Source organism: Octopus bimaculoides, chromosome 14 (assembly GCF_046866305.1).
Source record: "Octopus bimaculoides isolate indiv1 chromosome 14, ASM4686630v1, whole genome shotgun sequence".
In the NCBI taxonomy this organism is placed as follows: Eukaryota; Metazoa; Mollusca; class Cephalopoda; order Octopoda; family Octopodidae; genus Octopus; species Octopus bimaculoides.
In genome coordinates this window covers 23368674-23440762 of record NC_142941.1, presented here as the reverse complement: position 1 = coordinate 23440762, position 72089 = coordinate 23368674, and the positions used below count along the sequence as shown (strand labels likewise).

General features: G+C 34.8%; 2 protein-coding genes across 5 annotated transcripts in view; one reads left to right on the top strand and one right to left on the bottom strand.

The window, feature by feature from the left end:
• Positions 1–15270: 15270 nt before the first annotated feature.
• LOC106884033 (uncharacterized) lies at positions 15271–35480 on the top strand. 2 transcript variants are annotated; one of them, XM_089362541.1, is made up of 3 exons: positions 15271–15478; positions 16649–16731; positions 31048–35480. In XM_089362541.1, the coding sequence occupies exon 3, from the start codon at positions 31533–31535 to the stop codon at positions 33147–33149; it is 1617 nt and encodes a 538-aa protein (XP_089218667.1). In that variant the 5' UTR covers positions 15271–15478; positions 16649–16731; positions 31048–31532; the 3' UTR covers positions 33150–35480. The 2 variants fall into 2 exon arrangements, with proteins under 2 accessions (XP_089218667.1, XP_014790725.1); XM_014935239.3 differs by lacking the exon at positions 16649–16731.
• Positions 35481–71626: 36146 nt separating this feature from the next.
• The window catches only part of LOC106884035 (uncharacterized), a 15962-nt gene continuing 15499 nt past the window's right edge, over positions 71627–72089 (bottom strand). For all 3 annotated transcript variants that reach the window (XM_089362539.1, XM_014935243.2, XM_089362540.1), the window contains one exon: positions 71627–72089. This exon is cut by the window's right edge and continues 1755 nt beyond it. In XM_089362539.1, the coding sequence (XP_089218665.1) occupies positions 71923–72089 (167 nt within the window). In that variant the 3' untranslated portion in view covers positions 71627–71922.

The window sequence follows — 72089 nt, the reverse complement described above, 5'->3', positions numbered from 1 at the left end:
TTTTACATGTTTACACTTTTATCCCCTTCAAAGTATTTTCCATTTGAAGCAATGCATTGGTCCAGACATGTTTTCCTCTGTTCAAATCAATTCTGGAACTCCTGCAAGGTGATGCCTTTTAACACCTCCATAATTTTTTTCTTCACCTCTTCCACATCTGCAAATTCCATAGCACCAACTTCCAGCTGTACTTTCAGCTTACAACATGCATCCAGTTGTGACTGCTTTTAATTTTCTGTGAGCAAGCAAGACACAACTTCTACTGGAACTCTTTTCATTCACAATTCCTCACTCAAAATTCGTTCGCAAGAGCTCCAGCACACACCAGTCATATCAACAAGTTTGTCAATTGTTTGGCAATGGTTCATCAAGATCAGTTCATGAATTTTCAGGAAGTCAATGGTCGCCCTGAATGAGGGTTGGTCTTCAAGTGACAAGTGACCATTCCTAAAGTGTGAAAACCACTCATAAATTCATGTTTTGCTCATGGCAGTGTCCTTGTAAGCTGCTTGAAGTATGACAACTGTTTCATTTACCATTTTCCCAGTAGAAAACAGAATTTCATGGAAGCATGCTGTTCTTTCATTTCAGCCATCAATGAACAAGGGAGAAGCACTGCAAAACAGAGACACAGCACATGGCAGTAGGACCTCACCTGACAATGCCAGTAAGCAGACTGATGTCTGAGGGTTGCATCAAGTGGCTTCTAGCTATGGAAGCCTGAACTACACCAGGCTTGTCCCGCAGAGAATGTTTCCAGTTACTTTCGGGTACCTCCTAGTAAATGTGTGTGTGTGCATGTGTGTGTGTGTGTATGTGTGTGTTAAATAAAATGAGACAACAAAGTCAAAGCAGTGTGAAATTGTTAGGACATTTATAAAGAGAAAGGTAGTCTTACAGCTGTTTCAGGGAAAGAAAGGATATCCCATCATCAGAGACGATATGAGAGAGTTAAATAGAGGGAAATAGTAGAGTTCAATATAAGAAGTTTTTCTGGAGAGGGAGAGATATAGGAAGTATAAAGGGAAGTTGAAGATCCATTATCCAAGGAAAGTGCTGCATAGAATGGGTAGAAAGGCTTCTTGTCCATGATATGTTTGAAAGGCGCTAAGGTGGAGAGATTGGTAAAGAAAATGGTACAGGGACGGGGTGCTGAAAGTGAGTAGTAGACCTCAAAAAGGAAGGGAAGAATAATAAGATATAATGGTCAAGTTTCTAAAAATAGACATAGGCATTTATTGTACTAGCTAAAGTGATAGTGGGAGTTGATGAATCAGTGAGAGAAAGAAAAATATGTATATAGATATATGGGCACGCGCACACATATACATATAAGTGTGTATATGCACTACTCTAAAGGCTACATACTTATGTACCTATGGTGGTTGTCTACTCCTTACAGAGTTTGACCACCTCCTGCACCTACACCTTAGCCCTTTCATGGCGTCTGATGTGGCTTTTTAAACCAGACAGTGTTTTGAAAAAACACCCACACAGATTGCACCTCTGATTTGCACTACCAATACCTGCAGGTAAGTTCTGCTCATTGTGGATCCTAACATGTCTTTTAAGACCCTCACTGGATTTGCAAGCCCTCTGGCACACACCACATTCAAACGTGTGCACAGACATATAATCAGAATAGCTGGTTGAAGTTTTTTTTGTTTTTTTATGTACCTATACAGATATGCATACATGTATATATGCATATGCATATATATAAATATATAATATATAATATTTCTATGTATTATTGGAAAGTTAAAAAATTAAGACATTGGAAAGTCAAATTAGGTTGTTGGAGATTACCTAAGGGGTGTTCGGTATATGTACTATATGGTGAACTCCTATTGGAATTTACATACCATGGACAAGAAGCCTTTCTACCCATTCTACACTGCACTTTCCTTGGATAATGGATATGCAGCTGTAACATCCAACATATATTTCTATTTTTATTCTCTTATTACCCTTTATACTTCCTATATACTCCCTCTCGAAAATAACTTCTTATATTGAACTCTACTATTTCACTCTATTTAACTCTCTCACATCTTTGATGAAGGGATATCCCTCATATCCCTGAAACAGCTGTAAGACTACCTTTCTCTTTATAAATGTCCTAAAAATTTCACACTGCCTTGGCTTTATTGTCTCATTTTATTTAGCATATACATGCTCACACGTGACCCGCATTAGACTCCTCACTCATACTATTATCAAACTGGGAGTCTAACTACAGTCCTTCCGTACCACTTACATAGCCATACCTGCCATTTTGGGTCTTCTGGATATCATGACCTCTCTCATATATATATATATATATATATATAAAGCACACCATTGATGCAAGTCTGACCATGTACCTCTCTAATGTCTAAAACCAGAAACATTACATAAATTTTTTATTCAAATTTTTACGTAAACTGGCATCGCAAGTAGAGTTAGTACAGAAACAATTGTAACAAATCATTAAAGATGTTCTAAAGGATTTTCTTTGTCTTCTTTTGCCTGATTTACAAATCGCCGGCCGTTGCCAGTACCGACCATTTTGAGCGTGGCCGTTGCCAGTACCGCCTGACTGGCTCCTGTAGGATTTTCGAGCGAGATCGTTGCCAGTGCCCCTGGACTGGCTTGTGCGGGTGGCACATAAAAGACACCATTTCGAGCGTGGCCGTTTTCGTGCGGGTGACATGTAAAAGCACCCACTACACTCTCTGAGTGGTTGGCGTTAGGAAGGGCATCCAGCTGTAGAAACTCTGCCAAATCAGACTGGAGCCTGGTGTTGCCATCCGGTTTCACCAGTCTTCAGTCAAATCGTCCAACCCATGCTAGCATGGAAAGCGGACGTTAAACGATGATGATGATGATGATGATGATGATGATGATATACATATGTATATTCTGTTATTCTTTTACTTGTTTCCAGTCATTTAACTGTGGCCATGCTGGAGCACCACCTTTAGTCAAACAAATCAACCCCAGGACTTATTCCTTGTAAGCCAAGTACTTATTCTATCGGTCTCTTTTGCCAAACTGCTGAGTTACAGGGACATAAACACACCAACATTGGTTGTCAAGTGATGGTGGGAGGACAAGCACAGACACACACACACACACATATGTATATACAACAGGTTTCTTTCAGTTTCCGTCTACCAAATCCACTCACAAGGCTTTGGTTGGCCAGAGGCTATATTAGAAGACACTAGCCCAAGGTGCCATACATATGTATGTACTTTATTTGTGGGTTAACAAAGCTACCATTGGTTTCATAGGAAGTGACGTTTCAGTAATTATCAATCCTGCCACATAGAACGTTGGTGCTCATCTCCATCTTGGATGAAAACAACAAAGTTACACGAGAGCATATGAGATTTTGAAGTAATCAAATAAATATACAGATCAAGGGAAACAACTCTCAATTATTATCTCCCTCTCATTAATTCAATTTTGTAAATATACACGTGTATGCACATGAATATCCATGCATATGTGCACACACACTCATACACACACACATACACACACACACATACACACACACACACACATACACACACTGGCTCATACAACGACATCTGTGTTATGCATTTTGAGGATATGTACATAATTGTTCATATTTGCACATATGTACACATGATTGCATAGTTTCACAACTTTTCACATCTTTTATCATCAAACTTGATGCATGGGATTTATAAATTTTTGTATGTATTCATTCAGTGAATAATGCAGCGTCATATACATATGCATATATGTACACATATGTACATACACACACACATAAATATACATACACATATTACACATGTTACACATAAATATACACATATATACAAATACATACACACAAACACACACATACACATGTCTCCATCTGCATTATGCATTTTATCCATGTTTGAGTGTGTGCTCATAATTAAGGAGTTTCACATATTTTTTCAAATATTTTGACAACTCACAGGGTTGTGAATTCATAAGTTTGTGTCTATCATGTGATGTCATGGATATGTGAGATGCACATATATCTATGTGGCATTAATTGACAGAGGGAATATGTCTTTTATGCATAATGTTCATATAATGCATCTAATTCATGTTCAGAGAAAAAATCTTATCCAGATTGGAATGGTAGCAATGCAGATGACAGGATCCTGCTTGAAATTTCAAAGTGTGAAATGTTACTTATGCATGCAGGGATAGAAGGTTTCATCCCTAATATTTGAAACATTCACTTTTGAAGTTATAATGTTTAATCTTTTGGTGATGCAAAGCTAACATTTGCTACCCCATCCCCTTTATTTGCTCCAGGTTATTTGGGAGTTGTTCTCGCTCCTCTCTTTCAGTGTCCACACCATGTTGGATGGGGATGTTGTGTTTTTTGTTTTTATCTCTGAATGAAGCCAAATGCTGTGTATATCTCTCTTTGAAGGTGTTTTCCATAATTTCAATATTTTATTATTCCATTGGTATCCATGATGTTGGCCTTGTTCACTAGTTCTTTTTGCAGACACCTATTGCTTAGGAGACAGCTATCCAGAGATCTACAATTACAGGATCGTCATCATCATCATCATCATCATCATTTAACGTCCATTGTTCATGCTGGCATGGGTTGGACAGTTTGACTGGGCTAGCATGCTGGAAGGCTGCACCAGACTCCAGTCTGATTTGGCATGGTTTTTTTGTGGCTAGATGCCCTTCCTAAAGCCAACCACTCTGAGAGTATAATGGGTGCCTTTACATGCCACCGGCATGGGTGCCATTTGCAAGACACCAGGGTGTTTTTACGTGCCATTAGCATAGATGCCAATTTGCAAGACACCAGTATCTGCCATGACTGTGATTTTGCTTGGCTTGATGGGTCTTCTTCTCAAGCATGACATAATGCCAAAGGTCTCGGTCACTGCCTCTGTGAGGCCCAACAGTCGAAAGGAACTTAGCCACTTTGCTTCCGTGAGGCCCAATGCTCGAAAAGTGTTCTTTACGTGCCACCAGCACGAGTACACTTGGCTTGTCAGGTCCTTTCAAGCACAGTACATTGCCATTGCCTCTGTGAGGCTCAACATATATATATATATATATATATATATATATATATATACCTGAAGAGAGAGAGCACTGATCTTTGAGGGATATTTGTAATATTGTTATTTTTACCGAGGTGGAATATAATCAACCCTATATTGGGTAAGCAACTATAATTGACTTTAACTGTATTTCTATTGAAGATCTTGTGGTATTTATGTGAGTGTGGGAAGTGGTATCTATGAGTTTTAGGAATTTTCTAGCGATGTTAGTGGCTACATTCTTACTATTTGGGGGTTGTACCATAAGATTTTCCTCTACCTATGTCTTCTTTGTCTATCTACATTTGGTTCAATATGAATTATGCTACTCTTGAAGTTGGACCTTTTTAATGCAGTGTTATAGCATGGGCAGCATTTTCAAAAGTAGCATTATTAGAAGGTAGGTTGGAAACACACCTATTTTATGATTGATAGTGAGTGGTTGGAACCTATGTCAATGTGTAAGATATCCTCCTTTGGTTTACGGTAGGTTTTCAATTTGCCTGTATGAAGGGTCATGTTAATGTCTGGGAAATTATCTTCTTTAAGGTTAGTGTTAATTGTAATCCTAAGATTCAGTTGGCTAAATATTTTGCATAATCTTTTCTTTTTCTTATCCATATCATATCCATTTTGTTATGTACCACTCCACGTTCATTGTTCCTATATAGCCCTATATCAGCTACTTTATCTCTTTGTTAAGAACATCTAGAATAGAAAGGCCAACCAGATCTGCTATCTCTGCACCATCATAGCTCCCCATTGTGACATCAAACAGCTTGTTCCCATTCTTTTTCATCCAATAGAAATTATCATGAAAAAGTAATGACTTCTTTGCATTTGTTATTATATTTATATTGGTATAGGTTATGTTTACAAATGCTTTACAAAACTCAAATGCTTTCTGAAGCAGATTTTAGGAGACAGAAGTGTAAAACTCCATGATGTCAAACTGAATGAATTTTCATTTGGGCATATTTTCAGTTTCCCTTTACAATTCAATAGTTGTGCTGCTACATATCCATTGAATAAGGTTTGAGGAGTCTCTGATGTGTTGTATGATGTTGTCTAATATGGATTTGCTAATGATACCCTTTTCACTTTTTGTGAGATTTATCAATCTACAGCTAAGGTTTTACATAAAATTGTCTTTGTGGATTTTCAGGGTTACAAAAGGTTTTCATAGAGTGAGCCATTGCACAATTTTAAGTTTCATTGCTAGTTTTTTTTGTTTCCACATTGATTGAATTATAAGTGGTAGGGTTACTAACTAGTAGTTTATGTGTGTGGTTGTCAACTTCATAAACATTTTTTGTTTTCTCTGCTCTTATATGTGTTTGGTGATTTTTTTATAAAAGGTTCAAGGAATATTTGTAGTTTGTATTGGAAATAGTTGAATCTGTAGTTGAATTTGACATTTTTTACTAATTTCATGAGGTTGTTTTCAAATCTAATTAAGTTTTAACTGTGTTGGTTATAAAGTTTCTTTTGCATACCATTATATAACATATGTTGTGTGTTCACTCATGGAAATAATACAAGAAACAAACTTTAAAATAACAGCAAGATTTTATTCTTCTGATGAATTATACAGTAGACAAAATAAATACATCACAGATTCTGGTGGTTGCATAGTTCATCCATCATTTGGATAATTCTGCTCTGGCTGTCATTGGTTACAAGTGCTTCATTATAACAGCAGGGAAATATCATGACTCATCCTCCTGGAATCCTCTCACCTCGCTGTCTACAGGGGTTTTGTTAACCCAATATATAGACTGACTTGGGCTCCAACAATGGTCTAGGTTAATTGTTTTAGTATGTATTATGCACAAGGTGATTGGATCCAAGATCCATATCCCACACAATATTCAACCCATCAAAATACAAGACTCAACCAAATGTTCCAAGCTCATATGATTGGTCAAATGACCAATCATTAAAGATTAACATGTGGAGCCTAAAAAGGCTAGTCGACAACACTCTGTCACAATAGAAATTGATGTCACTACAAGGTCTTTAAAATATAGTGGATTTTTGTAAGATTTATATATATGTAGGTGTAAATGCATTATATATGTGTGCGTATGTGATTATTTATATGTATATGCATTTAGTGTTTGTAAACATATGTGTGTGTACCTGTACGTATATGTGTGGATGTATGTAAATATATTTGGATATATGTGTTAGTTTTTTGTTTATGTGCGGTTCTAGGCTGATCTTAATTGCCATTTGATAATTATAATACATCCTCTAGAGGTAAAGATAATTTTAATAAATCAAGAATTTATGCTATGTTATATGGTATTTGATATGTCTGTATTTGTATGTTGTTCAAATACCTGCCACTGGCCACTCTAAATTATTTCTCTTAGCACAATTTTGTGTGTATGTATATATATCATCATCATCATCACCATCATTTAATGTCCGCCTTTCATGCTAGCATGGGTTGGATGATTTGACTGAGGACTGGTGAACCAGAAGGCTGCACCAGGCTCCAATCTGATCTGGCAGAGTTTTTACAGCTGGATGCCCTTCCTAACACCAATCACTCCGAGAGTATAGTGGGTGCTTTTACATGCCACTGGTACGAGGGCCAGTCAGGCGGTACTGGCAATGGCCACATTCAAAATAGTGTTTTTTACATGCCACCTGCACAGGAACCAGTCCAGCGGCACTGGCAACGACCTCGCTCGAATGTTTTGTCACGTGCCACTGGCACAAGTGCCAGTAAGGCGACGCTGGTAATGATCACACTAAAATGGTGCTATTTACAGGCCACTTGGCACGGAAGCCAGACAGCTGTTCTGGCAATGATCAAGCTTGGACAGTGCTCTTAGTGATTTACTGGCACAGGTGCCAGTCATCGAATTTGGTTCAATCACGATTTCAATTTCGCTTGCCTCAACAGGTCTTCGCAAGCCGAGTTTAGTGTCCAATGAAGGAGAGGTTGCCATGGGTGCAAATCATCGAATTTGGATCGATTTCATATGCCTCAACAGGTCTTTGCAAACAGAGTTTAGTGTCCAATGACGGAAAGGTATGCATAAGTGGGCTGGCTACATCCCTGGCAGAGGCCTTGGATTATGGTCTCACTTGGCTTGCCGGGTCTTCTCACGCACTAACTATTTCCAAAGGCCTTGGTCACAAGTCATTGCCTCAGTGAGGCCTAATGTTCGAAGGTCGTGCTTTACCACTTCATCCTAGATCTTCCTGGGTCTACCTCTTCCACAGGTTCCCTCAACTGCTAGGGTGTGGCACTTTTTCACACAGCTATCCTCATCCATTCTCACCACATGACCATACCAGCGCAGTCGTCTCTCTTGCACACCACATCCAATGCTTCTTATGTCCAACTTTTCTCTCAAGGTACTTACACTCTGTCGAGTATGGACACTGACATTACACATCCAGCGGAGCATACTGGCTTCATTCCTTACAGACTGACAATATGTATATATATATATATATATAAGTCAGTAAATAGTGGCGTTGTGTTAACCGCACGTGGAGAAATAATAGGAAAATGAAAAAAAGCCAGAATGCTAAACTGGAAGCATATTTTAATAAAGATTTCTTCTAACTGGTTTTCATAACTCCAACTAAAAACACTTGTCTCCCCTTACACACACTTCCTGTTTTGACACCACATTTCCTGCTTAACACAAACTTTTAACCCTTTTTTTAAACCTAACAAAACTCTCAACTCTCATGCATCCTTATTTTTCCTACCAGTTTATACATGAACTACTATTGAACTACAAAAGCTCAAAGACAATATAATGTATGGGTATATTTATTTTTTTATATATTATTGTTTTATATATTATTTTCTTCATTTTGTACTTCTTTGTAAAAAAACATTTTCATTCTCCTTCTTCTTGATAATTTGCTTTTCGCAATGAAAACCGGTTAGAAGAAATCTTTATTAAAATATGCTTCCAGTTTAGCATTCTGGCTTTTTTTCATTTTCCTATATATATATATATATATATATATATATATATATATATATATATGTATATATATATATATATACATATATATATATATATATATACAGGGTGTGAACAGTATTTGAGAAGATATTTGTTAATTTAATAAAACAACTATAATCTAACAAAAACCAAATGTGCCTTAATAAAAATTTGTACACATGTTCTGAATAATCTTTTCAACGAGATTATTCTCTGAATCCACCTTCATCTTTAATGACTAAATCAATGTGGGAGCAGAATTGTTGACATATCTGCATTAAATGGGCCTTATTCATTTTGAACATCACCCGGACAATGGCAACCTTCAAGAAAGGCCAAGATATTGTGAGGATGTCAATTAATATCCCTTTCAACAATGCTTCAAACATAGAAGAGATTTAAATTGGGTGAGTTTGTAGGTCATGAATTTGGTGTTTCATGATTGTAAAAATTGTTGGTCAGCCATTCTTGGGTTACATGGGCTTTCTGCAATGGCGCTGAGTCTCACTGAAACACATATGGTTTTCCACAGCATATTTCATCCATCTAGGGCTTAACAACTATCTCCAGCACTTCAGCATCCTGTGGAAAGATATGAAGTGGCATGATATGACCTTTATTGCACACCATACCTAAAACCATTACAGTTATTAGAAATTTAGTGTGTATCATGCTGAGTGCATCAGAAGGATCTGTATAAAACCATCTGTTATTTCTCCTCTTGAACTTTTGGTTTTGGTCAAAGTTTTTCACATCAGAGAAGAACCAAAGCATGCCATGTTCATGAGGATTTTTGACCTTTTTAAGCAACCACTAGGCATGGATCAGATGGTTTTCTTGTGTCTTTGCATATATGAATTGGCCCCTCCTCAGTACATACAACTTGTATTTAATGTCCTCATGCACCACAGTTCTCATAGTCCACTCCAATATCTGAAGTTCTTTGATGATGGCCCTCAATGATGTTCTGGGATCATCACTCATAATGTTTTCAACCCATTGGATAAATTGTGATGTTCTTACAGTGTCCAAACATTTAGAATGTTTCTTTTCTTTGACACAGTTGAAATGTTCTTGCCAGAGACTTCCAATTCTATCCAAACTTTACAAACAAAAGATCTCGTAACATTTAAAAACTTTGCAATTTCTAAATCACTGCATGTTTTTTCATTTCTTATGTTAGTTTTTTTTTTATCTACGATAGGAGATCTGAAAGAAATAAAAACTTTGGGAGTTTATACTGAAAATTAAATATCCTCAAATACCCAACTTGGATTTGGGTTCAGACTCACTGTGTGGTACTTTGGGCAAGTGTCTTCCAGTACAGCCTTGGATCACCCAAAGCCTTATGAGTGGATTTGGTTGATGGAAACTGAAAGAAACCTGCCATATATATGTGTGTGTAAAGGAATGTTATTGTTATACAGACAGTGTCCTTCATTTCCAAACATTTATGCAAATATGTCCAACTATTGGGAAATATTACCTTACTTGGAAACAGATGAGGGTTGGCAACAAGAAGAGCATCCAGCTAAAGAAATATTTCCTCAACAAATTCTATCTGATAAGCTTGGAAAAGTGGATGCTAAACCAACAATGATGTTGATAATGATGATGATGAGTGTGTAAGTAGGTTTATGTCTGCTTTTTTAGTTGTTTAAGCTTACTACAGCTATCATGTCATCTTGATTTACTAATCAGCTAATATGTTTTAAGGATTTTCATTTACAGTTTCTCTCCTCTTCTTTAAGAAACTTTGATTTTAAACCAGATAGACTCTCTACAATCTATGAACAGTGTAATTCTCAGAAACTACCAAACAACTATAAATACTCACCACTTAATGGGGCCAGTATTTCTCATAATTAGTTTGTGATTATCACTGAAGCACAAGTAAAGATTTCATAAGTAAATAATTTCCTATGGCCTACTTGTTCTTTTACAATTTAGAGATGAATTCTCTCATATAGGAAGGGGTTTGCAAAGGGATAATGGTTTCTTGGCCATGATTAATTGCAATTTGTAGGCTATGAATACATTCTGGAAGGCCTTAATTGGCTTCTTCAAAACTTTTTATCTGAACAATACATAAGGAAATTTATATATATATTTTTGTATATCTATATTTTCTATCTAAATTAAATGTCTTTTCAAGTGATGCCAAATGGTTTGCCTTTTCATTTTTAATTTAATCTATACTTTTTTTTTATTGTGATCTTGAATCTCTCCAAAGAAAACCAAATAAGCCCATAAATTATATCAACAAATTTTCAAACCATCTAGACAACATGAAAAAAATTGCTTAAAAATATTCTGAGATTATCTATTATATAGCAGACATTTAATTACAAGACAGCATTGACTCCTAATGGTTTTATGGAGAAGCTGTATTATATTAGCTATAAACATAGGATTAGAAGGAATAAGTCTTGACATATTATTTGGTACAATCCACCATGTAATACAAAAATAGCAATATCTATAGCTAAAATATTCTTTTCTCAACTCAAGAAACATTTTCCAGCATAACATAAGAGCAAGATCAATAAACAGTATTAATAAAGATTTCTGATTCAATCCTGCCATTTCACTGCCTTATGAAGTAGTAAGAACAGCACTAATCAGATTGACAGCTGCTATAATGCAAATTGTAATTAGCATTACAGCCACTGCCAATGTAATTATTGTAATATTTAGGTATGGTATATAGATGCAGGGTTATAAGTCATACTTGTACCAAGGTATGCCATCATTTATTGCCTATTGCCATCATCATCATCGTTTAACGTCCGCTTTCCATGCTGGTATGAGTTGGATGGTTTGACCGAGGACTGGCAAGCCAGGAAACCCTGAGCCGGCAAGGTTTCTACAGCTGGATGCCCTTCCTAACGCCAACCACTCTGAGAGTGTAGGGGGTGCTTTTTATGTGCCACCAGCACGGGTGCTAGTAAGGCGGTACTGGCATCGACCACACTCAAATGGTGCTTTTTACATGCTACTGGTATGAGAGCCAGTCAGGCGGCACTGGCCATATCTGTACCAATTGCCATGCCTGCACTATTGTCATGACTGCACTATTGTCATGTCTGCATTTGTCAAAGCCCTATCTAACAATGTTAGAGTTTTTGTATATGTATATGCATGTTTATATATTTCTACTCAAGTTCTCTACTATAGAAATAGTTTAATTCCTGATTTCTTTATATAATAGCTAAATATTCTATGCTATCAATGGGAGAAAGAAATCAGGTGTATTTCCCCAGAGGGTACAATCAACAAACTGTGAAACTGTCCCTCAGGAGTCTTCTGCCTCTTTTTGTCATGTCTTTAAAGCATAGAAAAAAATGTGTTTACATTCCTATAATTTCCTATAACAGCTAAGGCTTTCTAATTCAAACTTATTTCAGTTCTTTGAACTTTTTTTTTTTTTAAATTTCGCTACCAGTAGTGGCCTAGCATGTATAAAAAGTCAATAGACAATATATTCTCAATATAAAATAGTGTACATTTAAACACAAGAGAAGCTGCCTTCAACAGGCAGCTTTACATGCTAGAAGAAAGAGTCAAAACGATCAAAACCACATTTAAGAGCAATTTCAAAGGGAATGAAAAATAAAAACTTTTACCTTGTTATTTTTTTACAGTCATACCTAGGTTTCAAATTTTTTCAGCAAATGAAATATTTTGCTAGGCAAAATTCTCATCAGTGACCATGCCATAACACTAACATATAATTAAACTGCACTTGCGCGGTGAATTTGAAAAATTATAATGTATAACGATGAGACACGTCTTATTTGTCTCTTAATTATATGTTAGTGTTATGGCGCAGTCACTGATGAGAATTTCGCCTAGCAAATTATTTTATTTGGAAACCTAGGTATGACCGTAAAAAAATAACAAGGTAAAAGTTTTTATTTTGCATTCCCTTCGAAATTGCTCTTAAATGTGGTTTTGGTCGCTTTGACTGCTTCTTCTAGCGTGTAAAGCTGCCTGTTGAAGAGGGAAACCCTGAAAGACATGGAATGAAGTATTGAAGGCTGATCTCAAAATGCTGAGCCTTATGAAGATAACAAAAGACCAAGATATCTGACACCTTACTGTACTCAAGAAGACCCATCTGCCACAACAGAAATGATATCCTAAAGCCACCTTGGTAAGGCTTGTCCATGAGGGGGTCTATCCCAGCCTCAATACCATTCCCTCTGCCCTGTCAATGTTTCCCCTGACATTTCATCCCCTAACACCCATCACTTTTCTATCATCTGAGAGTTGCTTCTCAACCACACGGTTCCGGGTTCAGTTCCACAACTGGCACTTTGGGTAAGTGACTTCAACTTTAGCCTTGGGCCAACCAAAGTCCTTTGAGTGAATCTGGTAGATGGAAAGTGAAAGAAGCTCATCATATATGGGTGTGTGTGTTTATGTCTATGTTTGTCCCCCACCACCACTTGACAACTCGTGTTGGTGTGCTTATGTCCACATAACTTAGCAGTTCAGTAAAAGAGACCAATAAAAAAAGTACCAGGCTTAAAAAGAAAAAGTACTGGTGCCAATTCGTTCAACTAAAAATCCTACTAAGCAATGCTCCTTCATGGCCACTGTCCAATGACTAAAATGAATAAAAGAAAAATGATGCATGTGTGTGTGTGTGTGTGTGTGTGTGAACACACACATATACATATATACTGAGCAAGTTGTGCTTGATTGAGCAATAAATACAAATGCTGGGAGATAGAATTAAAGAGAGATAATGGTAGAAGAACTGAAATATGGTGAAATACAATAGTTAATAATAGAAATCAAAAGGGAGTTCCCAGTAGGAAAGATAGTATAAGTCTCAGTGATGCATAAACTGCAGAAATCATGGGTACCTGAATAGGATTTTGCCTTGGTAGTTGTTTTCCTATTTAATCTGTAATTAACATTTGTATCCTTAAGCTCCCAGATGTATTTGATAAAGACATGGCCGTGAAGCCTGAACAAGATTTGATGCTGATAGGGATGATTATATTGACATAATCATCTCAACATTTACACGTTAGAAACCATAGCATCAGATGGCTGCAATTACATTGGGATTAGTAGAGTGGTACTAGATCATTCTAAGGACAGGAGTGATAATTACTGAGGCAAAGTAAGACAGTAGATTATGAGAGACAAATGATTAAATTTGCTCATTAATAGAAGTTAAAGAAAAGTTATTGGTAAATAACTTCTTTGTCAAAAATTATATAATTGAAATGTTCAGTAACATCAAAGTGATACATTTATTTCATTTTTCTTACATTTCTAATGTCCTTTAGAAAGGCAAAAATATAGTACTCTAACCCTTTCTCCTATAAATTTCCCTTTTAAATGTTTTGTTTTCCAATGTTAGCCATCCCAGTTCCTTAGTTCTTTAGACAATGAAATTTACGACACATTTCAGGCGTTATATAGATTGTCACGCAACCCTAAGCCAGCCTTGACCCAATAGAATTAGGTTGAAAGATGTTCCAGACATGACCTGCCAATCTTTTCTTCTGACAGTTGATCCAATGCTACATCGAATATATCCATCTGTGTAGGCGCTATATTTATGGTAGTTATAAGTGTCTAATTGTTTTGTTTGTAGAAGAAACAACTAATTTGTAGCAATATGCATCCTCTAGACAAATCCAGATGACAACCCTGTTTCAATTCTCAGCAGAAATCCCTTCAATTCGTTTAATCGCAAATACCTTCAGGAGGAAAGTGTGAACGTCTCGAGTTTCTTTTCTCCACCCCTAAAATTGAAGGTTTCGTTTCATGACCACTTCAGAATATTAAAATATCTTATTGATAAATTTATTCGGTTTATAAATTTCTTTCCAAGTATCTTTGCAATCATTTACTTCAATCGACATATTATTGATAGAAGGGAATGCAATATACGTCTTCACCGTCGGAAATGGTATGCTCAGTCCGTCTATATATAGTGACAAAGTTTACAGTAGTAGAGGCCGATAGCAAATATAAGTTGTCTGCAAGAAAACCATATAGCATGTTGTTATAGTCAGAATCACCTCAAAGTTTCCCAATTTTAGCTAAATCAAAACTAAATAACTTCATTAAAATTTACAACTCTAAAAAATTTCCTAAATTATATTCCGTTAAAGTTCAGAAGTAAGAATCGTTAATTAAATCGCTCAAGGCGCTGTATTTGTTGTATTATCTGCCCCTGTGTTTATACCAACACTCAACTGATTACCAGCTTCGGACACTGTTTATCTTCAGCCTGTGCTCCCTATTCTAACCACGATCACTCCTCACATTTTTACTTCATTCATAATCTATGCAAAAGTTTTTGTATATTATCTATCTACTGCCTGAGAATTACATCGCTATAATGTAAATTATAGAATGTTGCAAGGACGATTAAAAAAAAGGGGACTGCGAAAGGTAAGCAAAATGTTTCAGATTGTGAAATGGGGTATCCCTTGTTTCCTCGACATCGTATCTTCTATACTAGCTATAAAGCTTCAGTTTCCTTTTGTATTGTGGAAAATCAATCTTTTTTTTTTTCCTCCATACTTTCTCCGTTTCTTTTTGTTTATTATTTCGATACATTAAATATTCTAAAATAGAATATTTTAATTATTTAAATTTTTATTGTGATTCCTTATTTCTCCTTATTATTCCCACATTTTCCTTTCTTTTATATGTACGTCAACCAGCTTCCACCCCAGCAAGTCATTTTAGCGACAATCTACTATAAGAAACTTATCTACCTAAGGAGACTCACGTCATCTTTCTGTCCATTACTTTCTCCCATCAATCTGTCCTCCACTCGCCATTCGTTTACTCTTCATTCTTTCTTGTCGCTGCCAGCCTGACTTGCTTCATTTACCAGTCTAGGCCTCCTGCAGAGCTAGAGGAGACCAGAACCATCTATGTGGACATTGTTCTTGCTTCTCGCGCTTTTCTTCCACATGTCTATTGTTTAAACTCGAAGGTAATACTACCTTCATCCAAGTTATTTTTATATGTACCTGGACATTCCAACCCTTTATGACACTTTATTATTTACGTGCTCTCTTCTCACTCATATACATACATACGTACGTATGTACATATATAATTCTACATTGATGTAGCAATGTAGTGGTCATCCTGTTTTACAAAATGGAAAATGGGAAAATGGTCTGGCCGAAATAACCGCCTCCACCCTCATATCGTTACCACACTAGCTAGTTGCATTACACTATTCCAGCATCCTATGATCATAATTTAGTTATGTTCCAACTTTGTCATTTTATTTGGGAATTTCATCATTCTCAAATGTTTTACACTGATTCAACATAATATTAAGGTACATATATATAGGACATTTTTACCCTTTACCAACACTTACACGTGCGTGAATACACATATGTGATGTGTGTGTATTCATGTATGCATATATAAATATGCATGTATAGATTTATATTTGTATGTACATACAATCACACACACACACACATGAATATATATACGTATTTAGTGTATGTATTTACATATATGTATTATATGTGTGTATGTATGCGTGTGTGTAATGTGTGTGTGTGTGTGTTTATATATATATTTATATAGGGAGAGAGAGAAATCCAGAAAGACGTGATGAAGTAGTGAAGGCTGATCTGAAGATGCTGAACCTCACAGAGGAAATGACAAAGGTGATTGGCGATTTTCAGTGCTCAAGAAGACCCCTCCATTGCAGCAAAAACGAGGTCCTGAAAGTATTTTGTTTGCTTGTACGAGCTAGGCCCTACCCCTACACCCATTCTGACCTATCAAGCATTACCCATACCTTATCTCTCTACCACAGTTCTATCTATGGTACTACTCGGTTGCTGTAATCACTTGAGAGCATATATTGCATCCCTCCCCATGATTTTTTACATAACCAGTTACCTTCTTCTGTCCATCCCTTCCCATACTATTTTCACAGACCACTTTTCTTTGCCTACAATTATCTCTTCCTCTCCTCATCCTTAACCTTCTCATATCTGCTATCATTCCCAACGCCCTCTTATTTCCACCATCAAACCCCACTCCCTATGGCCAGCCTTATGTACCTTTACATCTCCCTCCCCACCATTCTTACACCTTGCACATCTTCCCTATACTTTCTGATTTATCTATCTTCCTGAGTTATCTCTCTCTCACCTTACCTCCTATCCATACTGCAGCTCCATCCTTGTTTATCACTTACTACATTCACTTCTACCTGCTCTCTTTCCCTGATTTTGATTCACTGTCTATGTCCTCTCTCATGTTCAACTTCTTGTACCTCAAGAGTTCGCTCTGGTACCACATCATTACCATCTTTATCTTCTTCCCTGCTACTCTCATCCACCCTTATATAATGCAGGGTAGCCATGTTTTTCCTCTGTAGCAAGTCACTTGTGCTTATCCCTTTTTCGTACTTTTGCCTCTCGACACCTGGCAAAATTCCACCTCCTCCTCTCAAATGCACCCTTGCCACTTAGTCCAGAGTGCTTTTTCTTTTTCTTTTGCTATTGTGCAAGTTACTTTGTGACTCCTACTTGTGCTGGTGACATGAAAAAAAGCACTCAGTACAGATTGTAAAGCAGTTAGTATTAAGAAGGGCATCTGGCTCTAGGAACCATGCCAAAACAGACATTGGAGCTCAATGCAGTCCTGAAAGTTGCCAGATCCTATCTAACTGCCCAATCCACATCAGTATGGAAAACAGACTGTAAATGATCCTGATGATGATTTTATATACACACACACACATAGGCGACAGTGCTAAGCAGTGATGTGTATAATTACAGACATGTTGCCAGTTCAAATATGCTTGAGGCATATTCGATCCCATAAGAAAGTCATTCACTGTATTTTGTCATGGAGAAAATTTCTCTCTCTAGACAAATGGGTGGTAAATACACCGAGTCAGCTCACAGCACCATCTCCTCTTCAGCCACAGAGACTGGAAAGGTAGGCACTGCAAACTGATACAGGAGACAGGTCCATCTTATGATATTCCCATCATCAGTCAATGACTGGTTGCATTATACAGCAGCTCGCCATAAATTAAATATGGTGTGACAAGCCATTGAATAGTGCAACCAGTCATTGAACAATGACAGGAATATCATAAGAGGGATCTATCTCTCGTGTCATCTTGCAGAATCTCCCTTTCCAGTCTCTATGGCGGAAGCGGAGATAAACACTCTGAAATGCATGCGTCCCACAGTCTGGTTAAGTGGCACTGTGAGCTAACTCAGTGTATTTACTCCCATTTGTTTACAGCAGGGGTTCTCAATCATTTTTTTCTATGGACCCTTTTCATTACTATTTTATTCTTGTGGGACCCCATAACCATTTGATGTTTAAAACCTAGTTTTATAGAAATTTCTTTCAAAATTCCTATTTTGTTTAACACACATTAACTTGTAATAGGTTGAACAATGCAAAATGTTAGAGAAAGAAGCCTAGCAGCTTCTTCCAATAAATACATCAAAAGCAAAATTTTTTTCAGGGGCCCTTAAAATACTATTGTGAATCCTTAATTTACTATTTTGCTATGTGGACCCCCAAAAATCGTATATGGACTCTCGGGGGCCATATGGACCCTGGTTGAAAACCACAAGTCATTGCCAACAATATTCTTGTATAAGAATAATAAATTTAATACAATTAAACCTTGGGAGAGGCATTATGCCGGTAATAAACACACGCACTGGTTCAGTCCTTTATTAATTTATATAGTTTTTTGTTAAATTAATATAAATTAATAAAGGACTGAACCAGTGCGTGTGTTTATTACCGGCATAATGCCTCTCCCAAGGTTTAATTGTATTTCTTTCAACACACGTATCCACATCAAGAATCTTGCACACGAAATACACATACGAAAAATAATAAATTTGTACTCCACCAAAGTATAGAGTAATTCGTCAGATTAATGTAAAATTGTTTTTATCATAACTGAACATAAAAACAAACATTAATATATATGATATATAAATATGTGTGTGTAAATTGTATATATATGTGTGTGTGCCTCTTTGTCTTGACATTCTGCAATAGTTGTAAATGAATGTCACAATACATGTGGGAATATTACTGTATTTAGGAAAGAGCGACAGTTTGTGACAGGAAAGACATCCAGCTGTAGAAAGTCTGTTTCAATGAATTCCAGTTGACCCATACAAGCATTGAAAAATGGATGTTTAAAATGATGTGTGTGCATATCATCATCATCGTTTGATGTCATATATAGATAGATACACACACACACACACATTGTGTTCTTGAGCAAAACACACTATTTCATGTTGCTCTGCAATTATTTCATCATCTAACGTGTGGCATATCATGCACCTGTATAGATAATGTTGATTTGATGGAAGGAGTGGAGCTTATGTGCTTACAAACATTTGATCACTGTCAACAAATCAACTATGTGGTTGTTCAGCAAGAAATTGCAGAACTCACATTGTCTGACAATGAGAGAGTTCATGATAATTATCATCTTTTACTTGTTTTCATTGGACTGTAGGTCTGCTGAGGCACCTTTTTGAAAGATTTAGTCAAACTAATCAGCCTAGTATTTATTTCTTTAAAGTTTGATACTTATTCTATCAGTCACTCTTGACAAACCACTAAGTTATTGGACATTAACAAATTAGCACCAGTTATCCAGCAGTGGTGGGGGATATGTGTGTGTGTATAATCACCATCATCCTTATTTAACATCTGTCTAACTCATGCTGGCATGGGTTAAACAGTTCAACAGAAGAGGATGAGCCAGAAGACTGCGTTGAGCTCCAGTGTCTGCTTTGACATGTTTTTCACTGGTGAATGTCTTTCCTAATGCCAACCACAGGGTGTACCAGGTACATTTTTCATGGTACCAGCACTTGTGAGACAGAAAACAAGACCCCCTTGATCAAATGGAGGAGGTTGCAGTATTGTGGGAAGTGGCTTTGTGTCAAGTGTAGAGAGAGTAAACTATAATAGAGTGGTAGGAGCTGGTATCTTGCTGTAGAGAAAATACATGGCTATCCCAGGGGGAAATGGAGAAAGGATAATGGCAATGAAAGTGTCAGGGCATACCACCAAGGGACAAAAAAGTGGATAAAAAGATAACAGGAGTGTTGAAGAGGGCTGTGTGGACAGGTTTTTGAGAGTGAAGGACAGTGACAGATAGAGATGCGAAGAGACATGACTGCAGTGGATGGTGTAAGATGGTTCTTCTCTTAGTTATATTTATATACATATATTATTTATTATAAAATACAATTTGGTATTACTAAATTGAATATTCCTGTATGTTTGGAATTTTACATTCCCTAATATTATATCATCATCATCGTTTAACGTCCGCTTTCCATGCTAGCATGGGTTATAAATATATATATATATATATATATATATATATATATATATATATATATATATATATATATATATATATATATATACACATATATGTATATATATATATATATATATATATATATATATATATATATATATATATATATATACATATTAATATATCAGGTCAACCCATAAGTTCTGTCCGAATTTTGAATTAAGAAAACAAGTGATCAAATGTTATATTTAATTGAAATTTAATCATCAATGTACTTTCCTTGATTATCTATGACTTCCTTCCATCTATTTACGAGTTTTTTAATCCCATCAATGTAAAACTCTTTTGGTTTCAAAGCGAAGAACTCTGAAATGTCAGTTTCAACCTCCTCCTGGCTTGCGAAAGTTATGTCCCCCAAATGATTCTGTAAACTATGAAACAAATGGTAGTCTGAAGGAGCAAAGTCGGGAGAATAAGGTGGATGAGGAATTTTTTCCCAACCAAGCTCTTCGATTTTCTGTGATGTGATCTTTGCTGTGTGGGGTTGCACATTGTCCTGATGAAATATTACTCCTTTTTGATTCACTAAAGCGGGTCTTTTTTTCTTCAAAGCTTTTTTTCTTCAAAGCTTTTTTTCTTCTCTCAATTAGGTGGTAAGAATTCAAAGTCAATTACTCCTTTGCAATACCACCAAATTGAGAGAAGAACTTTTTTCCCATGAAGTTCCCTTCTTGGTAGTGGTTGAGTTTTTTCCCTTTTACCAAAGCATTTTTTACAACATTTAACATTAAATTTCATTCAATTTTTAAAAAGGTAAGATCGGACAGAACATATGGGATATATATATATATATATATATATGTGTGTGTGTGTGTTTGTGTTTGTCCCTCCAACATGTGTGTCACTTAGCGATTCGGCAAGAGAGACCGATAGAATAAGTACTAGGCTTACAAAGAATTAGTCCTGGGGTCGATTTTTTCTACTAAAGGCGGTGCACCTGCATGGCCCCAGTCAAATGACTGAAACAAATAAAAATATAAAAGAACATATATATATATATATATATATATATAAACAATATATGAGTATATGCATATATATGTACATGTATATACATACCTTCATCTACATGTACATATAGATACATAACTGGGTACATGACGTGACAAAAGAACATGGACAAAATGATTAAACAAGGTACAACAAACAAGCAAGCCACATAGAAACATCTCCTTCATCAGCTGCCACCATTAAAACACCGGCGTTTCGAAGAATTAAGGCAGTACGCATCGTTGAAATGGTTCTTCCCACGAACACAAATTAAATTATTTTCGTGGAGGGTAGTGGCAGACGGAAAACGAAACGGTGAATGAACAAACAAGCAAAAAGGCTGTACAGCCAGACATGAAATGTGTATGTATTGAATGCTGTGAAGCACGAACAGGAGGGGCAAAGAAGTACGTGCGAGCTTGGGGAGTCCAAGAACGAAAAGAAATAGCAGCCGGACACACGTGACCAAGGCTGTGTAAAGAGAGAGAGTAAGAGTAGCAGAGGGAAAAGAAGGAGAGGAAGTAGAATAAATGTGAGCAACGAGAGGTAGAGAGAGAGAGAGATAGTAGTTGTAACGGTGAGAGGCGAAGGACGAGTAACAAGAGATAGATATAGAGATAGAGAGAGTCGCGTTAGAAAAATAGTTAAAACTTACTGTATAAAGGTTAACACGTGCGTTCTGTTGTGATACAAACAATATATGAGTATATGCATATATATGTACATGTATGTACATACCTTCATCTACATGTACATATAGATACATAACTGGGTACATGATGTGGCAAAAGAACATGGACATTTATGTATATTGATATATATATATATATATACTTATATGCACCTTGTGTATGTAGACAGACTCATATTTAACATACAAATTGTATAGATAAGAGCAAGGAAGTGCATATATTTTAAATTATATATACATCTCTCTCTCTCTGTGTATATATATAGACATAGATCAGATGATAGCTAACTGAAACAACATATTATAAGTTATAAGGATATTTAAACAGACCTATCAAATGTTAGAAGTAATGCATATTTATATAAATTATACACTAAAATGAAATAAAGTAAAGTAAAAAAATTTGAATGATGTAACAAAAATGGAAGCTTTTTAAGAACACGACGGCACTAAACTTGTTGAAACAGGGATGGAATCAAGCCTTGTATCTGAATTGTCTATTATGAGATGTGATTAAGTTAGTTCTCATATTTTCTTTTTAAATTGAATTTAAAAGTATAAAGAATATTGTGGTTGTACTTGATGATCACCTTGTTTCATTTAGTTAGAAGTTATGTATTGGAGAGTAAAATTTCTATTGCTTGTGGATAATCAGCATGGCCTCTGTTCTGCTATGTACAGAATTGCAAATTTTAGTGTTCCACTACAAGCCATACTCAATGTTTGAATTTTTCAGTTGCAACATGTATTCAACTAGTAAAGTTGAGTACACCAACTTTGGATTTTTAAAAGATTGCACAGTTGCTTGAAAAAACTTTTATGTATTGGTGCAGGCTGTGTGGTAAGAAGTTTGCTTCCCAACCACATGGTTCTGGGTTCAGTTCCACTGCATGGCACCTTGGACTAGTGTCTTCTAGAATAGCTTTGAGCTGACCAAAGCCTTGTGAGTGGATTTGATAAACAGAAACTGAAAGTAACCCATTGTGTGTGTCTGTGTTTGACCCTGCTGCTGCTTGACAGCTAGTATTGGTGTGTTTACATCCCTATGACCTATCAGTTTGGCAAGTCCTGGGGTTGATTTGTTTGACTAAAACCTTTCAAGACAATGTCCAAACATGGTCACTGTCTAGTGACTGAAACAAGTAAAAGATAAAAAGATAAATGTTTACTGTAGATCCAATGTGTTCCCTAGAGCATTCATATTATATACATGCTCTACATCTATATACTATGTTTCGAGCAAGACAATAGCCATTTTACAGGCAATCATTGATATTTTTGAAATTGTATGTTTTAGGCTCATTACTATTCTTAACATCTCCAATACTTATCACCTGCAGAGGTGTTTGCTTAAGAAACCATTGCCTGGATGTTTAGAGATTGATTATTAGAAGGAGTATCATTAATTAGGCCTTGTGGTTGTTCATGGTCATAAATGGCTCTGAAGAAGCTAAATGTTTATCACACTAAAACAGTTACTTATAGCAGAAGCAGCTGTAAGCTAATGAAAATGATTACATAACTCATGTCTTTTTGTCATTATTTATTAACATATAAATATATGGGTGTATTATTAATATATTTGCTGAGAAGGCAACAAGCTTAACAGTATTTTGTACATCTTCACATTCTAAGTTCAAATTCTGTCATGGTCAACTTCGCCTTTCATTTTTTGGGGATTGATAAAAAGTGAGAACTGGGGTTGATGTGATTGACTTACACTGTCTCCTGAAATTGCAGGCCTTGTGCCAAAATTTGAAATCAATATACATGCCAAATGGTGTAAGTGTTCACAGCTTCAATTTCACTGCAGGGTATCATAAGCAAATGCCATTTTCTAGACCTTTAGTTTGACCTACACTTCATGTTGAAATCAGGTAGGTAGACAAACAGCATAGGAGCCCATCATATGGATTGTACCTATAATTCAAAGGTATAGTTTTGTCAGACACTATGTCACTATCTGTTAGAGAATTGTATTTAAGGGTACAGGTATTTGTGTAATGCTCAGCTTCTTGGTTGCTTAAGAGCAATTAATTCAGTTTACTGAACATCTGAGTCCTAATTTATTAAAACTGAACATAAAAACAAACATTATAATCAATTAATGACACAGAAGATGGATTTGGTATTTGTCTTTATTGTCAATTGACAAATGCCTATTAGTCCAAAAAATTACATACACACACATATATATTATATAGAGATGTGTACGTATATAGATATATATGTGTGTGTTTGCAAATGTGTAGTTCTCTGAAGTGACTAGACTTGGTATGTATATAAACAGATTAGCTACTTGCTTCTGTGAGATTGGTCAAGTGGTGTAGACACTTGATGGAACACCATTAAGAGTCGAAAATCAATTAAGGTAGCTCATTTTTTTGGTCATTGTATGTCTACTATGTAGGTTTACACATATATCATTCTATTTTCTCTGCCCACTATTCCTGTGTGATGGGAGTAGAGTCCTTAAACATCTCCATAAAGTCCTATTAGAAAACCAATTTTACACTTTCCAGCTGGATTCTGAGTGTGACCAACTGAGGCAATCTATCCCTAGGTCTTCTGCCTGTTGGCTTGGCTTGACGAATCCATCTTGCAATCCTTTCCTTTGACATTCTAATCACATGCCCTTAGTACTAGAGCTGTGATCTCTCAATTTAGGAGAGGAGCAGTTTTATCTGGAGAAACTTCTTGATCTCTGAGCACCTCACCCTATTGACAAATAATGTTCCTCCAGAGACCCTTCAAAGGACCCCCATTTTGACTGCTTGTATCCACAATTACACTCTTGGTCATTACCTAACATTCATGATCATAGAGTGAGGATAAGCACAGAAACCAAATTGAAGAGAGCAAGTTTGGTTTTTTTATCAATCTTTTTTGCCTTCTGAGGAGCAAATGCTGGAGCTGGTGCATTCTAACATCCAGTTCAGCCTCTGCTTCTTGTCACTCATGAATACGGGCTTGCTACTCTTAAACTTTTCCCCTTACCTAAATGATGTTCCACTAATATGTAGAACGTAATGAGAAAACTCTCTTGAGAGGACAAATGTCTTATCCCTGCCTTGCAGCACTTGGCAGCAAACCCATTCAGTGCATGCTGGAAATCACCTTCTAATGAGCCAAGTAGCACCATGTTGTCTGCTGATCAATCCTACACTCACTGATTATGATATCACTTCTACAACAACTGCACATGTCAATCCAGTTCAAAAAATGATGACTTAATCTCACTCTGTCTGTCTACACACACACACACACACACACACACACACACACACACACACACACACACACACACACACACACACACACACACACACACACACACACACACACACACACACACACACACACACACACACACACACACACACACACACACACACACACACACACACACACACACACACACACACACACACACACACACACACACACACACACACACACACACACACACACACACACACACACACACACACACACACACACACACACACACACACACACACACACACACACACACACACACACACACACACACACACACACACACACACACACACACACACACACACACACACACACACACACACACACACACACAGAGAAGATACATGCTTACTGTTGACTGTCAGAACAAAGAGTACTCAATACCATAGAGATTAATAACTTGCCTGATAACTCTGAGAGCACACAAGCAAAATTCCAGAGAAGCAGCATACTAATTCACAATTTTGTTTCCCCTCTTCCTTCTTGTTAGGCAAATAAAAGACAAAAGTATTGACTAAATAATGGTACATATATAGCAAATACCACAATTTGTCTTTCTTTCATCATACACTCTCTACTATTACATATGTGTATGACACTTCTTAGCAAAAAGATATGTAATTTTTTAAACTTTGAGAGTTGTATAATTATTAGCATACCCGTCAAACATGCCAACAGTTCTATTAATGATAGAAAATGGTGCATCAGATCAATGGGAGAAACCATTGATAAATGTCAGTAATCAAGTAAAAATATATACATATACAGAATTGAAGTCCTTGAACAGATACAGTTGTAATGTCTTGGTTGAAAATATTATCATCCACATAACATATATATATATATATATATATATATATATATATATATATTTATTTCAACATGTGGAGCCATTAATCCCAACACATTTTTCTCTCTCTTTCTATTTTTTCCTCTCTCTTCATTTTTTCTTCTCCTCCCTTTCTGTTGAAGAGAATAGGCTGCAAATGTCAAAGATTTTTCCATTTTTCCTTAGCATCAAACTAATACATCTGCTTGTTGTTCCTTCATCTGTCTCCATCTTTTGTTTATTGTACATTTGAACCGTGTGTGCGTATGTGAAACATCCACTTTTGCATCCTCGCATGGATCAGACAGATTTCATATATATGCATAAATATGTATATATGTGTGTGTGTACATTTTTCTGTCTAATTGCCTTGACATCAGGCAATAGTTGTGAGTGTTACTGTCACGGAAGATGTGTTGTTTTTAATCTTCCACATAATCATGTTTAGGCATGGTGAAACATCACCTTACTTGGAAAGAGGTAAGTGTTGGGTGCCATCTAAACGATGTCATTTTTCATATGTGATGGAGTGATGTTGCAAAATTTGTCTTGTACATATTAATTTTCATTATGTCCTTTATATTGTATCAAAATTTCATGCATTTATTTGTACAGTTAAGGAAGTTATTAAAAATTGAAACCCGTCAGTGACTTTTGGAACAGCCCTGTATATATTTATATATATGACCAAGACCTTTGACATTATGCCATGCTTCGGAAGAAGACCCATCAAGCCTAGTGAAATCGTAGTCATAGCAGATACTCATGTCATGCAACTGGCGCCCATGCCGGTGGCATGTAAAAGCACCCATTACACTCTTGGAGTGGTTGGCATTAGGAAGTGCATCCAGCTGTAAAAACCATGTCAGATCAGATTGGTGTCTGATGTAGCTCCTCAGCTTACCATCCCTGGTCAAACCATCCAGCCCATGCGAGCTTGGACAACAGATGTTAAGTTAAATGATGACGATATATATATACATACATATGCATCAATATATATAAATGTACGTTGCTACGTACCTACATACATGCATACATACATATATGATGGGGTTCTTTCAGTTTCTGTCTACCAAATCTACTCACAGGGTTTTGGTTGGCCCTGGGTTATAATAGAAGACACTTGCTCAAAGTCCCCATCCGTGCATGTATGTGTGTGTTATATTTTACTTTTGCAGTCTATGTGACTATGTTGGAGCACAGCCTTCAAGTTTTTAGTTGAATGAATCAGACCCAGTACTTATTTTTTCAACCTGGTACTTATTCCAGCAGTTTCTTTTTGCTGAAACTCGTAGTTACAGGAGCATAGACAAATCAACATTGGTTGTCAAAAACTAACAGACAGAAATACATGCACACACACACACACACATACACATATGCATGCATGCACACACACACACACACACACACACACATTCATACATACATCTTTCACTTTCCATGTATCAAATCCACTCACAAAGCTTTGGTTGCCACAAGGTCTATGATAGATGATATTTACATAAGGTGTTATACAGTGCGACTGAATCCACAACCATGTTGTAGGGAAAGAAACTTCTTACCATACAGCTACACACACACGTGTGTGTATATATGCATATTTATATACATATGCATATATATATATATATATATATATATATATTTTTTTTTTTTTTTTACACTGTTACCCTGCTACATTATAAACTGGTCTGCTAGTAGGAAAAAACCCCCAACCTATAATAAATAGTGGTATCACTAAAACCAAAAGAATCTTTATAACCATATCCATGTATATTGTTTACCCCTTCCCTTTCCTTATCTGTAAAAGGCTGGTGCCCTCTTAAGCTTTAAATCACTAGATCTGATAAGATGAAACAAAAAAAAAAACAAATAAAATCAGTGACAGTTAAAATTCTGCTTAGAATTAATTACTAGCCTGTATGGTCTGGCTAATTCAAAATGGTTTTTTGTATTCTTCCTTCCCACTTGGATTGTTTAAATGTAGTTACAATAATATGTCCTTCTACTGAAATGAAATTTCAGTAAATTTTCTGTATCTTTGTGCAGCTGAAGATTGCTCTGCATTTTACATTTAATGTAATGCTCACATTGCTTAAATAAATGGAGTCACATGAAACAATCGTACTGCATTAACCTTGAATATCCTTGTTGCTTATTTTGATATATATATGAAAAATACCAAAAAAGAACAACAACATGAGGACGTGGTACATGTAAAGTATTAGCAGGGAAGGAAAGAAAGATGGTTTAACATTTCGAGCAATGCTCTTCTTCAAAAACAGAGGAAAGTCCAATAGAAAGGAAGACAGAGGAAGAAAATTGCCAATGGTTCACATGTGATTACATGCATGTGCATACAAATGTGTGTACGTGTGAATGTGTTAGCCTTTACTTGGGAAAGGAAGAAAGGTTAGTTTCAGAAAGGGCAAGCATGGAAAAACATGAAATAGAAAGCAAAAAATGTGTATGTGTATATTCTTCTATTTGTATCAGTCATTTGACTGCGGCCATGCTGGGGCACCACCTTTAGTCGAGCAAGTCGGCCCCAGGGCTTATTTTTTGTAAGCCTAGTACTTATTCTATCGGTCTCCTTTGCCAAACCACTAAGTTATGTGGGCGTAAACACACTAGCATCGGTTGTCAGGCAATGGTGGTGGGGACAAGCACAGATACACACACAAACACACACACATATTCAGTTTCCGTCTACCAAATCCACTCACAAGGCTTTGGTCAGCCCGAGGCTATAGTAGAAGACACTTGCCCAAAGTGCCACGCAGTGGAACTGAACCTGGATCCATGTGGTTGGTAAGCAAGCTACTTACCACACAACCACTCCTGCACCTATATATATATAAAATAAACGGAACTCCAGCTCGTGTCAAATGATTTATAGAAAGTATAAACCTTATAAATTGGAACAAATTCAACAGCTTCAAATGCTGAAGTGTTACAGAAAATAAAGTATATATAGATACAGAGCATATTATATTTATTGTTGGTAACATTTACTTAGAAATGTTAGGAGTTGAGGCAAAATCTGCCAATTTAATAACTTCAACCAGCTACCATTCTTCAGTTCTACAGCAAAAAATTCCCCTCCATTTTGGATTTTGTAAAGATTTCTGTCCTATAATAGAAACAGAGAGCATAGAAAAAGTCTTACATGTCCACATGATTTCATAATGTTTCATGGAACTAAATTAACTTATTTGCAAAAGTAAACTCTTTAGCACAAATTACACAAATTATCATACAGGGAGGTCCCAAAATGTTGTATGGTTAGGAAGTTCCCCATATCACAACCACACAGCTCTGGGTATGATCCCTTTGTACAACACTTTCATTAAGTGTCTCCTGTATCCTTAAGCTGACCGATAACTTGTGAGTGAAATTTGGTTGACAGACACTGTACCTATTGTGTATATGTGTGTGTGTGTGGCTGTGTTTATGTTATGTCCTGTAACTTGATCATTCAACAAATAGATATCGATATAATTAAAACCCTATCTTTAAGTAATTTATTAAAACCCTATCAGTATGATAGATTAAACTCTTGAAGGTGGTATTCTAGCATGGCTGCAGTCCAGTGACTTAAACTATGTGAGGTGCAACCATAGTAAAAGAATATACTATGTTCTTTTGCTGCTAAAAAGCTGCACACACAACTCCTACAATATGCACACTGCAAAACTGATGTGTCCCTTAAATGCTAGCTAGATATGTGAGTACTACACAAAAAAATTGCAATCTCTTCTAGCTCACACAGTTGTTTCAGTTATAAGACACTATTCCTAAAACTTGGCCCTTCATTTCTAATCTTTCAGAAACACAAATTATATACAAATTCAATTACCTCTCTTGCATAAAACTCTGTTCTACTTTGCAAAAAATGCAAATACCTTTCAGTATATTAAAACAAGTTTGGCAATAAATTAGATGTAACTTATTTGGGTAATTGCATTGCACCCCACATAAACACAATTTGAAAAAATGTCTGTAGCGTAAATCTAGAACATATTGTCACATTATCATCATCATCATACACCCACTTTTCCATGACTGAATGGGTCAAATGGAATTCATAAAGGCAGATTTTTTTTTGTCTGGATGCTCTTCCTATCACCAACCCTCACCTGTTTCTGAACAAGGTAATATTTCTCCATGGCCAGATATGTTTTTTTACAGAAGACGGGAAACAAACAGCATTGTTTGTTTAATGGTGATGCTTGCTTACAATCATTACATGATGCCAGACAAGGGTACATGCACATACATATACCTATACACACACACACACACACACACACACACACAGAGGCCTCCTTCAGTTTCCCTTCACCAAATCCCCTCACAAGGTTCTGACTAGCTTGGGGCTATAACAGAAGAGTGGGAATGAACTTAAAATCACCTGGTTGGGAAGCAAACTTTTCCAACCACACAGCTATGCCTGCACTTATGATGCTGCGTAATGTAACTAATTCTTTTTCTTTGCCTCTTTAGCTTATGAAATTTTTAGACTTCCAGTTTAACAAATGTAAGAAACCCAGCAAATATGGTAATTGTTTTCCATCGTCCTTGAATAAATCACTTAACTATCACATTATCTTCTATTTTGATAGGTGATAATTCCTCTGGTTTTAAGTGTTGAAAAGTTGCTAATTCATATTGTAATAAAAATTATTTTCATTTCCAGCATGCATTATTGCATTTTTCTTTTGTTAAAATAATACAAAGTTTATTTAAATATCTCAGCATTTATTTTCCTCTTCATTCTTCAGATATTCATGTTGGAGAAACTTATAAAAGAAGCTTGAAAATGAGACAAATAAAAGTTATAAACTCTTCAGCATAATTTAACATTGTTTTGGAGGAAAAATATGACTGCCACTGAAATGTATCACTTTTCAAACTCATTTGCTCTAGTCCAAATTATTAGACTATTTGGGAAAATATTTTAAAATTTGTTGTATAACAGTTCAATTACTTTTCAAAGTTTATAAAAAAATTTATCTAATGCCTTATTTGTTGAAATTCAGTTTATATTTTGAATTTCTGGGGGCACAAAAAGCAATCAAGTCAAAGTCTCAGTATTACTAATGAACCAAATGAAATGAAAGACAGAATAATAAAGAGGTTAGAATCCCTTCATAACTATTTTTTAGTTTATTAGATCAACAACTTATTTTTATTATTTAAACTTAGTTGTTGAGAAATCAGTTAAAACTTTTACCTATTGATAGAAATTTAATTGATTTGAAAGTCAATGGAGAAAACTTATGTAGTTAACATTAGTGGGAAATCCTTCTCCAAATATGGCTCTCATAGCCCAAATGATGAAGAAAGAGCACTTTCACCACAAGATGAGCAAGAACAAACATTAGATCTTTCTTACCGAGACAACAGTCATCTTAGTGTACCTAATAAGCCTTATGCATGTGATTTGTGTAACAAATGTTTTGCCCAAAAAGCTCATTTAAAACAACATTTAGTTACACACAGTGGAGAAAAGCCTTTCAAATGTCAAGTGTGTGGAGATGCTTTTTCTCGAAATGGTAACTTAACAAGGCACATGGGTATTCATGGGAAAACTATTTCAAATGGTAGTCCTAAATCATCTATTTGTCATTCAAGTATGTCACATGAACATAGTACATCATATCAAGCATCAACTTACTCAAAACCTAAAACATCTAAAGTTATAACAGCAAATGATAAACCTTTTAAATGCCAAATATGTCCTTGTTCATTTTCTCGCAACGGTGATCTTACAAGACATCTAAGAACACATGGAACTTCTTTACCATCATTGTCTCATACAGCTAACTGCAAAGTGTCAACTTCATCATCATCATCAGCGTCATCAGTGTCGACAAATCAGTTACATCATATTCAAAACCCATTTAACTGTGATGTTTGTTGGGAAACGTTTACGCAAAGAGCTAAGTTAAGCCAAGATGTTCATAAAAGGATACATAAGGCTTTAAATCCTTTTCAATGTGAATCTTGTGGAAAATGCTTCTCTCAAAGGACGCACCTGACAGTTCACCGACAACGGATTCATTCCAATGGAAAGACATTAAACAATTCAGACAAGCCTTTGAATAATTCATCTTCAACTCATTTACAAAGCTCAAATGAGAAGAATAACGATAATCCCCTCAGTTGTGATGTCTGCTGGAAAGCCTATTCACAAAGAAACCATCATGATTTACATAAACGGATTCATTCTGCTGTATTACCATTCAAATGTAATATATGTTCCCAGGTGTTTACTGACCGGGGCGAATGGAAACGGCATCAGAGGTCTCATCTTGGCAAAAAGCTCTACTCTTGCAGTCTTTGCAATAAAACATTCTTAGAAAGATCACACTTAAAAGTCCACCATCGAATTCACACTGGAGAGCGACCATTCAAGTGTGGTACCTGTCAGTTTGCATTTGCAAGGAAAGATCATTTAGAACGGCATCTTCGAGCCAACAAATGTAATAACAAAATGAATGATGATTGTAGAAATTCACCTGATAGCAATAATGCCAGTAACGACTCACATAGTGATTTAATCCAGCTACATTCTCATCATCATCACCAGCAACAACAACATATGAATGACAACAGTGCACCGCCTACGACTGCTCTAGTGGCTGCAAATTCTGTGTTGGCTCATTCTCATCATTCTGACACTTCATCTGGTACATTAGTGCAAACTTCTCCACAACTAGATATTGCATCATCCCATCCTACTACAACAGACCTCATTTCTGCCGCTAATAACACTCAGATGTACCCTGCCACTATTCAGATGTACCCTACAAGCATACAATTATATTCAGGTGCACCAGTTTTCCCAACAATTCAAGGAGCAACTTTTCTCTGTATTTAGATTACCTGCATATTATCAGTACTAGAAAGGAAACAAAATGCTCCCATTATTTAAAACTTATTTTAAATCTCTACTGCTGGTTATCATCATTATCATCATGTCATCCACAACACCATTGGAATTAGACCAGAGTTGTCTTTGAATGCTTTCAATACATTTGAAAAACACACACACACACACACATGCACACACAGATGTGTGCAAATAGATAAGTCTAACAACTTCATATAAGCTATTGTGAATTGCACTTTTCACTTTTTACCTCACTTTCTTATGAATCTCCTTTTTGCCAGACCATTAGACACACAACCACAACAAAATATGGTTCCTTAATATGTGTGTACAAGTAAAACGATATATATATATATATATAGGCAAGTCTTCTTTTGTGTTTTTCCAGTTTCTTTTCCACAAATCCTTTTTCGATCTTGTATTTCCCTTCAATTTTTGAAATAGCAATACTAAAATATAGATACTATAGGAACTTTACATATGAGCATTTTGGAATTTTACACACACACACTGTGTGCACATGGGTGTGGGTGTTAGTAAATATTACAATTTAAGGGCAACCATAAGATCAAGGGAGAGAATTCACTTACTAAAATGAGATGAAGGAGAGACTTGAGAGTGATTGAACTTCAGTCTATATACATGTCTTTAGTACTAAACACAGCTTTTTGGTGGTAAGCATGGAAACCAAGTGGATATTTATTAACAAACTTGCAACATATTTGATGAAGCATTGACTTTGTAAACATCTCTCTTGGTTGGTGACAAAACTATTGTAACCAATTGGAAGTGTGAAATATCTTGACTACATACATTTTAATGATTTCACTAGTGAAATCTTAAAGACATATACAGTTTTACATGCAATAAGTCACAAAAACCATTAAATGGCTAACTTTTTGGTGTTGTTGATTGCAGTTTTGAATTCAACTTTAACTCATCAATACTTGTATATTGTTTACATTTTATGTACACATCAGTTTATAAATATATGGGAATATTTGCATTTATTCATATTTGCATGTGCATGGCAGATGCATATGTAAACATTCAAAAATATGCCATGATTGATGAAAGGTATTTTTCTATGTCCCTTGTTCCTTCTTGCTTTTAAACTTAAAGTGTAACCTTGATAAGATTTAGAAAATAAGTTATCACATCCGTATCAACATAGGATTCTCATACTCAAAATCAAAGTAACAATGACATTGTTCATTTGCACAGTTTAAAAAATAGTCTCAGCAAAACTGTATTCAGAATTGAAGTAATTTAGTTAAATTAAAAACTAGATCTTTTAAAATATTTCGTCATTGCTAATGTTATTGACTCTAATATGCAGATACCTACCTCTAATATTCAGATTTTGCTGAATAGTATACAAAAAAAGGCTCTAATATCAATTTTCTTTTGGATTACTTTCATTTTCATCATTTATTTATTGTAGGTCAAAACACTAAAAACATTTGCAATTTTTAATTCATAGTTGAAAAGTTTGGAGAATTGGGTGGGTAGATTATTAACCTTTCTGAAGATTCTAGTTCATTTCCATTACTGTGTGCTATTCTGTGTCTTGAGAAAAGTACTAAACTTCTATTTCATTTACTGGAATCTGTGTAAGTAAGACCTGGGAGACAGTTTGATAAGAACTGTAAACTAGCTTGAAATAGACAATTTATGAGTTGTTGTGGCCAGTGATATCTTTTCATACAAATAAATTAATGATTTAAAGTTGTTTTCTAATTTTCAAGCTCAAAGTGGCCTTCATACACTGAAGAGCAAGATAGATATAAGATTTCTGTAACTTATCCATTTGATTTTGCTTGTCAGATTATATCAATATAGAAAACAATGATAAAATAACAAAAGAAAATAATTTAAATTTCAAGACATTCTCAATCAAAATTACCCTTAAATAATGCTGTACTTCTGTTTATTTTTTCATCAGCATTAGTGAAATATTTAGGTAAGAAAAAAAGAAAGAAAAAATAGAAACTTGATAAATGGAATAAAAAAAAATTAAGTTAATGAATTAAATTAACTATTAAGTCTATGGAAATGTTTAAGTATTGCAGTTCTCCTCAAGGTTACACTTCAGTTTTTAATTTGGTATATCTGCTCTTCATTTGGCAACAATTTAATCCACATTTTATTTCTTTTATGTTCTCCAGAATATTTGGTAAAAACCATTAAAAGTTTTCCCCATCATTTCTGTATAAAGAAAACTTTAGTTTTCATTTCAGAATAATTGTTAAATTTCTTTGCAGTCCATCACTTCATTCTGTAGCTTTCATTTTTTGTAATAAAAAAATACTTCTAAAATAGATTGTCTTTTCATTACTTTATCACAAAAAGTTACAGAAAAGATAGACTCTGCAGTATCTTGTTAATTTTTTCAGACAAAATATATAATAGCAATCCCAAAAGATTTAGGTGGTATGGTTAACCTCACTTGTAGATTTATTCATAGACCAGAATTTTTTAATTTCTACTTGTATGCTGTGGAGGCCTAATGGAAGTTGAATGTCCATAATGTGGTATAAACAAATTCAAAGAATCTGTCTTCATTGATATGATAGTGCAGTAATATAATAAATAACGTTAAAGATCTTTTCCAAAGATTTGAATGCCCCTTGACTTCAATATAAATTTTATTTGAAAAAATATTATGCTATTTTATGTGATATAAACATAACATAGTATGATTAGAATTTAATTCTTTATATCTGCAATATTTATAGTAAAATTGGTCAATTGATCTTCCTCTCCACTTATATTTTTGGACAGTGTGGCCCCAGCCACTTCAACTCTCAATGCTGCTCAGACAAAAGCCTTGTGCTCTGTTGAAAGAAAGTAAGAAATTCTTCCTTTGCCACATCCAATCATTTCTCTGAACTGTTTATTTATATATATCTCTCTCTCTCTCCATGGTCATTTGAATTTTTCATGATATATTATCCACCCCACACACACACCAAATGGCAGAAAGCTATCCTGATTTATTCCCATTTAGTAAACTAAACTTTAACCTTCCTCTCACACTGCCTTTGTCTCACCCATATTACATGTACATCTTGTACTCGGTATCACTATCCTTCTCCCTCCTTTATCAAATAACTGAGGCTATACACCAAACAATAATAATTCTTTCTAGTTTTGGTACAAGGCCAGCAATTTCTAGGAGAGGAGCATGTCAATTACATTAATCCCAGTACTTGATTAGAACTTTATTTTATTGACCTCAAATGGATGGAAGGCATGGTTGGCCTCAGTAGGATTTGAACTCAGAATGTAAAGAGCTGTCAGAAATACCACAAAGCATTTTTTTCCAATTTGCTAACAGTTCTACCAGCTTAACAATAATAATAATAATAGTATTATTATACCAATGATATTAATTGATAACAAAGTATACAACACTTATACATTGCAAAATTATGGGGAATGGGTGAATGATAGCAAATTAAATGACAGGACAACCATAACTGTGTGAACCTTCCAATTATCAGCATGTCACAGCGCAAGTTTTTTATTCCCAACAGGTTCAGAAATCTAAGAACAATCAACAAAATTATCAGTAAACCTCCCACCCACAGTTCCAAAACCTAAGGGCTGTCATCATCAGTGTAGTCACAATGACAGGTAGGTCTGGTGAGATTGTAAAGATGCTGGAGCAGAGAGGAGTGGATATGCACTGTGTACAAGAAGTAAGATGGAAAGGTTCCTTAGCTAAACTCTTCACAGGCAAGAAACAGCAGTAGGAATATTGATTAAAAGTGAGGGTGGGGGTTAGTGTAGGCATATTGTTAACTGAGAAATAAGTACATAAAATAAGTGAGAAATTCATGGTGTGCAAAAAGATAACTGAATAGTTATAGCAACATTTTCTACAAGTTAGATTGACAGATAACCAGAAGTGAGGCTTTTCTGCAAACAATGATCAGCAGTGATTTCATTATCATAGCTGGCAAATTTAATAGCTATGTTGGTCAACACCACAATAGCTTCTGTGATGGCCATGTTACAAAAAAAATTAAGATTTCAGGTTTCTGGTGTTCTGTGATGGAACTGACCATACAATGTGAGACTTAAGAAACCTGGTAAATACACAAGCATAGATTTCACCAGAAATTGAAGCAAACTGTGAGAATCAAAAAGAAAGTATACATATATACAGGGTTTATATAAAAATATCTTGAAATACAAAAGAGGAAATTTATTCAATAAAATCACCATTGGCTTCAACCACGGCCTTTAAACGACTTTGGAATCTCCTGCAACTCTTCTGGATGGTCTCCTTGTTTAAGTTGGTGAGTGCTGTCATAATCCTTGGTTTCAGTTCATTTTTGGTGTTAAAAGCAGTTTTGTTGGTCAATTGCGCCTCACACATAATAATCAAGGGGTTGCAGCCTGGGGAGAGGGGCGATGTGGTCGCAGAAATTGTCTGACAGTCATGACTGGATCCTCCTGCTTGTGTGGCATGGTGCAGAGTCCTACTAACAGGCATAGGGTCTTCCAGCAACTACCCTCTTGACCCACCCATGGCAGCACTACTTCCTCCAGACATTTGATGTAGGCCTCTGTGTTGAGTCTGAAGCCATGTGGGAAGATGAATGAAGGCATAACATTGCTATCACTAGTGATCACTCCAAACACCATGATGTTGATGGGATTTTTGATTTTTATCACTCTTGGTACATGTTTTAGGGACCTAACTAGCCAGCGGTTGTTCTGTGTGTTCACTATCTGATCCTGGTAGAAATTTTTCTTGTCTGAGAAAAAACAAAGCATGTTTGATTGGAGGGGATGCTTGAGTTTGTTCGAAAGCTTTGTTGCACAATATTTACTCTTGTCCTTAATGGTTTGGGATAAAAATTGGTCCTTTCTTGTCTTGTATGAGGAATATCGAATGCCTTCATGCACTACCTGCCTGATAGACACTCCCATGTCTCTGGTAATGGACCTGATTGACTTGGAGGGATCGTTGTCAATCATGGCTGCCGTGCCTTTGTAATCACCATTAAACTTATCCAACTCTTTCTGAATCCTCTGCACTCTCCTCAGATTGACACCCAAACACTCTGAAATGTTCATAGTGGAGTTTCCGGTGCAAATGCCAAGCACTACAGAATGTCGTTTCCAAATTTCTGGCAGAGTGAATTGCATCATAGTGCTGTTTTTCTCACAGATGATGCCCAACTGACCTATACTGTGTAGTCAACAAGCAATGCACATGTGCAAAATTAAAAATATAAAATGGCAACAATTTACCCATCAAACCTTGTATATTTATATATATATATATATATATATATATATATACACACACATATATGTGCACATACATTTATATATACAGACACAAATATGTATGTATACATATGCACATATAGATACATATAAATATTCATTTTCTCATGTGGTTCTCATAGCAGTCACAGCTATTACAAGGGAGGTAATCTTTTCATCATAATTCAAAACTAGATTAGAAATTTGAAATTGAGGGAATTTCAAGAAAAAGATGCATAGAAGTCACAATAATTCTTTTTCTTTTTTTGTCATACAAAGTACTTAAAATTTCTAGTCATTCATAACCATGTATAATGCTATTTCATTCTGTTTAGAAATCACCAGCATGACTAACTTGTGACTTAATTAAACCTTCAATGAAATGAGGTATTTTACAGTCTGGAAAAAATTCATGGAATGTGTATTTTGTTGTTGTTGAACATGTTTTTTGTTGAATTTTAAATAAGTGGCATTTCCATTTTGTTCAACCTCTGTATACGCTCTCATATATGCACACACACACACACACATCTATATGTGTGTGTGTGTGTGTATATATAGAGCATGATACTGTAATTTTTTTTGTGTGAGATAAAATCTCTTTATAGACATGTATTAAAAGCAATAAATATTGGAGCAAGGCAAACATTAGAGCAGCAATGCCCACAAGAATAGCAGGTGTGTTTCACCAAACTTGGGACTTGTGAATGCTGTGCAACACATTTGTTACTTGCTTAGATCAAATTCTTGTTTAGATATATTGGAAAAAGTGAATAATGCATTCACTGGTAGTACAGTAAGCTTTAAGAGCTGTAATAAAATAAGTGAGTGCAATTGAAGAGGCATTGAATTAAAATCGTTATGTATGTATCATACTAAATATATATATACAACATTAAAAGACATGACACTGTAGATTTTATCTGAGAGAATATTTCTTCATAGTTTTGTTGTGTTAAAAAACATTATATATCAGAAAGTAAGACAAACATCATTACAGCAGTGACTCACGAGAACCACTGATGCAATTTGCCCTACTTATATAAACACATATGTATATGTATGTGTATTTATATATATATATATATATATATATATATATATATATATTTACACACATTTATACAGTCCTGCCAGGAAGTTTAGCAATAGTAGGAAAATTTTCTTTAATCAATGAAAAAAAATGCTTTATTGTTTAAAATGAATATTTTAAGTAATAAATTATAAATAAATGGACATTTAATACTTAGTATATGAACCATTTGCTTTTAGACATGCTTTTGTTCTTATTGCATAGATTCCACAAACTTCTGGCAATATTCTGCTGTTATGAGGGTCAACTGAAAAGTTGACTGGCTGACCAAGGTACTCTCATGAAATGTGACCAAACGAAGTTTATTTTTCAAGTCCTCCTTACGGTCCATACACTTCTTCCATCGGTGTTGCAGTGCTTGGATCCCATGGATGAAGAAGTTTTCATCCTGTTGGTAAAGAAAGATATCAACAGCAGATATGATGTTCTCATCAATGCAATACTGGTTCTGAGCTAAGTGTTTTTTCATGTTGAGGAACAGCTGATAGTCAGATGGGGCCATATCAGGAGAATAGGGAGTGTGATCAGCCAGTTCAAAACCACAGTCATGTACAGCAGCCATTAAAAGCTAGGACTTGTGTGCTGGAGCATTGTCCTGATGAAACAAGACCCTTTCATCAGTTTTCCTGGGCATTTGGTCTTGATAGCCTTTCATAACTGCCTCAGCAAGTTGGTGTAGTACTCTCCATTGATGGTGGGACCCTTTTGAAGATAGTCAATAAGCACAATGCCTTTTGCATCCCCCAAAAATGGGCCATTACCTTACCTGCAGATGAAATGACCTTGGCCTTCTTCAGAGCAGATGAAGAGAGGTGTTTCCACCACATGGAATGTCTCTTTGTCTCTAGCTCAAAGTAATGAACCCATCCTGGGTTAGGAAACCAGCTGGATCTGCCTCAAACAATGTCAAATTTTCCAATGATCAGGTCATCCTGGTGTGCTTTTGATGGCAGCCACTGAACAGAAACCTTCATGCCAAGTGCATTGTGTATAATATTCTCAACTCTTTCATGGAGTATGCTTATAGCATTGGTTATTTGATTTATAGTCAGTCACCTTTCATTCGTGAACATGATCAATGTTTACCTTGGTGGTGGCAGTTGCAGGATGTGCAGACCATGGGTCATCTTCCCTCCTAAATTCAGCTGCCCACTTTTGCACTGTTGATAAAACCAGAGCATCATCCTCCAATGTAGCAACCATGTCAGCATGAATGTCCTTGGGGCCTAAAGCCTTATTCTGCAGATGCTAGATAACACCATGATACCAAATTTTGTCCATTTTGAAGAGAAATTGCTACTTCTTACTTTTGAAGTTTTTGAACAGTCAGGTGTCAGTTTAGCTGGAAAGAAACAATGCAGTTTTTAATAAGAAGAGATGAAATAAAAGCATGCAAAACTTCACACCTCTAACATCACTCCTTCATAGTCAGCTTATGAACTTGATTGAGCATTTTCTAGCTACCATAAATCTAGATAATCTTTTGCTTTTAATATTGATCCTCTGAGCACAAAATGTAATCCACATCTACCCCGGGCTGAAAGAGCCCTACACATCATAACTGTCACTGCAAAAGAAGCAGTTCTTGGTGTATAACTTTCATTCATGTGCTCACCTTTTGGTCTTCTTACGTAAGGCTGATAACTACAATATCAAGAAATTAATGTTTCATCAGTATGCATAATTTTGCTCCATTCAATTGGTGTCCAGTGCTTATATCTCTTGCAAAATTTTATTTCATCTTGAATATTTTTCTTGCTCAATTGAGGTTTCTTTTGCTGGTGTATGCTTTTAGCTTAAAATCTTTTACCAAACAATCTTTAATTGTTGATAAACTTGGTGTTTATTATTGTTATCATTTGTTGGTAACTGTGCTTGTATCTCACTTGCAGAGGAAAAAGGATTTGCTCTTCCATAGCAGTGAATAGAATGATCAGTTTGAGGTATTGTTAATCTTGGCCTACCTGGCCAATCATGGCTTGAATAATTTCCTGTTTCTTTCATTCTTTTCAGAGTTCTTGAAATAGCTAATGGATGCACAGACAAACCGTACCCATTTTTATCAAAATTTCAATCTGAGTTCGCTTCTCTGATGGAATTTCATGCTTCTTCCCCACTTTTTTTTTTTTTTTTTGGCATTTGAAGGTTTGAAGGGAAAGCTAACTTGACTGTCAAGAGAAATGCTTATATTTGGTATGATTTTTGCCTTTTCTAAGCAATGAATATAAATTTTAGAAAAACCAAGTTATTAAAAATAGTAAATTTACTTAAAAATGTAAAAAAACATTAAATTCTCTAGGTGTTGCTAAACTTTCTAGTAGGGCTGCATAGGCACAGGAGTGGCTGTGTGGTATGTAGCTTGCTTACCAACCACATGGTCCCAGGTTCAGTCCCACAGCGTGGCACCTTGGACAAGTGTCTTCTACTATAGCTTCGGGCTGACCAAAGCCTTGTGAGTAGATTTAGTAGACGGAAACTGAAAGGAGCCTGTCATATATATATATATATGTGTGTGTCTGTGTTTGTACCCCCACCATCACTTGACAACTGATATTGGTATGTTTACGTCCCCGTAACCTTGTGGTTCATCAAAAGTGACAGACAGAATAAGTATTAGGCTTACAAAGAATAAGTCCTGGGGTCGGTTTGTTCAACTAAAGGTGGTGCTCCAGCATGGCTACAGTCATATGACTGAAACAAATAAAAGAATAATAATAATAATAATAATCAATAATATGTATGAAGAAAATCATATCTTTATTTTAGATCACACCTTAAAAACCCAATAAAGGGTCTCTCCCTCAGAGCGAACGGTAGACAAGTCAACAAAAGCCAAGTACAGAGGTTTATATTTATGTATTTCTCCTGAAGTTGCCTTACCAGAAATATAGCACCAGTAGTGCTTCTCCCTGGCACAAACCAAAACTACATCTCATTTAAACTAACTCTTTCCCTAATTAGTTGGGCTATGACCCTCTCCATGACTTTCATCACTTGATCCAATAACTTGATACCTCTGTAATTATTCATATGTAATGGGTCACCTTTACCTTTGTAGCACTTGACTATGGTGCTGCTACATCAGTGATACTTCATGTATCACTCAATTGACTACATGGGTGACTAGACTATAGCCGACACCGCCAGATATTTTAATCATCTCTGCAGTGATTCCTGATGAGCCAGGGGCTTTCCCTGTCTTCATACCCCTAATTGCTTTATCTACCAAAGTACTGTCAATTTGGATGGCTGGTCCCTCTGTTGGATCGACATTCGGCAGACTCTCTTTCTCCCATTCATTCTCTTCATCTAGCAACCTTTCATAGTGGCATCTCCACATCTCTCTCTTTGCAACCTCATTAAATGCAAATGAACCATCATCCATGTGGACACATTTCTCTCCTATGACATCACGATTCTCTTTCACACACTGTCTTGCAACACGAAACACTTCAAGTCTTTGATCCTCGTGACGCAGAACATTGGCAAATTTTTTTCTTATCTGCTTCCCCTCTAGCTAAATAAACCTGTCTCCTAGTTTCCCTTCTGGTGATCTGATACTGTTCCCTGCTACCACTGTTCTTCCAGTCTTTCCATGCCTGTTTCTTTTCCTTAATGGCCTTGTCAACCTCCACCACGTTACCTTAGGTTGAGAGGGGACTTTGCACCATCCACAGATTTGGTCAGTAACCCTCAACAAGTTGTCCTATAGGAACCTCCAGTTGTCTTCTACACTATGTGATGCTATATCTTCCTCTTTTTCGTCAAAGGCTTCAAGTAATATTTCTCTAAATATTTGTCCATTCACAGGATCCTTAAGCTTCCAGACCCTTCTTCTCTATGTTGGTCGTCTTCTGGGCAGCAATTTAGCCCTGATCCTGAAGTCACTAACTACTAATCTATGTTGTGGTGTACATTCTTCACTTGGGAAGGTTTTGGCATTTATAAGTAGCCATTTTTCCTGTTTCCTGGTGAGGATGTAGTCAATCTAACTAGTGTGTCCACCAGACCTGTAGGTGAACAGATGATTGGCAGGTTTCCTGAAGTTAGTATTACAGACCATAAGATCATTTGCATCACAGAACTCCAGCAGCCTGGTTCCTTATTGCAGGAACCAAATGCATAGCCACCATCTACACCATGGAAGCCTCCTGCATGTTGCCTAACACACCCATTAAAGTCGCCAGCCACAAAGAGAAGGTCCCTGTCATTCATTGACGAGGTAGTCTGTAAGAGGGTCTCATAAAATTGGTCTTTCTATTCATCAGGTAGCCCTGGCTGAGGGGCATAGGCCGAGATAATGGTTGCTAACTCATGTTGCAGCACTAATCTAATCTTAAGTATTCTATCACAGACTCTGACTACCTCAATTACCTTATCAACCTATTTATCCACAAGAAGTATACCCACACCCCCAACCCCATCAGTGTTCCCTACCCAAAAAGTGTTATATCTATGTTCTTTGCCTGTAAGAAACCTAGCAGAACTTTCTCTCCACCTAACTTCTTGGATGCAGTACAAATCTACACATTTCCGTACAAGCATCTCAACAATCTCACCAGACCTACCTTTCAATGTACCAAATATTAAGTGAGCCAACTCTGAGGGTGTAGGCCCCCAAGACCCTGGAATGGGGGACAGCAGCATCCTGTACCTGAAAAGAAAGCTCGCATTTGGCAGAACTCATAAACATACAATAGCCTTCAACCTGCATACACTACACCATCATTTTATGTGCTACATAATCACTACATTCCATAAGAGATAAACACTAAGTAGAGATGGGGGAGCATTTAAGCCATTGGAGGTGTCCAGGGGAAAGACATCCAACAGAGGTCAAAGGATAAGGACTTCCAGTATAGGTAGTGGGGGTGGGATGGACAGGCGCACCGCAAAACAGCAAACACTCTGGCTGCTGGTGTGAAAGAATAACAACAACAACAACAACAATAATAATAATAATAATAATAATGAGATAGAATTGGACATTTGCATTCTTATCTAGATGACCTCTATCAGAGGTCAGAGGATATATATATATAAAAACAGTTAAGTTTAGTGTGAATAATGATGTATCACAGAAATGAATAAATGGAGAACAATTAATTAATTATGAAGATGGCCATTTATATAATATGAATTATGATATTAACTGTTACAATATAAGATAAACGATGCCGTTGTGTCATTGTGTGTACACATTATTTGTAAATGCTGTAAAATATTTTCTGTGAGTCCATTGTTCATTCTGAGTGGGAGCTGGCTTTATCCTTGTGCTGCAAGAGAGAGAGAGAGACAGAGTGAAAGTGCTTTTAAAAATAGAGTGAGAAGTTTATTCTTGTACATCACTCTTGACTAGAAATCAGTCTCTGGTACCAAAGAGATAGGCTTAACATTTCACTGGTAATTAAAATAGGTCAACCTGAAACAAAAGATTTTTCCAGAACTATTTTTCTAACCCCTCCATGACTGGAGAATGTCTCTGAGGTCAACTCATCCTCAGTAATCTTTGAGTGCAGAGAAGAGAAAACAAAAGACTGGAAATTTATTTGACATTTCTGAAGAAAGAAACTATAATAGGCGGAGAGGAGCAGGTGTCTTGTTAAAGAGGTTATTCCATGGCTTGCTCACCTGGAAAGTGAGAGAAAGAAAAAGATATGAGGTCTAGATAACAGAAACTATCTACTACATCTAGGAAGCCTCCTGGGGATTTCAGAACATTTATTTCCCATGTGTTCTTATCATTTATTGCTTCTTCACATCTGCCACAAACAAATTCTACTTTCTCTGTTAACCTTCCTTTGATTCCACTGCACCTCTTATTTGTCCATAGTTTGCACTGAGCACACCATATGGAATTTCTATGAACACTTTGTCTACATATGGAACTGGATCATTTACCTAAACAGTTTAGTGTTCTGTCTGTTTCCCTGCTAATTAGAATTTTAATCTTTGCTAAGTTAACCTTAAGACCCTATGATCCCAGGTTTTGTTTCCATACTGGGAATTTTAATTCTAATTCTATTACACTTTCAGTTATAATGATTTCAAATTTTGGCAGAAGGTCAGCAGGTTTGGGGGAGGGGGTAAGTCGATTACATCCAACTCAGTGTTCAACTGGTGCTTATTTTCTCAACTCTGAGAAGGTGAAAGGAAAAGTTGACCCCAGCAGAATTTGAACTCAGAATGTAAAGGCAGCTAACAATTCTGCCAGCTCACCACCTTAACTTTCAACTATAATAACAAGGTCGTCAGCATAGAGAAGTTTCCATGGGCAACTGGTCTTAAATTCTTTGATTATGGACTATCATAAATAAGAATGGACTGATAACCAACACTGATGAACTCCTACCTGCGCACTAAATTCACAGCTCTACTCATTTTTAACCTTCACTTTGCTAACAGCATCCCTGTACATGGCTTGAACAGCTCTCACTAGCCATTCTTCTATTCCTAGCTACTGCTAGATGAGGGATCAAGGCACCCTGTCAAAGGCTCTCTCCAGGTCAACAAATGTCAAATACAGTGGTTTACTTTTTGCTAACTACTTCTGTAGTTGCTGAACTATAAAAAGAGCATCAGTACTACTTCTCCCTGGTATGAAACCAGATTGTATTTCATCTAGGTTAAGTCACTCTCTAATTAAATGAACTTTTGACACTTTCAGTGATTTTCATAAACTGGTCCAGTAACTTGATATCTATGTAACTACTTCTTTCAAAGGCATCTCCTTCACCCTTGTAATAGTGGACAATGATGCTGCTACACCAAACATTGGGTATGATGCCTTCCTGTACAACATATGCGTGTGCGTGTGTGTGTTGTGTGTGTGTGTGTGTGTGTGTCTTTCTGTCTGTTTGTTCCCTCACCACCGCTTGATGATTGGTGTTGGCATGTTTACATCTCCATGACTTAGCAGTTCAGCAAAAGAGCCCAGGCTTAAAATAAATAAGTACTGAGGTTGATTTGTCTGAGTAAAATTCTTCAAAGTGGTGCCCCAGCATATAAATATATATAGAGAGAGATGTTCTTGGTGGAATAGGTGATCTTCAGTCCCATAGAGCCAAGTGTGTTGAGTAAGTCCTTCCTAAGCCTATGTAGTGTGTGGCCATTTGCTCCCCTAGAGATGGCCAGAGCATCATCCCTGTAGAGGTCAAAGAGAACAGAGGGGAACTTTTTCTTAAGGGTATCCAGGATATACAATCCTATAAGGTTGCACACATCAGCACTGTTGTAGGCTGCCATTGCTACATCAAAGGAGCCCATGGGGTCGGATTGCTTGATCTATGCTGAACCTTTGTTGAACAGTACTGTCTTCCTGGCATGCATAATGATTTCTATGTCCCTGTTGCTAACATCAGTGAAGCCCCTAGTGAAAGAAAGTGCATTGGTCAGTAATCCTTTTGATATAGACAGATAAAAATCGACTATATCAAATTGGGTGAACCTTGCTCTGCATCTACTCCTGTTGGCATTAAACCATGTGGCCACTTCGATGGTGCTGTACCACAAGGAGAGATTGGTGACCCTTCTTATGGTGTTGTTGATATCTCACAAAATATGCTTGCTCACTGGACCGGTTTGTGGTCTTTTATAGTGATGAAAGCATTTCTTTTAGCTAGGATTTCTGCCCTGTCACCTATCTCTAACTCGTTAGCTAATTTTTTAGCTTCACTGTTGATGTCCCTATATGTAGAGGGTGGGGTGCATCTGTAAGTCTGTGTAATGTTATTTTCTAGTAGCCTATTGTATTCTATGGTGTCTAACCTATATAAGTTCTTCATCTTATCAGAGGAAATTAGGGGCCTATGGCTGTGTGTTTAGGAAGCTTGCTTCCCAGCTACATGGCACTTTGGGCAAGTGTCTTCTGCTAAAGCCTTGGGCCAACCGAAGCTTTATATATATATATATATGTGTGTGTGTGTGTGTGTGTGTGTGTGTGTGTGTGTATTTATATATATATATATCATCATCATCATCATCTGTATTATATATATAATATATATATATTTATATATATATATATATATATATATATATATGTCTTTGTATGTGTATATTCTTTCATTCTTTTACATGTTTCAGCCTAGAACCTGTAGCTATAATGGGGCACCACGTGTATCTTCGCCATTTCAATGGCTATTGCAAGGGAATTTGATATTGCTGCTCTCATTTGAGTTACTTGCCATGATATAGGCTCATCTGGGATCTTAGACAGTAGACGGTCAAGGTACTTCTTGAAAACATCTATCCCCACTCCATGTAGATCTCTTAGGGTTTCTTGCCAAGATGTTAAAAAGCTATGGGCCTTTGAATCCAAAGTTATTGTAGTATAAGGTCCTTCACAAGATGGGATGGTTGGGACCTTAAGAACAGTACAATGGCATCCTGTTTGCAGCTGATATAACTCTTGATGCCAAGGTTTGGTGCCAACCCCTCTAGGATCTTTTATATGTATATTACTGCATATCTCTTCTGCCTTTGCTCCAAGGAGTAGAGTAGTAATTCTTTCAGTCTCTTCCAACTCCTCAAATGTTTCATTGATGAGATCTTCTTGGTGTAGCACACCTGAACAGTCTTGAATTCTGCTATTAATTATGGAGGTGACCATAAGTGAGAGCAATAGTTTAGAAAGCTGAGAACAAATGCCCTCCATAGGACCAACATATTTTCCTGGTCCCTTGTTCTGAAAGTTTTCAGAATCCATCCTGCCATTCACCTGCACATTGCCACCATTTTGGTGATATGAACAGGAAACAATGCACCCTTGTTCATATCAGTCCCCAGTTACTGCATTGTGTTTGACAGGATTGCCACACATTTTGGTCCAAAGTATTTTTGTTGCGGTGTGTTAGTACAAGGTGGCTGATAGCTAAGGAAACCTGAAGCAATCTAGTGAAGTTACACAAGGAAAATCATCTGAATGCAACATATCAGCTACTGGGAGAGACTGAAAAAGTTAAGACTCTATTCCCTAGAATGAAGGCAGAAAAGATATGCAGTGATATACACTGGAAAATTTTGGAAGAACTTGTACCAAACTTGCGTATTGAAAGTTACACCAATAGCAGAATGGGATCCCACTGCATAGTATCGAAAATCCTGACAATGTCATCAGTATACAGGAAAAGATACTGTGACAGCTTGTATGTATGTATGTATGTATGTATGTACGTATGTGCATGCAGATTTGGAAGAGAGGTCAGAGATACGGATTGAGATACCCTTAATAAGATACTCAAATATTTATCTTTATTTAACCATTTCACATCATCTCTGATGAAGGGACAGCCATAATATCCCAGAAACAGCTGTAAGACTATATCTATATCTTTTTCCTTATAAATGTCCTGAAAACTACTTTGTTATCTCATTTTGTCTAATATATATATATATATATTAATATTCTTTTATTCGTTTCAGTCATTTGACTGAGGCCATGCTGGAGCACCATCTTTAATCAAACAAATCAACCCCAGAACTTACTCTTTGTAAGCCTAGGACTTATTCTACTGGTCTCTTTTGCTGAACTGCTATACTATGGGGCTGTAAACAAACCAACATCAGTTGTCAAGCAATGGGGGGGGGGGACAAACACAGACAGAAATACATATATATATTTTTATATATATATACAACAGGCTTCTTCCAGTTTCTGTCTACCAAATCGACTCACAAGGCTTTGGTTGGCCACGGCTGTTGTACAAGACACCTGCCCAAGGTGTATGCAGTGGGACAGAACCTGGAACCATGTGGTTAGGAAGCAAGCTTCTTACCACACAACCACTCCTATGTACATATACATATATATATATATATATATATATATATACATATATATATGATGGCCATCCACTTGTGACCGAGGATGACCACTGCTGACCTTTAGGACACATTGTGCACTCTAGGACTAAGTTATATTTTGCATTTGCAGCTCCATTGGTGGCTAAAGAGCCTTGCTCTTGACAAGCATACACGACAGCAAACATTGCAAAATGAGCTTTCCCCATTAATTATGCTAGCAGTGTGCTTTTGAGCAGCACACTTAAATTCTTCATGAAGAATACATACTTTTTCAAAGGTGTCAACCCCCTCCTTACCTGCTTCCTCCGTCTGTGACAATGACAGGCATTGCTCTCCCAGTCAGTCTCCTGCATATTACAGACCTTTAATGAGGACTTTACACAGTCCTTAAATCCCACTCTTATTTATAGCAATATCATGTTCGCAAGTGTTCTCTATCACTTTATTTTTCTACCTTTCAGTTGTAAAATTGCAAACAAGCCACCCTTATTATTTATAATTTTCACTTTTGCCATTTAGGAAACCAGCATGTGATTTCTCCAATAATCTTTTAAACTGACAAGGCGAGTTGAGTTTAACCAAAGGTGCTAGATGAGAGTCACTGATGAGCATTAATATAAGCACGAAATCATTGTAATATGGCTAAGCCTAGGTGCTGAGGGAGCTTGCCTCCCTTGTCAATCATTAAGATTAGGTGCTTCTTGTGACTAGGACGTGTTTTATCTCTTATTTTTAGCAATACTCATGCTGACTAGTGATCTCAATCACTTTAGTGACGTATATATTTCTACCTTTTGATTATAAAATTGCGAACAAGCCACTCTTATTATTTATATACTAGCAATGCATCCCAGCATTGCCCGGGTGTTATGACCTACAGCCACATTGTATTATTTGTCCATTTCTTACGGGCAGAATTGACACTGCTGATATATAGTGAGCTGGATTACTGGCATAATAGAAGTTATTGTTTGTTTAGATGTGAAGGGGTAGAGGGTACGATTTGCATGAAAGTGCTTTCTGCTCTTAAGAAGGATCACAAACTATATATTGTTTCAATGTATAAAAGGAGGTTAACGAAATTTTGCCCAGAAATCACATTTTCAAAATGTTAATTTCCCTCCATCTACACTGCAATTTCTTAATTTGTAACTTTTTTGGAATTTTTTTTTTAATCCACATAGAAAAATAAAGAGATTATGAATCTGGGAAATATATATTTTTTGTAAGTTTAATTTTTCTTGAAGAAACACTCAATGCCCCTTCCTCCACCTCACCCACCCATCACCTACCAGCTTTCAAAAAGCTAAAATCTCCCAGTGTTTCACTTTCATCTGATGTGTCATGCATGCGTAGAATTGTACTGAAATAGCAGACATAAAAAATACCAGACCACTACCATAAAACCCGAGATGCTAGAAAGAACAGGTAAACGACATTATTTTTTAAGAAACTTCCCTACTTTCCAAAAAGCTAAAAGTGAAACATAGGGAGTTTGTAGATGTTTGTGAAGGAGGTTTCTTTCAGAAAAAAAGGAAGAAGAAAATTCTTTGTTTTTTTCTCTGTGGGCTACCAAGAAAAAAATTTGGAAAAAAGTGAAAATGAAGAAATTGGGATGGCAAGGAAGAAAATCAAAATATTGAGAACATGTTTTTTGGGCGAAATCATAATCTCCTGTATCGAAAACAGGAATCAGAAGAAATTTTAGGAAAAAAATAAGGTAGGGGTGCAAATGTCACCCTGGACATTCTAAAACAACAAGTAAAGGACAAGATTTCTGGGAGAACTTCCTTTTAAGTTTATATCAAAGATCAGTTTATCACAAACACAAATTACAGAATAAAAAAAGGTTATTTCAATTGGATTTGAGCTGTAATTTTGCGTGTGCACACAGCAAGAAATATCTTAATTCATACAGAAGTTTTACCTAGAGCGTGTGTGTGCCAAAAGAAGTTATTTAATGGCATACTTTCGTTTGAAGCAGCAAAGTTGTCAACTCAATCATATGGGATCATGATTGTTTCTTAATTTACATAAATTTTTTTTATTTCTTTATGCTTTGAAGAGAGCAGAAATTGAAAGAGAGGAGAAAGGGAAAAGGCAACATTTGCTTTGAAGTGAAAGCAGAGAGTGAAAGATGTATGTATGTGTTTATGAAATGGGCATGTGTGCATGTGCAAGAGAGAGAGAGAGAGTAAAGGTGTGTGTTCTCATGTAGGTATTTTTTTGCATGAATGTACAAGTGGTACTCACTCACTCACAAACACACACACACACCTTATCTTTCATGTACATTACAATGAAAAATGCAGGCACATGCATGTTAATATTCCTAAGTTAATACACCTGGAAAATTACAGAACAGTAGAATTTGCCTAATTCATCACCACTAAAGGAATATAAAAAGTACTTAAAATTTTAATTCTACTGTACTTAAAATATTGCAACCAAGAATAACATTTCTAAAATTTACTATATTTTATTAAAACAAAAATTATAAAAACATTGCTGGGTTTTTCCAAAAATAACCCTATCTGATTTTAAGCCTATGGGGCTTATATTCAGAAACTCTTTTCATGTACAGCCCCAGTAATTTTTATTATTTTCAGAAAAAAAATATTTAAGTCTGTATTTTTAGTAAAAGCAGTATTTTAAAAATGAAATATAATAAAATTAATTTTTTAAAAATACTGTATAATTCACCTAATTAGTCACCCTAGAAGAAAATTGTAAGTGACAATTTAGGTGAAGTACAAATTTAGGTGAAGTAACAAATTAGCCAAAAATGAATTAGGCTAATTCTGTATTATTGCTAATTAATAAATTTTACTTATGATTTATTTGTCATCTTAATTTTTTGTTTGTTTTTAATGTGGAAGAATTGACAGAGCACATGGTTGATCTGAAACAATTTAATGACCATTCTACTGCAATCAATGTTTTTATGTAATGGGATTTCAATTCAAGTGAAAAAGAAATCTTGTGCAATATTTTTAACAACTTCATATTTTATTGTTTGTACTTGATATAACTAAATAAAATGACTATCTTAATTGTGTATTTCAAAAGCTATGATTTAAAAAATTTTTAAAGTTTATTTTTGATTATTTTTGTACCCTGTTCTTAGAAATTTACTTGTCTTTTAGATTCTCATAATAAATAAAATAAATTATCTCAATATAATATAAATCATTTTAATTTTAAAAATGTTATTCTTGGCTGCAATATTTTAAGTACAGTAGAATTTTAATTTTAAGTACTTTTTAGTTTCCTTCAGAGGTGACGAATTAAACAAATTCTACTGGAGAAATTTTGCTCTGTACTTTCCCAGGTGTAATAACTTAAGAATATTAACATGCATGCGCCCGCATTTTTCATTGTAATCCACTTTTGTTTCCAGGCAATATAATAAAACTAATAAATATTCTTTTGTTAAAAAATATTTGAATTATTTTTCATTGTTGATTGAATTAAAATAAGTTTATTTTGTTTTTTTAATTTTCACATATTTTTTCTTAAATTCTAAAAATAAAAAAAAATTATCTGGACAGGGTTTCACTGCATTGGCTAATATAAAAATGATTTTAAAAATGCAAAAATAACCAATGCATCCACTGCAAGGCACGAGGAGTCACCTGCCCTTTTGCTTTTTCTGAACAGCATTACTAGAAACCTTCAGGTCTGCCCATTGAAAGAAAGAAACAAAAACAATATTGTATCATTAAATTTTGAGGAATAAAATTTTTTTAAATGAAGTTTTCATATATATGCCAAAATTCCATATTATAATCTAATTCTCATAAACCAATTTAAAACTCCAATTTCTATAAATAAAATATAATCCACTTTCCATAAACTGATTTCAAGCTCATCTATTAAAAAATACAAAAAATTTTTAAATTTACTTTAAAAAATTATTTTGATAATTTTCTATATAATAGTGAATACTAATTTTATTATAAAATCAAGAAATAGATGAGTTATATCTATATATAATAAGAAGAGTTATCAAGAAGAGGTATGAGAATATATCAACTATTATAGTAAGAAGATAATATGATCATAGGAATAGTAAAGCCATGGCTAATATAAGATTTTTAAAAATGCAAAAATAGCCAATGCATCCACAGTGAGGTAGGAGGAGCCACTTGCTCTTGTTGGGGGAAATGTTAGTTTGTTAGTCGAAATTCATGTAAAATAAAAAAAATAAAGCCTGCAATTCAGCTACTGTCCTTGTCAACTTGCCTGAAAATAAAAAATCTAAATTTTGTTAGTCTGAAAATCCAATCATACTATCTGAAAGCAAAGACCTTGTCAAATTATCCTAAGAAATAATCATCTAAATTCTGATACTCTTAATATTGAATTAAAGTTTAAAAAGCAAGCAAAAGACTTGTTAAAACTTCAGAAGTTCTTACAACTTAGGTCGTCATAACGCTTTGCGTTCATTTGTTTAATAAAAATTCCTCCTTGTATAATGATTTTGGTTTCGTTTTGTGATAGACAACTATAACGCAGAAAATGCTAGCTTCTAAATCCTGTTTTCTGATAAGGTGAAAATGATTAAACTTTAAACCTCAGTAACATTTTTCTGCAATAAAGATGTGTGTGTGTGTGTTTATTTATGATGGACAGCAGAAAAGAGTCCACTTGTCATCAATTGTTGTCAACTTACCCCATCTCTCTTTAAAGCTACGTATTCGTCACTGTCACCTTTGTTTCCCTTCATAAGTATTTTAAAAGTTACTTATGTGTATGTGTGTATTTACAAAAGTATGTATGCAGCGTCATGTGTATATCCCTGAAGTCAATTTCAGGTGTCATTCTCCCCTTTTTGACCTCCAGATATTTGAAATCTCATCTTTTTTTCTACTGAACTTTTACTACTGAAATTTCAAATTTTGTAGCTCAAAATGTAGCTTAGGAGGTGACCACTCTAACCATGTATAAACATCATCAAATTTGGTAAAACACTGAATTAGTGACAAAGATTAGATGTGGTCGTGAGTGAGTAAATGTTGACCTTAGGAATATTATTCACACTCTGCCATGTGTGAATGATATTTATTACAATATATATGTACTACAGTATAGTGTATTCTATGAATATGAGGTAGATCTTTGCAAGATACCTAAATACTGAATTGAATCAAACATTTTGCAATGTTGGTTTCCAATTTTGTCAGAAGGCCATTAAATCCAGAGGGGAGGGAAGTTGATTACATCGACCTCAGTGCTCAGATGATACTCATTTTATCGAGTACCGAAAAGATAAAAAGCAAAGACGACCTTGGCGGAATTTGAACTCAGAACATAGAAACAGACGAAATGCCACAAAGCTTTCAACCTGCATGTTAACGACTCTGCCAGCTCGTCGTCTTAGTACTGTATTAAGTAACGATATTACTTGAAAATTGTTTTACGTACTTTTGGCACATTTAGCTTATATAATAACTTTTTTCATTTTGAATATTTTTTGAAAAGATTAGCACCACGCCACTTGTCTTGATGAGTTCTATCATATGAGCTAAACAAAAACAAAATGTTTAGGTTTTGAATTTGCTTTTAGGTGTTATCACTGTTTTTGGTACATTTGGCCCCAGTAGTTTTTTTATTTAAATTTTTTATGTATATAATTAGCATCATGGGATTTTTGTAGTCAAGACCTATCAGAAAAGTTAAATTTAAATATAGTTTTCTTTTGAAAGAAGAATAATATATGGAGTCAAAGTTGATTTCAGGCATTAATCTCCTTTCTTATCGCCAACTTTTACCTCAGTACTTTTTCTACTGAATATTTTTGCATATAACTAACATGGATAGATTCCTGTTATAGAGATTTATCATATAAGTTAAAATAAAATATAGATTTAGTTAAAAAAAAACAAAATATTTGGACTCAAAGTCGATTTCAGGCATTATTCTCTCATTTTTCACCTCACATATTTGACTCAAACTTTTTTTTCTACTGAACCCATTTTCAGATTTTGTTAGCTCGAAATATAGCTTATGATGTGATCAATCTAAAAATGTAAATATCATCTAATTTGGTTAAAAACTGAGTTAGTAACAAAAACCTAGTAGTCATGGGTAAATGTTAACCTTAAGAATGTTATTCACACACTACCATATGTGAATATTTTTTGAAAAGATTAGCACCGTGACACTTGTCTTGATGAATTCTATCATATGAGGTAAGAAAAAAAACTTTTTAGGTTCTGAATTTGATCCTAGGCGTTGCCTCTGTTTTCAGCACATTTTACCCCAATAGTATTTATTTTATTTAAAATTTTTTTTTTTGGACAAAATTGGCATCATTGGATTCATCTAATGGAGATCTATCAGAAAAGTTGCATTTAAATATAGATTTCTTTTGAAAGAATAATAATATTTGGAGCCAGACTCAATTTTAGGCATTTCCTTTGTTTTTTTTTTTGCACCAGTTTTTACCTCAGTACTTTTTTCTAATGAATATTTTTGCATATAACTAACATGGATAGATTCCTCTCACTGAGATCTATCATAAAAGCTAAAATAAACTATAGATTTCTTTAAAAAAAAAATTATTTGGACCCAAAGTCGATTTCAAGCGTTACTCTCCCGTTTTTGACCTCACATATTTTACTGAAACTTTTTTTCTACCAAAGCAATTTCCAAATTTTGTAGTTGTAAAATGTAACTTAGGATGTAACCAATCTAAAAATGCAAACATTATCTAATTTGGTTACAAACTGAATTAGTGACAAAGCCTAGAAGTGGTCGCAAGTGAGTAAATGGTGACCTTAAGAACACTATTCATACACTACCATGTGTGAATGATATGTATGCACATCTTTTTTGCATGTATGTGTGCATGAGCAAGTGAGAGAGAGAGAGTGACTGTATTTCCTCATAACATGAAGAAATGGATGTCTTTTAATGAAATTGTTTTGGTTGTCGCTTATTTTAATACAATATTTAAGTGTACATTTTCATAAATGTTTGTCTGAGTAGAATTTTATGCATGCATGAAACAGCTGACAAAAGTGAAATATTAGAAGCAAATCGAAATATTGCCCAAAAATGACCTCAAAATTGTGCAACCTGACCTCGTTTCCAAGGTTATTTTAGGAGTAAAAAAGACTTGTGCCAAAATCATAGTTTATTTGGTAGCCTTTAATAAGCAGCTTTCTTTATTATAGCACAGATGTCACTAATTTGGAGAAACATTACTTTCATTATTCACACATCATCACTCTTGTAATTTTGGTTCAAATTGAAAGTGTGAAACTATTTTCACTTTTTAATGAAACCTGGTCGTTTTAGAGTAGTATCTTTCAAATAACTAAAGCTGGTTGTTGAGATAACGTAGAAAATATGTAAATGAAAATAGAGTTTATTTGATAGCCAAAAGATTACTGAATCTTGACACCTTATATGTCAAAATCAGCAACTCAGTTTTCGAATACATAAAGGAACATAAGCACACACATAAAACTTTCTTTTATATATATATATATATATATATATATATATATATATATATTAGAGAGAGAGGGAGAGCATAAAGTGGAAAAGCTTTCCTGGCGGACACCATACTATCTCTCAAATTGGTTTAAATGTCAGCTATTCACAATGGTCTTCAAATAGTACTCAAGCTTAGAAAGAGATACTAGGTACTGGTAACTTCACTCATTGGGTAATTCCGTGTTCCTATTCAGAATTTAAAATAATCCATAGAGTATTTAATAACATTGATAACAAAGAGGAAAGTGGAGATTTTATTTACATCCAAAAATTTCTTTAAGTTTTCCACAGCATATTCATCTGACCTACATATGCAGCAACTGTACATTGCTTTGTATGCAATAGATACCTCTAGCAAATGGAGTGGTATATAATTCCTTTTGGAAAACAAATAATTTCCAATATACCTAAATTGTGGAGGTGCATGGCTTAGTGGTTAGGGTGTTGGATTCATGATCATAAGATTGTGGTTTTGATTCCTGGACCAGGTGATGCATTGTGTTCTTGAGCAAAACACTTTATTTCACATTGTCCCAGTCCATTCAGCTGGTAAAAATGAGTAATTCTACAACAGATCGGTGTCCCATCCAGGTGGAGAATATATACACCACTGAAACTGGGAAACCGGCCCTTATGAGTCTGGCATGGTTCAAAAAGGTAAAAAATTAAATCTAAATTGTTCTATTCAGGATTGGCTAAACATTTTCCAAAAGACAGTAAATACTATAGAGTATTTAATAAACATAGAATTAGACTAACATTTTTTAATAGCAGAAATCTAGCACAAATTATAGCAGCACACAACGCAAGTGGATTAACCAGTTTCCATATATACAATAACAACAACAGTAACCAGAATAATAAGTATAGGTCAATAAATAGCAACAATGTCAACATAAGCAACCAAACCATAGGTAACCCAACTAGGTATCAGGATACAAACTATGGTTTGACAACCAATCAAACAAAAGCTACCCGAACAAACTCCCACATTAGCTTGGAAGTGGAAGGTATGAATCTTAGAAAGTACAGTACTCAGAATGTTATCTATGTGGGAAAGAATAATAGCTTAGATGAAAGGCAGGAGAATTTAGAAATCGCCTCTAGAGAAGCTGAAGCAGGAACTGTTAATGGAAGTAGTAGAACTATCAAATGCAACTGTGCAAGGAAGAGGGTTTGCCTGCTTAACTCTAACTGTAGGCATAAAAATATTGTATACAGATGTAAGGTTACCTGAGAAAATAGGGAGTACAGCTCATGTTATATTATAGGGGCAAAATGAATACTACTAGCCTTAAACTAATTTAGACACTAAAAGTTAGTAGCAAAGTATATGCAATTGGCTGGGAAATAATTAGTAAGGCAAAACCTTATAGAATAGATGATAATAGATGTGACCTTTGTGCGGAAGATGTGAATTTGTCTGGAAGAAATGTACCAAATGTTCACTTCTAAATTTACTCTTATAAAACACGACAGAAACAGGCTCTAAGATGTCCACACTTGAGAAGATAAACATTTAAGCAATTTAAATAAACATAGCTCCCGATGTATAGTAATTATGCTAGTTACAGTAATGATGTAATAATAAATGATATTTATACTAATAATACTAATAATAACAACATTGAGGGTATAAACCGAAAATAAGTAAAATACCTCTGAATAAATAATGGACTCCATGCAGCAACATGTAAACAAAACTGCCAGAATTAATTGAAAACTGAATAAACATTTTTAAAACCACACTTAAACTGTAATACTAGCAGAGGTGATTATAAGACCAGCAATCCATCAAATATAAATAGCAACACAGGACACTTATTTGAATCAGTTCACTTTGAAACTGTTCTAAGTGAAGGACCCTTGATGAAATTGCAATGACTAGAATGCATAATTGCATATAAAGCAATGTGCAGTCGAAACAAATGTAGGTCAGATGAATATGCTGTAGAAAACTTTTGAATAAAGACATTTTTGGATGTGAATAAACTCTCCACTCTCCTCTTTGTTATCAATGTTATATATATGTGTGTGTATATGTATGATTATATATATATGTTTATATGTATATATATATATATATATATATATATATATATATATATATAATGTATATCTGGCACTCTGTTGGTTATGATGATGAGTGTTCCAGTTGATTCAAGCAATGGAACAGCATGCTCATGAAATTAATGTGCAAGTGGCTGAACACTCGACAGACATGCATTAAAACTAAGCTCAAATTTTGAGAGCTATTCCACTCCCTTGTATGAATTTCTTTATAATATGCTCAAGCCTATTTAGTATAGTTGTTTACTCTTAGTCTCTTCAACCATTTCATTAAAAATTATCACATAACCTTTGATACAATGGGATTGCAGGAATTCTTCTTATTTGTATAAATGTGAAAGTTCACAATAATCCTTCTATATCTGCTGTTCAGACACCAGATTTCAAGCTATGTTAACTAATTTTCAGATTCAAGGTAACATATTCTATAAGTCTTCTTCATGCAGACCCTACACAAAAAATTACATTTTCTTAAAGAAATATTGGTTATCTTGAGACCTGCAGCTACCAAATTTGTAAGATGGTGGCTTACAAGCTGGAAGGTTGATGGCTGCTGTTCTACTAAGACTCAGAAAAATTTCTAAACTTTCAATAGCTTGGTCCAACTGAATTATGTAATACTCACTGCATTCAAATAGTGACGTTTTGTTAGCTTAAAGTACTAAATTCAGTCTTTCTTTCAGGCAGAAACCAATATTAAATCATAAGTTTCTTCATCTTTTGGTGCTTATGGATCATCACTGAAAGTCTCAGTTTCATGTAAGGTATGAGTATATCAATCTAAAAATATCCTCCTTCTAAAGGTCTTGGATACCAGCCAGAAATAAGATGTGCAAAGCAGTAACCAAAGACCAGAATTTTCAAAGCTCAGATCCAGTTTGCAAAGAAAAATAATTTCATCATTACAAGTTTTGTCATACAACTCTTTTAGGAAATAAATTCGAACCTTTTCTATAAAGCACTTCTCTTATTTCCATAACAAGTGTTCTTAATATGTCAATATAAGATGAATTTACATACAGAGAAATCTGAATCTTTTTTTTTTATTCTTACCAGTGGTTCTCAACCATTTTTTTTTTATCTATGGACCCCTTTGATAACTATTTTATTCTGGTGGGCTCCCATTGCCATTTGATGTGTAAAAATTAGTTATATAGATACTGCCTTCAAAATTCCTACTTTGTTATTCACACAATAATTTTCATAAGTTGAACTATGTAAAGTGTTAGAGAAAGAAATCTAGCTGTTTCTTGCAATAGATACATTCAAATCAAAACTTTACGTGGGAACTTAAGATATTACAGTCAATCTCCAATTGACTATTTTGCTAGTGTGGATGCCCAAAACCTTATATGGACCCACAGGGGTCATATGGACCCTGGTTGACACTCACTGGTTTAAACTCAGTTGATCTGGCTAAGCAAAGTTTTATCTCATTAAAACTTGTTCCAGTGTCTTAGTGAACATACCCCACAACATAATTCAACTTAATAGTACTTTAACTTAATTTTATATGATACCTGTCAAAGTAAATAATAATAATAATGGTACAAGGCTAGTAATTATGAGATGGCTGGGATCAGTTGATACCACTGATCCCAATACTTGACTAGTACTATATTTTATCAACCTGAAAAGGCAAACTTGACTTTGATAGTGTTTGAACTCATAACAGCCAGGAGAATTCCCACAAAGTATTTTTCCCTACTACTACTACTAATAATAATAATAATGATGATGATGATGATTTCAAATTTTAGCACAAGGCCAGCAATTTCAGGGGATGGGGTAAGTTGATTACATTGACTCTAGTGCTTAACTGGTACTTATTTTATTGACCATAAATAGATGAAAGGCAAAAAATCAACATCGGTGGAATTTGAACTTAGAACATTAAAGACAGGCGAAATGCTGCCAAGTATTTTGCCTGGAGCAGTAACGATTCTGCCAGCTCACTACCTTTATAATAATAATGGTTTCAAATTTTGCCACAAGGGCAGCAATTTTGGGGGAGGGGATGAGCTAATTACATGAACCCCAAAGTTCAACTGGTACTTATTTTATCAACCCCAAAAGTCAACCTCAGCGGAATTCAAACTCAGAACATAGCGATGGGCAAAATACTGCTAAGAATTTCGTCCAGCACACTAACGATTCTGCCAGCTTGCCACCTTAATAATAAGGAAATTATTCACTAAATTTTTTTTTTAAAGACTCAATAAGCATAAATTTATAATTCCAGTATATGCCAATACTGGTATATGACAATTTTGTATTGATTTCACACAAATGTAAGATTTAGAGGCCGGAAGTTACTTCTACACGATTTAAAAAAAGAAAAAAATTTTATCTTTTAATCAAGAAGAAAAGCAGTATCCATAAGCCATTACAGGGCTTCCAAAACTGGAGTGAAAGGGAGAGGACAGTATCCTCAAAGCAGAGACCTGACTTGAATACTTGCAACAGGATGGACACCACTAAAAGCACCCATGATGGCAAGTTAGTGTTAAACTAGTCTACCAGTCTCATTTTCCAGACTTGTTAGAAAGAGCAACTAAATTTCCTTTGAAACATACCCTACTATTTTAGGTGAGAAACAACACATTAGATAGCAAAATCTTAAGTCCCATTATGTCTGAAACAAAATATATATATATATATATATATATATATATATATAAAAACAGAATGGTTACAACTGAAACGTCTTTGACCATAGGTATTTCCAATCAGGGTTAAACAAAGATAGTTATATCATAGCCGAAGTGAAGTGACTTAAGCCAACAATGCTTGGGCTGTTTCAGGTTAACTTGTGTTCTCACTTTGCACAAAGAAACCACACTGAAGCACATTTCATTAGCATATACAACAAAGATCATACTATTAACATATACAATATGAATCAACTCATTGAAAATCAACTGAAGCTATTCATAAACATTTTCACCTTACAATGCAATCATGTAATTACCAACTGAATAACTTAATAGCTACCAACTTTAAAAAAAAATACATACAAGCAGTACTAACAGAACAAGAAGTCTGGCTGTTTGAAACCATTTTTTTAGAGTTAAATTATTGTTGCTAACTTTTGTATATAATATCAAATAACAAAAAGGGTTAATAAGTAACCAAAGAAAACTTCAAAGAGTTGATCTTTTTTCAAATTTAAATACATGTAATCTTATAATTACATGTATATTACCAATCTCTTTCAAGAGGACAAGAACACATCATTGAATCAAATACAGTTCATGCCCAACACTTGGTTCAAAAGGATTTCAACTGAAATATAAACAAAAATAGTGTCAGAAATTTTGTCCCAGAGCTCTAATAATTTTACTACTACACTACCATCCAATGATTAATAATAATAATCCTGAAATTTTGTGTGGAAGGAGCTAGTTGATTAAATCAACTACAGTGTTCATCTGGTACTTATTCATCAACCTCAAAAAGATGAAAGGCAAAATCAACCTCAGAGGTATTTGAACTCAGAATGTAAAGATGAATAAAATGCTAAGTGTTTTGTCCAGTATGTTAATGAATCTGCCAGCTTGCCACAACTGCTACTGATGGACTCTCCTATTAAAGACAACGTATGAGCATTCAGCTTTTGCCGGATAACCTGCACAAATGATTTGTTTATAATGATCAAGTGTTCGTATTGCACATTAGCTCACTCTCTCCATCAAATTGATGTTGTCTGAACAGGTGCACAGTGTACCATGCATCAGGTATCAAAGTGATTGCAGAGCAATGCAAGATGAAGTGTTTTACTCAAGAACACAACGCACCACCAGGTCTAGGAAATGAAATCACGATTGCTAGATTATGAGTGCAGCACCCTCCCTAACCAATAGACCATGTGCCCTCCACTACTACTACTAATAATAATAACAATAGTTTAAAACTTTAGCATAAAGCTAACAACTTCAGGCAAGGGGATAAGTCGATTACATCAACCCGTGTTCATCTGGTACTTTATCAACTCTGGAACGATGAAAAGCAAAGTCAACCTTGACAGAATTTGAACTCAGAACATAAAAACAGACAAATTGCCATTAAGCATTTTGCCCAGCATGCTAACAATTCTGCTAGTTCACTGCTTTAATAATAATACTTGTTACAACCTATCCAACTGATCATATCACAAAAAGTGAAAGAAAGATATCACAAATTTTGGAATCGCTTAAAATATTTATTAAGGGTTAGAAAAATTAAGGTTTTAGAAAAAATATATGGGAGTCTACATTTCATCATAGTAACCAAAACACTCACAGATTTTACAACTAAAAAATTATCACAAAAATGTAATTGTAATAAGACTGGAATATTTAAAAGTCAAATGTAATTTACATAAAAATAATAAATTTCATCATTACACATTTCACCATTTGACTCCTTTAGGAAACAAATTTGAACTTCTATGCAATACTCTTTACTAGTAAGTACTCTTCGTATGCCAATAAATGATAGACTTAAAAAGTCATTCAAACCCTTGCGTTTAACTCACTCGATTTGGCTCGGAATGTGAACTTCCCTATGTCATTATCCCTTTTGTTGCCATATTTCTGTTGAAATAGTGTTTTTCTTTCAATTAAGTTTGCAAATGAAGAATATATCAAAGTAAATTTGTAATTATTAAACTGATGATTGGAACATAAATTAACATGAAATTTTTATAGGAAGTTCTTAGATAACTTTAAAACAGGAAGTTTGTGCCATAAAACGAAGGGTGGACTCAGGCAGTTTGGTCTTAAAAGGGTTAAAACTTACTCCAATATCTCATTGAACATTTGTACAAACAATTCAACCAGCAGCTTCTTAGCTGTTATTTATCTTTTGGTTTACTCCCAGCAATTTTGAGGAAAGGGAGTTGACACCATCAACCTCAGGATTTGAATGGTACTTTAGGAGGAATGAAAGTTGACCATAACAATCTGTTTTGCTTTATCAAGAGTACTAGACAAGTTTATGATTCCAGTTTCACAGTGTTGGTTATTTTTTAATATTTTCATTGCTGATATCGTATTATGAAGTTGTGCTGTAATTACAAAGAAAAAAAAGTAATATCTTCACTAAGGATCAAGAGAAGTTTAAATCCTTGATCTCTGCAGCCAATTTATAGAGTTACACACCAACAAATTCAAAGAAGTGCTAAAAGAAAACTCACTAAAAATAGGTGCACAGCATAAATACTAAACTCTAATGAGACCCAGTTTGCTGTGACAAGAGAAGCACTATATATATTGAGTAACTGGTCTTCAATTTCTATTGGGTTTTGGCTATTCATAAAAGTTATCTGCTTACTAAAAAAAAATCCATATGTACAGTTAACTCAAGAAGCTAGCCCATTGTGTTACATAATATATGTTACCAAAAATATTTAAGACTGAATTGCTGATCTGATAATGTAGATATTTCTCCACAATATGGTGAAAGCAATCTTTGAATTTGTAGCATTCTGATATTTATGGATTTCAAGATTAATATAAATAATAAATAGAAAAATTGCATTATCACACTTCAAAAATTTCATTATGTACATGCCATTAAAAGGATACAAAATGTGACTGTACTAAGTTAGAACGACAAGTTATTTAGAATAGAAAAATTAACACTACAAGGATAAGACAGAATTGTAAACAGTAATCAAATATTTTATTAATAAAAATATAAATAAGTAGTATGTTTGATGACTATATCTGCTACATTGATACAGATAGTGCTGAAACTTTAGAATTAACCATATCATCTGAGGGGTGGGGGGAAACATAAACATTACAGGTGCAGATATGGCTGTGTGGTAAGAAGCTTGCTTCCCAGCCACATGATTCCAGGTTCAGTTCCACTGCATGGCACCTAGAACAAGTGTCTTCTATTGTAGCCCTGGGTCGACCAAAGTCTTGTGAGTGGATTTGATAGACAGAAACTGGAAGAAGCCTGTTGTGTGTGTGCGTGTGTCGCTCACCACTGCTTGACAACTGGTGTTGGTTTATTTACATCCCTGTAAATTCGATAAAATGCCAAGCTTAAAAAAAATAAGTACTAAGTCAAATTGTTCGACTAAGCTCTTCAGGGTAGTGTCCCAGCATGGCTGCAGTCAAATGACTGGAACAAATAAAAGATAAATGGTTATATTTCCTGAAGCCTTACACTTATCACCATCATTATTTTAATGCCTCCTTTCCCATACTAGCACAAGTCATACAAAATCATTGTAGCAGGATTTTCTTTCTGTTGCTAGCCTTCATATATTTCTAAGTAAGGTACTATTTTTATTAGTCCTTCGAAGAACAGCTCAATGGCTGGATAGGTTTTTGTAGCAGAGGTAAGTAAAGACACTGTGTTACCATCTTTACAAAGCATGTAAATAATGTTAAAATAAAAGCAGACAGAACACATATACACTCACACACATATTTATATATAAGTATACAATAATATTGCCAGCATAGAAAGAGGGGAAAAAGGTTCATAATAGAATTTTCCAGAAGTATTATTGCATGTACAGATATACATCAAGGTGTGTGTATGTGTTATTTATCCATTACTTATCCTATAATGGATAGGAGGAAGACAAATCCACAAAACTCAACATATATATATATATATATATATATATATATATATATATATATATATATATGGCAACATTTTATCTTAATGATTGAAAAATATGACACTATTGCTTTGTGCTGTTACACATGAAAGAATTAAATCTGAAAATTAAACCCTATGGTATACTTTCCTATGTGTGAAATTCTAAGTGACATTTTGACAACTTTTAAGATAGATTTTACTAGTGAATGCTGAGCACTATCAAATTCTCTAGTACTTTTCTAGAAATTTGTTCAATAAGTTTAAAGAATGATTTGAACACACAATTATTAAGAAGTATTACAAGATTTACCAACATAAATCAAAAGATATTTTCTTCACTTCAGAGATGAACAAAATATACTAAGGAAATTATTTGAAGACTGACTAGATCCTGAAAACTATGTTGAAGGAATGATAGTTGGCAACTACTTGAGTAAGACTTAAGTTCTCTTCATATTTTAAGGATCTAATTGCAATGTGATTAATATGGTTTCAAGTTGTTGTTAGAACATAAACTATTACAGGATTTCATTGTATATAAAACAGCAAGTGAAACTAAAAATGAACATTGTCATACGTCGGTTATGGCAAGTTTCTTTCAAAATTTAAAATTAAATGTCTTTCTTCAACCTGTCATTAGCACATGATGGTACCATTACACATATCGCTATAACTATACAGCCATTTTTTTATATTGCCTGTCACACTAATTCATTACTTTACAGCTTCACTTTTCCATTTATGTTCTACCTTTCTCATGTACAAACTAAAATAGTGGTTTCTATTTCATTCTTTAATGCAGCATCAAGCAGGACAGTTAAGTCCAAGCATTTTCTTTTACATTTAGCCTAACTACAATGTACTCTTTAGTTATTTACACAGACATGCACAATGTTTCTTCTAATCTTTCTTAAAGTAGGTATGGTCATACAAGGAACTGTGAAGTAATAATTGAAAATGTCTAAAATAAATTAATAAAAATTTAATTTTCCAGAAAAAATATTTCATCATTTTTAAAGTTGCGGTGAAAAATTTTAACCTTAAAGAATTACAAGTGGTATCAAAAGGTTCCAGGACTATTTCTTTAGTGTGCCAACAGATGGCAGCACATGGTTGCATGCACAGTGAGAGCTAGCAGTGACCTTCATGAGGCACTGTGCTGAGTGACATCACTGTTTACTTTGCAGGTTGTGAAATGTGTTGTGATCACGTGTTTGCTGTAGTCTGCAATTTTTGTCATGGACAGGAAGTTGGAACAAAAAGCCAATGTGAAATTTTGCATTAAACTTGGGAAGTTTGCTGCAGAGACATTGAGTATGCCTCGGCAAGCTTACAGCAACAAGGCAATGGGTCGTACACAATGTTTTGGGTGGCACAGGCACAACAAAACCGTAATTCAACCAAGAACATGCTCGTGTTTTTCAACATCTACAATATTGTGCATCAAGAATTTATCCCCCAGGGCCAGACTGTAAATCAAGTTCTACTGTGCTGTTTTGAAGTGTTTGAGGGAAGACATTTGACGAAAGCAACCGGATCTGTGGAGCATGAAGAACTGAATTCTTCACAATGACAATGTACTCCTCACTCATGAGTTTCTAGCCAAAAACATCCTATCACTTCCCCACCCACCCTATTTGCCAGATTTAGCACCTGTGGACTTCTATCTCTTCCCCAAGATGAAAATGCAGCTCAAAGGTCACTGTTTTAACACCGTTGTTGAGATCACTTATGGAAAATGACTTCCAGACTGGATTCTAAAAGTGGCTGGAACACTGGGAGCTATTTATTGCTGTGCAAGATGACTATTTCAAAGATGTTAAAACTTAGGTAAATAAGTTATTCTTTTACCAAACTAATCCAGGAACTTTTTGATATCAACTTGTACAACTTTGTATCAATAGTCTGCAGCTGATATACAAAATCTCAAATGGATGAATCTATGACTTGGTTTAATTCTTATTTGGACTGACTGTTATATTATTCATATTCTTGAAAACACCACAATCATCAATATTCCTTCATTAAACATTTCAGAATTTAAGCCTTACTGAGAAAACCTAAACTGCTCAACAAAATCTACTCCAAAATTTCAAGTTAAATTTTACTTATACCAAAACAAAATTTTAAGATCCTGTTTGAAATTGCCATAACAAAAACTATATCATTTTGATACACTATGCAAAATCCGATCAAGAAATATTTTTCACATAAAGAGTGTCCTCAAAGTTATTCAAATAAAGATTATCGATTATATTTCTACATATTTGACATTCAATTTTCTTTTTACAGATTTCAACCCATAACCAGACACCATGTTAAACATAAATACAAAGTCATTAGGATTATAGCTCAAAGAATAATTACTACTATCCTCTGAAGCATGGCCCCAATGATTTTAGGTTATTTAAAACAGTTGCATGAAGTAGATACAGATATATAGTTTAAAATGGGAGTCCACCCACTACTTGATTTTTCTTAATTTTAATGCTAGTGCAATTATCTATAATAGATATTTGACCCAAAAATGATATACAATTTCTTTTTCACTCTGTAAGTTTTATTTTTCTTGATTTCGTTGTCTTTTTTCGTTGTCTCACCTAGAGATTACTTAACCACTGTTACCTGATATATATGCATATATTATATATGCAATTTTCATTTTATTTATATTTTGGTTAGATTTTATTCTGGTGAGGCTTTTGTAGAGCAAAGTGTAACTTTTGTTCTGACTTTGCATTATTAAAGAGCAAAGCAAAAGAGTTGAATTTTAAATCTACAACATTGAGAAATGTTGCAACAAGATAACCATTAAATGACTAACAAGGTTTCTGAGAACACAACCATTTAGAGCTACAGTTATTGCAAGCATTGTATCCACCTCATAACCAAAAGCTAGATAGATAGTAGTCAAGCCGAAAGTCAATACCTATTAATTCAATTCACATACATGATTAATCATTAGATAACAAGAACATTAGCAATATTCCTGCAAAGCTACTACTGAAATATAGTAGTTCATTCAAGACATCTCAAAACTTTGACAAACTTGGAAAAGTATAGCAGCGACCAAAAGATAGGAACCAAGATTTGAAGTATATTTCATATTTCAAAACAGTAATATACTATTTATATTACTCTAATCCTCTAGGCAATGCTGATAAAAATTAAGTAAAGATAGAAAAGCAAACAATTAGGTTCAAACCTGAAGAGAATTGCACCTTTTCAAATGTTTAAAATTAAAATGATACACTGACATCTTACTTATAACTTCTTTACCAACCTAATCACTTAGAAGTGACTTTAAATCAGAAGATATAACAAAAGCTTATGAGAAATTCAAGCACCAATATCTTAGTGAATGGCGCTCTCTGTAAGGATTCAAATTTTGAAATGCTGTTATAACATTAGATATCTGTCAAGGGTATTTTCAGTTACTAGTTCATCTAATATTTTCATACAGAAATAAGCTGTTATACTTTGTAACTTGCATATGACAGTGACAAAATACTGAATTTCAAGATTAGGGAATACATCTTGATCCAGCTTGAATCAGAATTTTATTACTAAAAGTAATAAAATTAAGGTTTAGAGTTAGTTAAAATTGTAAGATTGAAAAGCTGTTAAATATAGCTCCATTAGTTTTCCTTAAGTTAAATTAAACTTAATAAAAAGTCATTTTTTTCCAATCTTCTGACTGCAGACACTGAATACAAAATTTAGGCCACTACAATAAACAACCATTTTTTTTTTTTTGCAAAGCTCTTATGATTTGAAAGTAAAAATTTGTGAACAAATTTTGAAACAGCTAAAATTCAGTTGGCAAAAATGACTGTGCAAACTTTGCATGAGACAAGTAAGTGCAGTTACAGTAGAGACAGGGTTTTGGATTGAAAAATTGAACTGGTCATCATCTACTGTGACTAAAAACCCAGAAAACAGTAGAGGACTGGATTCTGAAACTTCTGTATAGATGAAACAAATAAACCATGACAATATAAAAACTGAATTACCAACAAGCAAGTGATATCTTTAAAATATTTATAATTTCTATTGTTATGAGAAAACAGAAGTCAGAATGATAGCTATTACATTAATGTGTTAAAACTTTTAGTCAAACAATTCATTCAAGAAAATGCTGAAAAAAAATTAATAACATTTGCTTTATTTCATCTTTTATATTTTCCTTTTCAGGTAAAAATTATAAACAGAATTAATCTTAGATATATTTATTATGTTCTCACAAGTTGTCAACCATTTACAATGCCCCCAACTAACAAGTTTTATCAGTTATGAGAGCTAAAATCAAAGCAGATCAGAGTCTCTAATGAAAAGTCAAACACATCAACAGAAGACAGCATGAAAATGTTGACACTGTACTGAACAGCAAAGTTCTACATAGAAAAGACATATACCAAGCAAAATTAATGAATTAGCTATTATTGCCATCATGGCCTATGTACTCAGTACATACTTCAATACACGTGTGTCAGTGTAACAAAAATAAGCTTTGAGTCTCATTAGCTTATAGAGTCAAGAAAGGAACTATGAAATATCTATAACATCCAGTAAAACAGAACTATTTATGAATACATGTATAAAGAAGAAATCTGCTGCCAAAAGAATATATTCCTGAGAAACAAAAACTAAAATCAATTGTGACTCCACTTTATTCCAAAGGTTTGGCAAAAAGAAAAAGAATTCCAGAAACATAAACAGTATTCAAGAGTGATATTACACTTAACAGATGCCTCACTAAAATAAATTCTATCCACAAATGGTAATGTTAAAGAACTACACCTGTAATATCTCAAGCACTCACAGAGAAATTGATTTACTAAGAGTCAAAATAGAAAAATACTGAAAATATTTGATGACACAAGAAATATAGAAACTAGAAAAGGCTAAACACATTTAATGTGTGAAGAGAAATTACATATCACAGTGGAAACTTAGAAAATTTGAAGAAACTATAAATCACTTTCTGAAATGCAATCAGTAATCTTTGTGCTGATTTTAAGTTAATAGAGCTGACATAACGAAAATAAAATAGCTTAAATAAGATAATACATTAATAGTAGTATATGCACTGGTGGTTTAGGTCAGCATTTCTTGAGTGGGGGGGGGGGGGGAACCTGTAAGGATTGAAAAGGAGACAGACAAATAGCAAGATGATTTCCAACATTTTAAACTTGTCAAATATCTTGATAAAGAATTATATGCAGGTCATACACTAGTTTGTCATTTCATTAATGAAGAGGACAAGGGATACCAAAAATATTTGGGGAAGGGGAAAGCCTGGTATTTGTCAGTTTGATAACCACTAGATTAGGATATTAATGCTCTTTGCTTAGAACTAAAGGTTCCGCGTTCATATCCAGTCAGGGGTGGTGCATTTTGATGATTGAGACAGAATTGATTGAAGCAGGAATCTGCAAAATTTAAATTATAATTCATCTCAGAAGTTTCAACAATATTTACCAATACCTGTTGAGTTTGAAATTTGTTCAAGAATTCCTTTAACCTAGAATAATGACCTAATGCATGCCTCAAAATCATTCTATATAAAAGCATTTATTAACCTTGAACAAGAATATGCAAATATATTTTTGCTCACTGGAAATTTTTTTTTTTTTGGCTAAAATATGGAAGACAGTACTCCAGATTACTATAGTATTGGAAAGTACAATACAATGGATTGGATTCTCAAGGAGTTAGTTTTTTAAATACCACAAATGGTTACAAAAGATCTAGCAAGATAAATTGATAAAGAATTATCAAATTTTAAAAATGAATGAAACAATGAATTTGTATACAAGATAATCAGATAAAAATATCAAACTTTTCAATAGAATTTCAAAGAAAATATAGAAATATTTTTATAGAAATCAGATTTGTAGCAAACCTAGATTTATAGTAAAATCAAAAACAAGCAAAAACAAATTTCCTTCCGTTTTAGAAATAAAAATGCAAAGTGTATAAAAAGTGAAAATAAATATAAACATAAATCCCATTTGATACATATATAACACACACACGTACATGCATAATTCATACACACACACATATATTTCTGCAATAAATAAATTTAAAGCTGGTCAACATTTGAAAAAGTTTTAAACCAAAAACTTTTTAAAGGTTTTATTCTTGTTCCAGCAAAGAATTAGAGGAATACTTGAAAAGAGAAGAGAACAATCATAACATTACTCATGAGAGAGAGAGTGGGGTGGAGAGTAAGAGAGGTGGAATGGAAATTGAGGAAACAAAGTAATCAATACAACTGAAAGACTAACTGAGATTTGAGATTGCACTATCAAATTGTATCAACCCAAATCTGTTTATGTGACAAACACTCATTACTTCACAACATTAACATCCATTCCCTGCACCAGAAGTCTACAATTGGCAAAGAGAAATAGATTCATTTTTATGAGTTCGTTTATGGTTATTAAGTGTTGTCTGATGAGAGAAACAGCGATGACAAATATCGCAAGTGTAAGGGCGTTCCCCAGTGTGTATGCGTTCATGGTTACGTAGCGTACTCTGATGCGCAAATGCCCGAA

Bases quoted from the DNA above. Each gene is read 5' to 3' on its own strand.
- LOC106884033 (XM_014935239.3), top strand. From the start codon at position 31,533: ATGGAGAAAACTTATGTAGTTAACATTAGTGGGAAATCCTTCTCCAAA.